The sequence below is a fragment of the Misgurnus anguillicaudatus genome, chromosome 25, assembly GCF_027580225.2.
Source record: "Misgurnus anguillicaudatus chromosome 25, ASM2758022v2, whole genome shotgun sequence".
NCBI classification, from domain to species: Eukaryota; Metazoa; Chordata; class Actinopteri; order Cypriniformes; family Cobitidae; genus Misgurnus; species Misgurnus anguillicaudatus.
Window position 1 is genome coordinate 31,841,104 of NC_073361.2, and position 72,089 is coordinate 31,913,192.

The window sequence follows — 72,089 nt, forward strand, 5'->3', positions numbered from 1 at the left end:
CTGGAAGCAGAGATAGTTAGCATGACACAAAAGTAAGTTACTCACAGCACTAGGGGTCTTCCTTCACGACAGCACATTCATTGGGACCCAGGTAAGTGGTTGCTGGAAGCACAGGTAGGTATCACCACACAAAGGTAAGTTACCCACAACACTGAGGGTCTTCGTTCACGACAGAGCATTCGCTGGGACACAGGTAAGTGGTTGCTGTCGACACAGGTAGGTATCACTACACAAAGGTAAGTTACTCACACGGCTTGGGCGTTACACTCACTTCGGGCATTCACTGGTACACAGGGAGGTGGCTCACACCATTCACACCATTCGCTCGCCCTCAGAGCATTGTCTTAGACAAGGGAAAGTGTCGCAACACACAGGTAAGTTACTCAAAGCACTGGGGGTCTTCGTTCACGGTGGAGCATTCGCTGGGCCACAGGTAAGGGGTTGCTGTAAACACAGGTAGGTATCACTACACAAAGGTAAGTTACTTACACGGCTTGGGCGTTGCACGCACTTCGGGCATTCACTGGTACACAGGGAGGTGACACACGATTCACACACTTCGCTCTTCCTCAAAGCATTGTCTTAGACAAGGAGAGTGTCGAAACACACAGGTAAGTTACTCACACAGCTTGGGCGTTTCACTCACTTCGGGCATTCACGGGTACACGGGGAGGTGGCTCACACAATTCACACTGTTCGTTCCTCCTCAAAGCGTTGTCTTAGACAAAGGAGAGTGTCGCAACACACAGGTAAGTTACTCACACAGCTTGGGCGTTTCACTCACTTCGGACATTCACTGGTACACGGGGAGGTGGCTCACACACTTCACACTGTTCGTTCCTCCTCAGAACATTCCTATAAACACAAATGAGAGACACAACACACTGGTAGCTACTCGCGAAACTTGGGGTTTACACTCACTCGCAGGCAGTGGACTTTCGCTACAGCGTCGGTGCACCGTATGCCTTCACCCGTCCACTCAAGCTTCTCGGGCGTCGTAGGGACTGATGGGTCGAGTGACACGGAGCCGAACGCTTCCCAAACTCCCCCTCCTGTTTTCAACTGCCGGAGTCACGAGCTGGGGCGAACTCTCGTCGAGGCTCCGCACACCACGAGCTTCTGTTGGATGGATCAACACACACAGCTATGACCCCCAATCCGTACAGTGCACTTCGTCTAATACTCACTACGATCTACCGCTGGGCTTCGCCACTGTCTGCTCACTAGGGGAGTGGAGCTCTCGCTGACACACCGGGGCAAATAGCTTAATTTCCTTCTCTTCGTAGGGCTCGGGCCACAACGTGTGTTGTCGTCTCACGATTCGTCCGAGGCCGGGCAGTTTGGTCGCTACAAGCACAGCATACACAAAGCAAGCATAGCGTAAACACCAATGATAAGTGAAACTCACCCACAGCACTCTTGTACACACTTCACGTGATTTTCAATGGACTTAGCCGCCTGGCTTCGGCTCCCTCGTGAGGGTAGTTGGGCGGTGTTCTTGCCACCGAGGAGAATAGGTTGATTCACAATTGTAATACTCACAGCCCCGGTATGTTCTTTATTACTTCTCTGGCTCACCCACGCTCTCTGTACCCGCAGGGCCAACTGACCTGATGGCAGACGGTTTTCCCAACCGATGTGTCTCGTCCGTGCTTCCGGTCGATCCGCGGCTCGCCCACACTTTCCTCTTCGGTGGGGCCAGGGACCTTAAACACACGTAGAACATACACCAAGCAACTCCTTTTCTGGGTACTTCACATAACACACAACGGTTGTTACTCACTCTTCGTTGTCAATATATTCCTACATCAATGGACTCGATGACTCTGTATCTGCCCACTCACGAGTGAAATCACCCAATAACTAGGGATGGCTAACGCGAAACAGTCGTTCCGAAGCTTTGCGAGATCCCGAAGCGCAGATGTGTCGAAACACTGATTCGAAGCGTGATTCAAAACACCCATGTCACGTGACTATGACCAAACGAAGCCTCGAAGTGTTTCACTAAGTGTTTCATCAGGTGTGGTCTGCCGAATCAGCGTTTGATTGGCACAGTCGGGAACAAACAACACAATCGCACATCTGTATAAAAGTGAAATAAACGCATATTGACCTTGTGGGTTTTGTGAGAGGAGTTTTTCAAAGGCTGGAGAAATTATCTGTAAAAAATGAAGTAGGCTAAGTCCTTCCACACACAGCAGATATTTATATGTGACATGGTGGCTTGATATATTTTAATAATTTCTTATTGTTTAGGTGGTATTTATCTCTATTCAATTTATTTATTAAATAGACCAGCTTATAGTTATTGACAATGATGAGCCTAAAAGCTCATGTAGTTGTCAAACAGATGTTAAAACAACAAAAAATATGTAACTTCATTGTGACGACAGTAATAGTAATGCGTTTCCCGGGATTCGATCCAAAGGGTTGTTGTATGAGAGTCGACGACACTATCCACTCTCCCACCCGATAACTTGTGTTAAATAATCAACATGTGGGATACAATTTGTCAGCGATCGTCTAAAACCTTGTCAAGGCTGCGCTATGGCTATACGTGCAAATGACCACTAGGTGTCACTATGGAGGCGGTTTCGAACTATGTTTCAAAGCCTCGACACAATTGATTCAACTGTTTCAGTGCTTCACGAAGCCTCGCTCTGCCCATCACTACCAATAACTCTTCGCCCGGTCGCCTTCCGTCTCTTATTTCCCCAAGGGAATCGATCAAGGCCAGCACAAAGCGTCTGCACAGCAGTAACACAGCACACACAAAGTACACCAAAGCACCCCGTTTGATGTCTTCAAAGGTCTATTTATACTCTGCCTCTCTTCCTTATCGGCCTATCAGCAACCCCTGCGTAAATCACTCTCACCTGTGCGTAATCGGGCTTGATTTCGTGTTCGGGGAAACCCCGGAAATTCCGGTGTTCAGAGTAATCGTCCGGGCGGAACCCTCGTCGGGCGGAACCCGTCTTCCACACTTTTGGTTCCGCCCTCACAGATCGTCACCTGTGACATATAGCCAGCTATTCCAGTATCAGTTGTACACTTTATATTGAGAATCCAAATGAAGACGATGAAGAAATTCATTTGTGTTTGTGTGTTTTGTAATGATGTTGTGTTATAAAATGTTTGTGTCAGACAGTTATAAAGACTCAGAGCACTGAAGCATGTGATGATAATGCAAAGTGTTTGTCTATGGAAATAAACTCAACACACATCAGAGCTTTATCTTCATAGAAACACATTATACAGTCTGGATTAATAACACATTGAGATTAGATGAGAAGATTTGGATATCAGGAGCGTTTATGATGTCTTGTGTGTCTCTGTGTCTTCAATATTGTGAAGTTCAAATGTCACAGGAGTGACGATCTTTTAGGTGGAACCAAAAGTTGGGAAAGTTTGGTTCCGCCCGGATGTTTCCGCCCGGACCGGGAAGAGAAAACACCGGACATCCGGTAGCATCGCGAGGGCTGTAATCAGCCAAACTACGTACAGCTGTGAGTTATTTAGAGGAGCGCCGGGTGATTGGACGATGGCAACACCCAGGAGAGTATTTAAGAGCAGTTTAAACCACAGTTTGTGTGCTTGTTATCCCTGTTGGTGGTGTGTATCGTAGCGCTGAGTTGGGCTCGCCGGATACGCTATTTGGATTGCTGTACTCGCTCTCTCTCTCGTTTTGGATTGTAGACTTACGTTGATGAAGATATCGAAGACCTTATAGGTTGAAGATCAAACGGATACTGATTTTGGGTGAGAGAAACGAAGGAAGAAGAAACGTACCATTGTGAGTATACACCTGTGGAAAAGTGGTGTTGGTGGCTGGAAACCGCCATGTCTATGCGTCTGGAGTCGTTGCAAGTGTGAAATCAACCTAGGGGAACGTGGGACGAAGAAAGTACAGTAGTTGTGAGTAACCGAATCCCTTTATGGAAGTGTTGTGCATGTACTTGACTTGTATATCTTTTTGAGTGTTTCCAAAAGAGAGTGGGTGGCCCTACCCCTGAACCAGCGTGGTGGGTGAGCCGAAGGGTCCTTGTGTTGAAACAGCTACAGTGACGAAAACAAACACTAGGCCGTGTTACCATCTCCATATTCTCGCCCAGAGCGAAGTGAAGGAAGACGGGTGTCTATTGTGTGCACGGAGTGTGGTGGGTGAGTCTTTGGATGTAGGAATTTTCACTTGAAGTGGTGCTGTGTAATGCTGTGTATTTGCAGTGAGATTGCTGTGTCTTGTCAGACGTAACCCCGCCTCCAGTCACTCGTCCCGGGACGACGAAGAGGAAAGCGGTCCTAGAGTAAAACCTGTATATGATTATGCTGTGAGAGTGTTTCAGTCTTAAAAACACGGAGTGGCATCTCGAAGTATTTTCGCAGCCAAACGCTTGGCGGACTTGTGTTTAGGAGTGGCGGTGAAGAACTGTGCAACTGGCGTTGTGTGAGTATTACATATAATATTGCTACCTTACCTGTGTCTTTTCATCATCGCAGAGCTTGAGGTGAAGGAGATCCGCCGCCCCGAGGTATCGACGAAAGGGCGCCCCGGTCCAGTTTTCGATTGACCAACGGGTCTCGAGGAAAGGGCAGCGCTCGACCCAGCGTGCCGGCGTGACGTTCTCGCCCCTCTGTAGACCAACGAGCTCGCCGAGAGGGTCTTGGTCCCCGGCGTCATATAGAAACCACTGTCCAGTTGACGCATTGCGTAGCCAGCTATCGTAAGTCCGCCACCCTGTAAAATACCGCATAACCTGTTAAGTCTGCCGATCAACAGGGACGAGGAGTGTGTTGTGAGAACTGTGCAGAGAACCATACCTACCCCGAAGCTGTAGTCAGCGAAGAGTTGTCGTCTGTGGAGGGAGAGAGAGCCAGCGTGAACGCCGAGATACCGAGCTGTGAAGAGAGCCATACCTATCAGAAGCTGTCAGCGCAGAGGTGAGAGAACCAATTGAAAACAATTCACTGTGTCCCTGTGTCCCAGCCGTCGTCTGTGGAGAGAGAGAGAGCCAGCGTGAACGCTGGGATACCGAGCTGTGAAGAGAGCCATACCTACCGGAAGCTGTAGTCAGCGCAGAGGTGAGAGAACCACTTGAAAACGATTCGCTGTGTCCCTGTGTCCCAGCTGTCGTCTGTGGAGAGAGAGAGCCAGCGTGAACGCTGAGATACCGAGCTGTGAAGAGAGCCATACCTACCCAGAAGCTGTAGTCAGCGCAGAGGTGAGAGAACCAATTAAGAGCGATTCACTGTGTTTGTGTGCCCCAGCTGTCATCTGTGGAGGAAGAGGGAGAACAAGCGTGAGCACTAAGGAAGCGAGCTGTGAAGGAAAGCCATACGTACCAGAAGCTGTAGTCAGCGACGAGGTGAGAGAACCATTGGAAATCGATTCATTGTGCCTTTGTGTCCCAGCTGTCATCTGTGGAGGAGTAGAGAGAACAAGTGTGAGTGCTAAAGAAACGAGCTAGGAAGGAAAACCCATACTTACTAAGAAGCTGCAGTCGGTGAAGAGGTGAGAGAACCCTTCGAGATCGATCCACTGTGTCCTCGTGTCCCAGCTGTAGTCTGTGGAGAGAGAGAGAACAGGGAAGGAGAGTGAGTCGACCAACAAGGAGCTGTGTGAGATAGGCGGTGAAGCGCCGTGAGCTACATACAGGTACACGGACAGGAAAAAGTCTATACCAACACTGATTTTATTTATTCTGCCTCCAGGAAGGAAGAGGAGTGCGCCACGGGCAGAAGGAACCAGAGGCGGGAGCCTGTTCCTCGACGCAACCCCCCCACCCTCTGTCACTCATTCGGCCGTGGCCCCCTGGAGGGCAGAGCCTGACATTAGTTTTAATTTCCCTTTCCCCAATTCCCAGTACATTTTAAATATTTAAATAAATAAAGAATATTGTTTTATACTTACCTGTCCTCGTTGTTGTCTGGACCTCCTCGAGGTGGAAGTTGAGAAGGGGCGTGGCTTAGAAATTAGCAGCCAGCCCCTGGCTTGTGACACAAACATTCAGTAAATGTGTTTTAATACAGACAGACATGTGTCTTTAAATTCACTTTTATTCTTGTTACATGTGTTTACACTTCTTCACAAGTCTATGATGTATGAATATTTGCTGTGATATGATGTGTTTGTTATAGAGTCAGAGTTAGTGAAGCGTTCAGAGGTTTTTGTACAGCTGCTCGATTGGTTTCTATCACTGTGGTACACATTCGGCCCCGGCACGAGACTCGACGTCGGCAGTAAGTACAAAAATTATATAATAAAATAATTTTAGATAGATTTTTTAGCATGTGGTTATATTCTGAAGCATTTATTTATCTTCTATTTATTATTTTTAATTCTTAGTAAGAGTGTTTTGAATATAAATCAAGATCTTTTAAAGACTGCGTGTCATTCAGTAAACTTATTGTTATTTAAATTCATTAGTCGAGAGGAAAAATCAAACACCTCAGTATTAAAATTATTATCATGCAGGGTTAAATGTGTTAGTTTTCCAGACAAAAGTCAAAACAATAAGAATTACTCATTTGTAATTTCTTGCATGGAAAATTAAATTAGACGTCATTTAAAGTGTTTTATTTGTAGGTGTTTTATTTTTATGGTAAAAAATTAAATGTGTTATATTTTTGTATGATTTTTTCTAGTCTGAAGTCATCGTGTTTTGAGAATACATGTTCTGAATTTCAAGAACAAGTTCAAATACAAATGTATTTGTCTTTATTAATATTAACACATTTTGAGATCCGGGTGTCTAACAGCGGCGCTACTTAAATTTTTGTTGTGTGGCGTCGCAGACTCGCTTCACATAAACACGTGATAACAGAAGACATCTCGAGTCTCTGTTACTGGACCAAATAAATTCAGTATTCATTTATAGTGAACTTCATGAATAACTCCAAGCACTGACAAGAAATTGTGGTATTTTGATATTTTATGTATTTGCGAGATGCTTTAATATGAAGTGATTTACAATGCAAGATATTGTAGAGATTTTGGGAATCAAAGTCATGACCTTGTTGTTACTGCACTTGAGTCACAGAAAACAAATGTTCATATAAAATATTATTTTATTATTACTGTGTTTGTATTATAAGTGAAGTGCATTAACAGAGTAAATGATATTAACTGATGATATGATATTAAACTCAAAAACAGAATATATATATTATTATTTATTTGATTTCTTTTTAATTTATTTTTCTCTGTGTATCTGTGTATGTCAGGTGTAAGTCGTCCTAAAGTGATCGTCCTGCCGCCGTCCAGTGAAGAGATTTCCAGCAAGAAGACAGCAACAGTGATGTGTGTGGCCAGCAATGGTTTCCCTTCAGACTGGAGTCTGAGCTGGAAAGTGAATGGGAAGATGTCAGGATCTCAGGAGAACAGAGCTGGAGTCCTACAGAAAGACGGCGGTCTGTACAGCTGGAGCAGCAGTCTGACTCTCACTGAACAAGAATGGATCAACAGAGACTCAGTGATCTGTGAGATCAGTCGGGAAGGTCAGACAGTCACTGGAGAAGTGAAGAAAGATCTGTGTTCTGAGTAGATCCTCTCTTCTTCTCATCTCTTCTTCTCATTCATGTCTCACATCAACAGTTTGTGTCTCTGCTTTATTCATTCTGTCTGCTTTAATAAAGAAATATTAAATATTGCTTCTTTGTCTTGTGATTTCTTTTGAATTTGAACAATGAGTATATTGATCATTGGCTCGTGTGTTTGTTTATAAATAAACTTCACTCAATGAAGCATGAAGACATCTGCAGATGTAGTTTATATTTATCTTTCAAACTCTTGTGTATGAACATCTGCTCTGTTCTGAGAGGAACTGAATCTCTTCATCCTGAAGATACAAATATGAGTTGAACTCTCAGTTTCACTCTTTGACTCTTTATTCTCTGAAATGAGACGCTGATGAGTTTAACTGATGGATGAAGAAATGAGCTTTGATCAGATTCAACACTTCACAATGAGTCTGATCTCAGAAGTCAGATTAATATATTGAATATTTAGAGAAGTTCAAATGAAGAAATGTTTTTAACCTGCACTTCAACATTCAAGATTTATTTCTCACATCCACAGATTTAGAAATATACAACTTTCCAGGTGTGTGTGCGCTATCTCTCTCTCTCTCTCTGTGTGTGTGTGTGTGTGTGTGTGTGTGTGTGCAGCTGCAGTATCTGACAGGTTTATGTGCGCAGTCTGATGGAGGTTTTTGTACGACTCTTTATCACTGTGTGAACACTGGACCACCGTGTGCACTCTGACAGTAATAATCTCCTGCATCTTCAGTTTGAACTTCACTGATGCTCAGAGTAAAATCTGTGTTTGATCCACTGCCACTGAATCTTGATGAAATTCCAGACTCAAGGTTATTTGCAGCATATATCAGGAGTTTAGGAGCTTCTCCAGGCTTCTGTAAGTACCAGGATAGAAAGTGATAACCTGAGCTCTCATAGACTTCAGGGTTAGTTTTACAGGTGATAGTAACTGTGTCTCGTAGATGAACAGATTTGACTGCAGGTGTCTGAATGACGGTCACTTCACCTCTTGATTCTACATAAAGAAAATAAAAATATGAGTAAAGATTCAGAATGAATGAATTATTTAGCACAGAGGATGAAGTTTAATCAGATGAATTTTAATGTTGTTCTCACCTCTGAAACAGAAACAAGTTAACATCCAGATGAAGATGCTGATGAAGGTCATGGTGACTGTGAGTTTAGATTTCTGATGATGAACTTCTGATGCGTCTATAAAAAATCAGTTCTTTCCAATGCAAAGAGTCTCTATGCAAATTTATCTTTAGTATCTTTTCACAGATCATCAGGCTGTGCCTTATTAAAATACTTTCATTATTTTAAGGGATTGATAAACATCATCAAACCCCAAATTAAACAAAACTATGAAAATCTAACCAATGCATGGACTTACAGATTTCTACAAACTAAAATTAATGTAGAATAATTTTCAAATTTTTATGCATTTAAAGGTGCCCAAGAAACTGTATTTACCTCATTATATCTTAATTATTTGAGCTCTGTATATGCTATATCATGAGCTTCAAACAGTAATGTTTCCTCAAGTCCACCAAAAAACAGGCCAATCTCAACATAACATCAACAGTGACGTAACAGTCGAGATGTTCACCCCCATCATGTCTATTTACCCGCTCATGTTCTAGACCAGCCGGACGTAAACAGCAGAATCATTAATTAATTTTTTTCATGTATTGAGAAGAATACTAAATACTGTATTGATTGAGAATAACTAAATGGCATAGATTTATGACGACCTATTAACGCAAATGTTTATATTCATTCCTGCCTGTGTTTTCATATAATTATACTAAATACTATCTTAACTAAAGTGTGCGTGTGTTTGTGTCACTCATCTTAAGCGTGAATTCATTTTAAACTTGAGATTAGGAAGTTTTCCCTGAGTAACACGACTCACTGACAGCAGTTTGCCTTCATCCAGAAACAGCTCAAATAACACAACAGCAGTGTATAAAATCGTTCCAGGAGGCACTGTCATAATATTTCTGTCTTCATCACGGCACAGAATAATGAAATACATAAATAAGTAAGTGTTTGTCATTTAACATTTAAATAAAAACTGCATGTAAACAGAGGTGAAGAGGTTAGCTCCTGTTTTAAATTATTGCTGCCATGTACTGGCTTAGACCTATTCAGTCTTGAGATGTCAGTCATTTTGTTTACACATTGTATATGGTGTGTAATAAAGTGAATGTTTATCAAGAAATATTATTCTTTTACAATTCTTTTAAATGTGGGGTATTATTTTAATCTGTGCATAATTTATTTGAATTAATGTACACATCATGCAGTTAATTTGATTATTGACAGCCCTAAAAATACATGATTTAATTTTAGACAGGGTTTATACTACTCCCAGACTGTTTGAGCTGCCTTCATTTAAAAACATCTTGTACTGACATATCTTAACATATATATCAGTGTTATTGTTTTGTCTCAAGATGCACACCAGTATTGTTTTTTGTAAGGTTTGTTTGTAAAAACGACTTAAATGTCCTAATAGAAAGGCCTAGTCCTGGATTAAATTTAAACCCTGTCCGGGAAACTGACCTTATAATATAGCTCTATTATCTATTTTAGGTTGCTTACTGTATGTGCACAAGCTGTCTCTGGGGTTGTATTCTTTAAAATATTACACCTTTGTACCTAAAGAGTGCATATAATGGGTACAAATGTACCTAAATGGTAAATATTACCAGTGACAGCTTTTCTACCTTTTATTCTAAGAGTGTAGGGCCTAAAATGTGCTCAAGCCCAGGGAACCCAACCCCAGTAAGTCCTGATGACGTTACTTTGTTACTAAAGGGCTCTAGTATTGTGATTTTAGTGCTAGCAAGCTAAAGTTAGCATGTTTCCAAATCGTCCATTCCACCTTTAAATGCTTGATATGAACAAACAGAGCTCATAAACAGCTGTTCAGATTGGGCAACAAATAACTTTTCAAATGATATTTCACAGTATAAATAATTTAGTAAGTGGCATCCGTTATAATTTCTGAAATAAAAATTCCTATATTGCATTTAAATCCTGGGGTCTGATCACAAACTTTCTATGGGGTTAAGGTCAGGTGAGTTTGTAGCCAATCAAGAACAGGGATACCATGGTCCTTAAACCAGGTACTGGTAGCTTTGTCACTGTGTGCTTGCTCTACAGTATATTCAGTTTGCATGAGAAGCAGTCATGATGAAGTGCTTCATAAGATCTGTGATGTTTGATCTGAGCTCTCTCCTGAAGATCACTCCTGATGTCCTAACATCTCACATTTGTGTTGAAGTCCTTTATTTATCAGTCTCAATAATCAAAACCTCTTTGCTGAAGTGTTAACCTTTTAAAAATAGTTCAGAGTTGTTTAAAACTTTAGAAAAAGTGCTGAAAGTAAACTGAAGTTGATGTGGTTTGAAGATGTTAAGAGGAGACAGAGCTGAGAGGATCAGAATCACTCAACACTACCAATGCAAATCTGATCTTCACATCTCACATTTACTGTTTGTTTAAATGCTGTGAACCTGAACACTTTCACTTCTCAATAGAGTCTGTTAGTAAGTTATGAATTTCTTATGAACTGACAGGAACAGGACTGATGTTGTTCTCTTTCTTTATCAGAAATAATAAGCACACAAGAACATCTGAATGAAACTACAGCTACACAATATTAAAGTATGATTCATAATTATAAACTGATAGCAGACATCACATGTACATCTAAAATCAGCCCTTCTTTTACCCAAACCTAAATAACACCAGAGACCAATATGAACTGAGATCAGATATTCAAATTGTTAAAGAATTAAAGTTGACATTGACCACCAGTTACTCCTGAAATGTCAACACAACACCATGAGATGGCTTTTTACAATCACTTTTATGTCTTTTTACGTGTGTGCGTGTGCGCGTGTGTGTGTGTGTGTGTGTGTGTGTGCAGCTGCAGTATCTGTCAGGTGTATCTGTGCAGTCTGACTGATGGAGGTTTTTGTACGACTCTTTATCACTGTGTGAACACTCTTGTGCTACCACTGGGACCGTGTTCACTCTGACAGTAATAAACTCCTGTATCCTGAATCTGAACTCTACTGATGCTCAGAGTAAAATCTGTACCACGCAGTTCTCCTTCTGCACTGAATCGATCTGAAGTGTAACCTTTAAGTTTATTTACATAATAAATTATGAGTTTAGGAGCTTCTCCATGTTTCTGCTGAAACCAATATAAACCTCCATGATTTATTTCACGATCAGTTGTACACTTTATATTGACGGTTTGTCCAACAGAAACAGATTGATCTTTACTCTGAGTTACAGTAACTCCTCTGGATTCTGTTGAGAAGAAAATGATGTTTAATGAAATATAAAAGAGTCAAAAACATTCAACTTAACAACAAGCTTTCACTTCTGTTACCTGGAATAAAAACTCCCAGAATCCAAATGAAGACGATGAAGAAATTCATTTGTGTTTGTGTGTTTTGTAATGATGTTGTGTTATAAAATGTTTGTGTCAGACAGTTATAAAGACTCAGAGCACTGAAGCATGTGATGATAATGCAAAGTGTTTGCTCAACTCTTACTCTCCACAGGGGGCGCTGGTGAGCTGGACACTGGATGGGTCAGAGGTCACTGACGGGATTCAGACCAGTGCCGAGAGCGAGCAGGACGGCCGATACAGCCGTGAAAGTGTCCTGACTCTCAGTAAAGCACTCTGGGAAGAGGCGGAGGTGTTCGTCTGCAGAGTAATACATGATGAAACTCTTCACAAGGTCTCCATACGTAAGAGTCGCTGTTAGAAGATCTGAGTGTTGATGTTTGTCCAGCTGAAGATCTCTCATATATCTGATGATCTGTGTCAGACTCATGTCAGTCTACTCGTACACATCTGATCATTTACACTTTTATAACTCTCACATTATCTCTTGTGTTTGCTGTTACATTCAATAAAGATTTTGAAGACGTTACATTTGTGTTCAAGAGATTTTCTCTTGAATTTGCTGAAGTTTTATAAATAGAGAGCACATCCAGATAAAATTAAACTAAAGTTGATGTGGTTTGAAGATGTTAACAGGAGACAGAGCTGAGAGGATCAGAATCATTCAACACTATCAATGCAATTCTGATTTTCACATCTTACATTTACTGTTTGTTTAAATGCTGTGAACCTGAACACTTTCACTTCTCATTTTATTTTTTTCTGATGTTATTAAAGATTTCAAGGGAACTTTCTATGAATTGACTAAAGCAGGACTGGTTTTGCACCCAAACAGAAACCCTACACTCTCTTAATACTAAAGTCTGTATAAAACAAGATAAATTATATCTCTTATGAATAAGACTTATGACTCAATACATCACATATTGACTTTTAAGGGACACTTCACCAATTTGCATTAAGCTTTGTATAGTTAGAACCCCAGTCATGTTTTTGAATGGTCGTGCATCATTCCTTCAGTTTCCCCTGAGACGGGAGAAATACAGATTACAGTGTTGCACTTCATTCTTTCAATGATGTAAAAATCGTCATTTTTCGTCATTGAAAGAAGGAATTGCTGTATCTTTGTCGACGGTGAAAGACTTCAGACACTCATTCCTCATTTTTCCAAGGTGGGGGCTTTTGAAAAATCTTTATGCTAAGCTAAGCTAACAGACGTTGTGGAGCGAGCAAGACTTCATGTTACAATAATAGCGGAAGGTAATCGATATGATATAGAAGAAGGTGATTTCGCAAGCGTGATGCTCTAATCTGCTATTCATTGCACCTTTATGAGCCAGAATACAGCAAAGAGCTGAGGCAGATGGAGGAACAGAAGTCCGAGGAGTAGGCCGGAGCCTTGGCTTCGGCTGCGTAGAGAAGCCCGGACTGGCTCGAGCTTGGACGGACAAGTAGTGGCTGTGCTCTCGCTGTGTGCTTTCTGTTTAACATTTCTGCATCAGATCAGGATATGGACGTTTGTTTGGTGAATGTTCCCGGGCAAGAGAGGTACTTTGCGCGAGTTTTTCACAGACGTGTTTCGGCTTACGAGTATACATATGGTGCGGTGGACACGTTTGTGTGCAGGATGCTGCATTTTCTTCTTTGGTAATATACATGTTTGGCCAAGCACTCTAAAAAATAAATGAGAAACTGAATGAAGCTTGCTCCTACCCAAGCTTCATACCATATATGGACAGCGGCATCCTGGAAACCTGGAATCCTGGAATCCTAAACTGGAAGCGACAGCCAAAGCCTGCAGGGATAAACGGACATCTGACTATAAAGTGAGTGTTTCTATTTTCTTTGTTATACTAACGTGGCATTTATGTACACAATAGCATATCTGAGCGGTGTTACGATTAATGGGAGTGGATTGCATAGATGTGCATTGTGGGAGTTGTAGTTTTCCATACAAATGTGCTCTAAAGTCACGTTCTGTCTTTTCTCGATCAAATAGGCACAAAATTCTAAATTTATGTTACATTTCGAATACAAATATGACCCACTTTCAATAAAGATTAATGTTTCTACCGATGAAAAGTCCATTTAACCTGGTTAGGGCATAAAATATACAGTTTGTATTTAAGCAATATCGCTCAAGTAGGAGTGTGATATAGCTCTATATCATCACGGCTGTGATTAGGCCAGAGGCACGAGGCCATAGGCCGAGTGCCGGAGGCAATCACAGCCGTGATGATATAGAGCTATATCACACGACTCCGAGAGCGATATTGCTTTTATACAACAGTTTGACGGCACACGTTTGAAAAACGAAAACTAGAAAACAACAACCGAGTTATTTTAAAAGCCTCTTTGTTTGAGAACTACTTCCGTTACAGATTTGAGGGCGGCCAGAATGACAGGTAAAACTTTCGGCTGCTTTGAAGCTCATAACAACTCAATGGACAGAAAAGCTGTTACTTTATATTACCGTTTCTTGGTCACAAAGTGTAGTTTTAAGATTAGTTCAGTCGAGAATGTATCTGTATTATATTTAAATCTGCAGTCGATTAGTAAAGATAGCGCCTGTTTGAACGTTTGCTTAGTGAGATTCGGTACGAATGAGAACCAAAGCATGAGCGGACATCAGTGTTCACTCGCCCCGCTGACCACCGCCCTCTCTGGGCTACATCTCTGACAGAGATACCCTGGCTCTCATGTTGGCCTTGTTTGTTTATGATCGTCAAAATGAGATCAAATCAGCAGTATTTGGTGTCATGATGAAACTATTACTTGTTTTTTAATTCATATTTAGTGTCTTTTGTGTTGTTATTGTTTTGGCGCGAGGTAAAAGTTAATAAAACTATACTTGTATAACGTTACTATTGCTTTCTCATTTATTCTTAACGTGATACGAGCACTCGATTATTATTATTAAACTTTGTTCTTGTCAGTACTATATAAAACGGTTTTTATAAGTGTCAGAGATGTTTTTGCATGCTGCTTATAAATAACGTTATACCAGTGGCGATATCTCATAACATGTTTTAATTGTCACGTCACGATAAAGTAAATGATCAATGTCCACATTTAAAAGCTGCGGTGCTTACCTGCAGTTTCACGGTGTTTTCGCGTTCTGATAAGAGATATAGCTCCAGAAAAAAATGAGTGTTTATATTCCTCTTTCCAAGTGTTAATCGTCACACGATGTGACAAGACATTTCTCCCATTAACTTTAACGTAACATCCAAGAGCGCTGATCTTTGACGGAATAACTTCCGATTGGGGATTCACAGACTGATTTATGAGCTAGTAAACTAATGAGATACACGGAGAGTGATTCAAAACAGCGCGTCTGTGTTTTTCCATTCACAGATGAGCCTGCTTAGGACCTCCATTCACTAGGTGGCGGAATGATACGAAAGGTGAAGCGGTTACAGTGCCGATATCAGCACAATATCGCATAGCTCTTAGCAAATCAGATTTGAGAACCAGAAAGAACTGTTGTATAACAAGAAATATTTCTGAATGTGGAGACAGAGTCTTATATGTAATGGTGATGATGATTTATCAGTGTCTAAACTGTTTATTTGTAATATTGACAGTAATAATGATGTTAATGTGTCTGCAGTTCCTCTTTAACTGAATGAGGTTTTTGTACGACTCTTTATCACTGTGTGAACACATCTTTACTGATTCAGGGGCGGTTTCCCGGACCAGGATTAGCTTAATCCAGGACTAGGCATTAGTTTATTTAGGAAATATAACTAGTTTTAACAAATATGCCCTTCTAAAAACATTACATGTGTGCATCACTAGCGTAGCCAGGATTCACAATGTGGGTGGGCCCAGAGAAAATCAGGTGGGCCTTAACCCAAAATGCATCTGTTATCAAAATATACAAACACACAACTACACCAGCTTCAATATATCACCATTTATTAAGAACAAAAGCCTGTATGGGCCCTATTTTAACAATCTAAGCGCAATGTGCAATAAACCAATAAGAGTCTCATCTCCTTTAAAAGCCAGTTGGTGGCGCCATCCCGATTCCATATTTTGGCAGAATTTGTAAACTAAAAAAAACTAAGCAGAGAAAGAAGACCACCAGTTTAAGATTGATATTAAAAAATTGAGTTGTTTGTATTTGTAATGAAATTGTTAGTTTTTGGTATTAAAACCTTTAAAAGTCGTTTTCTTTCAGTCATGGAAGTAAACATAGCAGGCTTTTCATTGCTGTAAATGTATTGATAGCCCAGATGATCAGTCTTACCTCAAAGAATATTTTACAAATATGCAAGAAAAGCTTTGTAATTTAAAAATACTTTAAATAGAAGCCTAATTTGTTGGGTTTTAAAAAGTTTCGTTGCAAAAAGAGATAATTCCGCTTTTTTCAGCAATCTCGTTTTTTGGTTGCATTCCAATTAATATCTATTCAACTGCAGTTGGTTTGTTTTGATTTAAACCTTCATAACTTAAAAAATACAGCTAAGTATCACTATAAAACAAAATAATAACCTGATAACATAATAATTGACAAAAATGTTAAAAATGTAGTTATATTGTTTTGCAACGAAATTCTTCATTTAAACTTGTTAAAGTTGTTTTCTTTCAGTCATGGAAGTAAAAATAGCAGTCTTTTCGTTGCTGTAAATGTATTGATAGCCCAGATGATCAGTCTTATCTCAAAGAATATTTTACAAATATGCAAGAAAAGCTTTGTACTTTAAAAATACTTTAAATAGAAGCCTAATTTGTTGGTATTTGAAGAGTTTCGTTGCAAAAATAGACAATTCCGCTTTTTTTTCAGAAATCTCGTTTTTTGGTTGTGCATTCCAATTAATATCAATTCAACTGCAGTTGGTTTGTTTTGATTTAAACCTTCATAACTTAAAAAATACAGCTAAGTATCACTATAAAACAAAATAATAACCAGATAACATAATAATAATTTGACAAAAATGTTAAAAACGTAGTTATATTGTTTTGCAACGAAATTCTTCATTTAAACTTTTTAAATTCGTTTTTTTTTCAGTCATGGAACACGTGACATATCTGCTCCGCGCGCGCGGCCGCGAACATATATGTCGACTGTACCTGCAGGCAGCCGCTGCTGTGGCATTCATCTGAAGCTTTGGGTAGTGCTGTGACGGATCCGCGGTTTGGCTCGCATGCGATTTGCGGATTAATATGCAATTTAAATAGGGTACGTTTATCATTAACGTGTTTCTTAATGATAAGAATAATAGTACATATGAAAAGTTCCAATCAGGATTCAGGCCCCACCATAGCACAGAGACAGCGTTGCTTAGAGTTACAAATGACCTCCTATTAACATCCGATCGTGGTGAAATCTCAATTCTTATATTATTAGACCTTAGTGCAGCCTTTGACACAATAGATCATACAATCTTACTCAATAGACTAGAAAACTATGTTGGTATCAGTGGTCAGGCGCTAGCCTGGTTTAGGTCGTATCTAACCAATCGCTATCACTTTGTTTATGTAAACGAGGAAGAGTCATATCACTCCCTGGTTAAATACGGTGTACCGCAGGGATCGGTTTTAGGTCCTATCCTGTTCTCGTTATACATGTTACCTCTAGGAGACATTATCAGGAAACATAACATAAGTTTTCACTGCTATGCGGATGATACCCAGCTTTACATCTCCTCACATCCCAGCGAAACACACACGTTTTCTAAGCTAACAGACTGTCTTAGCGATGTTAGTGACTGGATGGCACATAACTTTCTTAAGCTGAACTCCAATAAGACAGAGATACTTATTATTGAACCGAATCGCTACAAACATAATATGTCAGATTACAAGTTGAACATAGATGGCTGCACTGTGGTGCCATCTTCCACGGTTAGGAACTTAGGTGTGATGTTTGACAGCAACTTATCCTTCGATAGTCATATCGCCAACGTCTGCCGCACAGCATTCTTCCATCTTAGAAATATCTCGAAAATACGCCATATACTGTCCACATCTGACGCAGAGAAGCTTATCCATGCTTTTATGACCTCTAGAATAGACTATTGTAACTCGCTACTCGGGGGATGCCATGCAAATCAAGTAAACAAGCTGCAGCTAGTTCAAAACGCTTCCGCAAGGGTACTTACTCGATCTAAAAAGTATGACCACATAAGCCCAATTCTGGCATCTTTACACTGGCTACCAGTTAAATATCGCATACAATTTAAAATATCACTAATCACCTACAAAGCTTTAAATGGCCTAGCACCCTCATATCTTAGAGAATTACTATCAGAATACAATCCATCACGCACACTACGGTCACAAAATTCTGGTCTCTTGATTATCCCTAGACTATCAAAAGTGTCTAAAAGTGGAAGGTCATTTTCCTACTTAGCCCCTAAGCTCTGGAATGATTTACCAACCGATGTCCGAGAATCAGACACAGTCGATAATTTTAAATCTAGACTTAAAACTTTTCTCTTCAACAAAGCATTCGCATAATTTGTCTAGTAAAAGTACTTAACTCGAAATAGTTATCTGTACGGAACAAAGCACTCGCGGTCATAACACAGACCAACCAAATAAATAAATAAATAATCTTATCTTAACCTATAGTCGGATTGCGATTTTGGAACTTTCGTGTTCTTGTGAATAGTATGCCATACAAACCCGTTTGCCACTGAACCTGCATTAACGACGACAGTGGGGCCTCCAGCCTTAGTCAAACGGGTTGGCACGTATGGTTGGGTTGTGATTTTGGCGCTTTCTTTGTATTGCAAATAGTATGCCATACAGACCCGTTTGCCACTGAACCTGCATTAACGACGACAGTGGGGCTTTTGGCCTTAGTCAAACGGGTTGGCACGTATGGTTGGGTTGTGATTTTGGCGCTTTCTTTCTATTGCGAATAGTATGCCATACAGACCCGTTTGCCACTGAACCTGCATTAACGACGACAGTGGGGCCTCCAGCCTTAGTCAAACGGGTTGACACGTATGGTCAGGTTGCGATGTTGGCGTTTTTTCGTGATCTTGTAAATAGTATGCAATATAGACCCGTTTGCCACTGAACCTGCATTAACGACGACAGTGGGGTTACGGCCTTAGTCAAACGGGTCGACAGGTTTCATTTTCTCTTAAAAATCGGAAGGTGACCCTTAGTTACCATATATACTGTCGCAGTGGGCCCCCAATTTGCAAAATCCTCAACTGTGGATAATATAATTATGCTGCAATAGTTAGTCTGTCTGAAACTAAGATGATTCAACCACATCACTGTGTGACACTTGCATTACATGTGAACGGCCCCTACGCTAATATGATTTTGTTTTTCTCTCCCTGTCTCGTCCCTGGGTCCCATTGACCCTGAGGACAATGGGACAAACAGACCCAGTTCCTGTAGATGTGAAAGTCGGCACACCTCTGATCTACTGGTCGTCCTTCAATGTGATGCCCAGCTAATGCCTGACCAACGACCACCGGCAGGACCCGCTTAATATCCGCTTAATCTCTGCTTTATCTCCTTATCCGTTAATATGTGTGTATATACATGTATATCTCCCAAGGGTTTTTCCCTCCTAGGACTTTTATTTTTATTTCCTCGGCTAAACAACCCGGGGTTTTTGTTTTTTTTCTCCTAGGGGTTTTTTTACCCCGGGGAGGTAGCCTGCTTGGGCTTAACTTAGCTTCTTCTTCTCGACGTTACATTAGTAATATGCTCGCTCATAATGTCGCGTCATAGCCGCAGCAAATTTGACTGCTTATGCTATTGTGTATTATGTTATGCTATCTGTCGTTTTTCTGTGCTTTTACTGCTTTTATTAATGTAAAGCTGCTTTGAAACAATTGAGTATTGTGAAAAGCGCTATATAAATAAAATTGAATTGAATTGAATTGAATTTCTAAGGCTTGCAATTGTTTAAATGGTTAAACAATTTAACCGCAAAAAGGCGCTCAAGTGAACAGATTTCTGTACGCACATGCGGTTCAGTGTATCCGGTCCAGCTCCAGTCAGGTCCAGAGTTGCGCTACTTTGTGTCATACTGTACTTGCCGAATTGCGCGATCCGATCGGCGTATGAAATCAAATTAATACTATAGCGGATCTAGAGTGACTGGGGAGCAGACTGCTGTGGCGCCACAAGAACCCACAGGCAAGTGACAACAAAGTACCGCGAGAGCGATTTCAGTTATCACATGGAGAAATCTGCTTTGAATCGCTCTCGCGGTACTTTGACATCACCAAGAGGTCTGCTTAGCGCCAAATGAACTCGAACCTGCAGTGTAGCTGCTCACGCGACACTGTAAACAAACAGGAATTGTCCATCTTAAGAAGTTAACGAGTGGAGCAGTGCTTCAACATGAAATCCGAGAGTTAACACGCACATGTGAGTAAACGACATTTAAATCATCAGTCCAGTTTAATAGATAAGGTTTCAAGTGCAATAAAATAAGCCCGTGATTATATCCTGATGGTTTTTAGCTGCCTTCAGCATGTTTGGTGGTACTTCACAGTGTTAAACTTCCCTTCTCTGTGTTCATTTATATATCTACGTTCAAGATGTATATGATCTTAAACTTCTGTGAGGAAATTCATGTCTGCGTTGATGTTCAGTTCAGACTTGCAAATTAAAGATAATTTTCTTCACTTTGGTTTTGGTGTCTAATATTAGGCTACATGATGGTCTTGTAATAATAAAAGTAAAAGCCTATTTTCATTTTTAGACAATGCTTGTATTATATGCAAAAAATAAGCTTTTTATATCAATGACTATGCAAATTAGAGTTAATTCATGGTCATCTTAAATGTGTATTAATTAAAAACATTTACACCATTAAATTACACATGGTAATGTTATCAATAGTTGTCAGATAATGGCTATTAAGAGTGGATATTTTTCTTCTTCAATGCATGTGTTAGCCACGGAGTGAAGATTGTAAACAGTTTCTTTAATTTTAATTAACAGTTGAGTAAGTTTTGGCCCAGAGTTAGATGTTGATTAACACTAAACCAGTCTAAAAATCAGTCCAGTTTCCCCAGCTGTAATCTCATTGGCTGTTAAAGTATTTTATTTTTCTTATAATAAACTGACATGTTGATAACACATTCAGTTTATGTGTTTATGAGTACACTTTCAGAATGCTCTGTTACATGAAGATCCATACTGTATGCATCTGTGAGTGTGGTGGTGCGTTGCGCTGGGACGAGTGAGCATAAGGGTGAGAGGGAAAAATCACAGTATACTCACTACAAAAATCTAGACTACACCACTGACCTTACTTAATGTGCAACTTTGTTTTTTTATATAAATGTTTATAATTTCTTTTTGTTATTAGAGTTTTATTTGTTACAACGAGACTTCAGACTTGACTTGGACTCAAGCTCAAAGACTTCAGACTTGACTTGGACTCGAGGTCAAAGACTTCAGACTTGACTCGGACTCGAGCTCAGAGACTTGTGAACATCTCTGGATCGGTGTAATCTCAAAGAATAATTTACAAATATGCAAGAAAAGGTTTGTACTTTAAAAATAGTTTATTTGTAACGAACAGGAGATCAATAATTTACAAACGTGCCGTTTCAGCACTAGAACAGCGTCGGGTGTTTTAAAATTTAAGCATAACATAAAAACGGTTCTCAGCTCATCATATTCACAGGTACAAAGTCATCATATATAATAATTATGTGGGGTAGCATTAATTTTTTTAAATAAATGCAATATTTGCATTTGTTTAAAGCAAAACATTTATTTACTTACCAGGCTACAGGTGAAGCAGATTTATACGCCTTCTAACGTCTCATACTCGGTCCTCATAAAGTCAAGACACTCAATAATAATGTTTTTAAACATTTTAACATTTTAATCCTTTGATTTTTTTCATATTTTAAACATTTGTGTGCTGCTGCGCATCCATGTGATAAGCAAATGCGCGTTGTCGTCCCGTAGGCGCATATTACTAACGCACTCATTAAATAACAAAAGCAATATTGCTCCATTGACTTAAGAGCAGGTTTTAGTTGGTCAGTGACGTAGTCTTTTATTTGCTTCAAAATAGCAACTCACCAACAATGCTTTCAGACCAGAAGGCTCATGGGCGCAAAAGTGGGCGCAAATGTTATCGGCAAAGACTTTTCTAGCTGCTGAATCAACACGTCATGTTCAGAATCCTCAACGGTAATGTTAAAGGGTACACCATCAAGCTGTAATAAAGTCTTCTCAGTTCTCACCGAAGGTCTTCGTGACCTTCATTCTAAGACAATGAAGCAGCGCAGCTCTCATTATTCCTTACGTGTCAGCCAACCTGGTGTTCATTTCTATGATCTGGGGTGTAGGAGGGGCGAGGAGGCTGTTCGAAATGCGCTACTTATTGCACTACTATTTACAAAATTAACTTATTCCTTATTATAATAGCAAACAAGAGTTTAATTTTTTTATTTTATAGGTCAAGTATAATTGCAACATAATTTACTCATTAGGATAACTAATAGGCTTTACTGGATAGGCAGGTGGGTGGGCCTACCTGACAGGTGGGTGGGCCAAGGCCCACCCAGGCCCACCCATAGCTACGCGCCTGGTGTGCATTTTGAGGTAAAACAAAGGGCACTGATCTATTTTAAGATATGTCAGTGCAAGTTGTTTTCAGTTTGGAGAGCTCTTAAAAGTGTTTAAGTCTATGACCAGTCGAATCCCTGTCCGGGAAACCGCCACATAGTGCTAACTCATACAGTAATAATCTCCTTCATCTTCAGTCTGATCTCCACTGATGCTCAGAGTAAAATCTGTGTTTGATCCACTGGCACTGAATCTTGATGGAGTTCCAGACTGAAGGGTGTTTGCCAGATATATCAGGAGTTTAGGAGCTTCTCCAGGTTTCTGTAAGTACCAGGATAGATAATGAGTACCTGAGTACTGATAGACTTCAGGATTCGTTTTACAGCTGATAGTAACTGTGTCTCGTAGATGAACAGATTTGACTGCAGGTGTCTGAATGACGGTCACTTCACTTCTTGATTCTACATAAAGAAAATAAAAATATGAGTAAAGATTCAGAATGAATGAATTATTTAGCACAGAGGATGAAGTTTAATCAGATGAATTTTAATGTTGTTCTCACCTCTGAAACAGAAACAAGTTAACATCCAGATGAAGATGCTGATGAAGGTCATGGTGACTGTGAGTTTAGATTTCTGATGATGAACTTCTGATGCGTCTATAAAAAATCCTCAAGTCTTTCCAATGCAAAGAGTCTCTATGCAAATGTATCTTTAGTATCTTTTCACAGCTCCCCAGACTGTGCCTTATTAAAATCCTTTCATTATTCACAATGGATTGATAACATGATCAAACCCCAAATTAAACAAAACAATGAAAATCTAACCAATGCATGGACTTACAGATTTCAACAAACACCGTTAAGGACAGTTTCTTTCTCAATACAGCAAGGCAAGGCAAGTTTATTTGTATAGCACATTTCATACACAGAGGTCATTCAAAGTGCTTTACATAGAAATGAGAAAACAAAAATCAAAGATACATGAATCTAAAATATCAATTAAATGAAAATAAATGTGATTTTAATAAAAACTGTTTAAATGTGTGAAAAAGAATAAAAGAGGAATAAAAGTATAAAACAGTTAGAAATAAGAATAAAAACAAGAGAAATAAAAAAAGAATTAAAACAGTGCATATAAAATATAGTGCAGTCAGTTCAGACGCAGCATAGTGCTCATTCAGTAAATGCATAGCTAAACAGATGTGTTTTGAGTCTGGATTTGAATGTGATTACTGTTGGAGCACATCTGATCTCCTCTGGAAGCTGGTTCCAGCTGCGACTGGCATAATAGCTAAAAGGTGACTCTCCTTGCTTTGAGTAAACACTTGGTATTTCTAGCTGATGTGATCCTAATGATCTGAGTGATCTGTTGGGTTTATATTCAATGAGCATATCAGCAATGTATTGAGGTCCACTGAGTGATTTATATACCATTAATAATACTTTAAAATCAATCCTAAATGTAACTGGTAGCCAGTTTAGAGACCTGAGGACTGGTGTGATATTTTCTGGTTCTGCTCAGAATCCTGGCAGCAGCGTTCTGAATGAGCTGGAGCTGTCTAATGGTCTTTTTGGGAAAGCCAGTGAGGAGGCCATTACAATAATCCACCCTGCTGGTGATGAAAGAATGCACACGTTTCTCTAAGTCAAAGCATCTAATTCTTGCGATATTTTTGAGATGATAATATGCTGATTTAGTTATTGCTTTGACATGACTACTGAAACTAAGGTCAGACTCCAGAATCACACCAAGATTCCTGACTTGATTTTTAGTTGTTTGACCTCTAGCATCAAGGTATGCATTCACCTTGAGAACTTCATCTTTGTTTCCAAACGCAATGATTTCAGTTTTCTCTTTGTTTAACTGAAGAAAGTTTTGGCACATCCAACTGTTAACTTCATCAATGCATTTGCACAGGGAGTCAATGGGACTGTAGTCGTTAGGGGATAGAGCTAAGTAGATCTGAGTGTCGTCTGCATAACTGTGATAGGCAATGTGGTTCTCTCTCATTATTTGGCTTAGTGGGAGCATATACAGGTTGAACAGGAGTGGGGCAAGAATTGAGCCTTGCGGGACTCCGCATGTCATGGATGTCCACTCAGATTTATGGCCACCTATACTCACATAATAACCTCTCTCTTCTAAGTATGACCTGAATCATTTTAGGACAATCCCAGAGAGCCCGACTCAGTTTTCCAGCCTGTCAAGAAGTATGTTGTGATCGACAGTGTCAAAAGCAGCACTGAGGTCGAGTAGCACCAGCACTGATAGTTTGCCTATTTCTGTATTGAGGCGAATATCATTTATTATCTTTATGAGCGCTGTCTCTGTACAGTGGTGTGGTCGGAAACCAGATTGAAAAATGTCAAAGTAACCATTGAAATTAAGAATTTGTTCAGCTGATTGAAAACAACTTTTTTAATGATCTTGCCTATGAAAGGAAGATTTGAGATTGGTCTGTAGTTGCTTAACACAGTGTTATACAGGTTGCTTCTTTTCAAGAGGGGCTTAACAACTGCAGTTTTAAGGGACTTTGGAAAAGTGATGAATTTACCACTTCTAGGAGATCTGCTTCTAAACAGTTAAAGACACTTTTGAAAAAAATGTTGGGAGTGTGTCAAGGGCACAGGTTGGTGTTTTAAGGTGCTGTACTGTTTCTTCCAAAATTTTACATCAACTGCTTCGAAATCAGACATCGTAACTACTTTCTGATGTTGTGGTCTGACTTGTCTGACGCCGGTGCAGCTCAAGGATGTGCTGATCACCTTTCTGATATTATTGATTTTCTCAGAGAAGAAGTAAGCAAACTCACTACATTTGCTGTCTGAGAGCATTTCACTTGGAATGTGACTTGGGGGGGGTTGTTAGTCTCTCTATAGTAGCAAAAAATGACACTTGCTTACACTGATAGACATCTTTAAAAAGAGCAGCTACACCTCCACCTTTCCTAGTAGTTCTGCAGCCACTCATAAAAGGAGGGGCTGTTTCATTAAGGACTGTTGCACTGTAGCTTTCTTCTAGCCATGTTTCATTTAGAAACATAAAATCCAGGTTGTTTGTAGCTATTAAGTCGCAGATAGATAGAACAGATATTTAAAAGTGCTAACTTAACAGTACAAATTTTTTTCCCTAACAGAAATCTTAGTTTGACAAGTCACAGGCAGCAGATTAGCTTGATTTGCCACACGATTTGATCTAGCCTTACGCTTTCTATCATGTACTAAAACAGAAATAGAGAAAGATATAGGCACACAGGGTTTCTGCTTTTTTTATACAATTGATACAATTTTTAGTATTATCATAGCAGGGACCCAACACACATCACTGAGAGTTGTTATCAGTTGTTTTTGGTTCACCTACAGCAGGAATCTGACTTACAGAGATGTGTAAGATATGAATGAAGTGTTCACAATGTCAATCTGATCATTACCCACTGCGCAACGTGACGTCGGAATGAGGTCTTTTCATGTAATTTTTGGACGTCCGAATCCGGTCCATAAAAGGGGTTGTTTTGTAACGCCAGGCGACGTCTTTTTCTTGACGTCTTCTGCACGTCTAAATGTTTACATCCGTAGGACCTCCGTGTAAGGAAAAAACACATGAAAAAAGCGAAAATAAATAATTGTATCTGCACTTCACCCATCCATTGCAACACCGTAACACTTCAGTCATTTCCTGCCAGCTGCGGGATTCAAACCACCAATCTCTGGGTTACAAGCAAGTCTCACTAACCACTCGGCCACACAGCCATATCTCAGCATTGTTCACATTATGAGAATACGTGAGAATATTTTCATGTTAAATTGTTAGTTTGGTCATATACTTTTAATCTAACAAACTACACATTTAATTACAGATTTTTAATTGTACATTTAGATAAATTTGTATATAATTCCAGAAAGCAGAAAAAACAGTGTATAAATAATAAAGACTATTCGTAAGTATTAATCATGTTGGTACAATAATGCTGATATTTGTAAATAAACACATTTTATAGGCCTAATCATGTAATATAGACATAGGCCTGTCATAGACGTCCAAATGACATCCAAAGAATTACCCAGTTTAAACGTTAAACGTTGCCCGTAAATATGACGTCCTAATAATGTCCAAAAAATTACCCAGTTCAAACGTCAAATGTTGCCCGTAAATATGACGTCCAAGTGGGGTCATGGTTGGACGTCCAAATAGTGGACCTAGTTTGGACGTCAAATAGATGTCCAGAATTGGTCATGGACCGACGGACCCAATATAGACATGATCTGAACGTCTATCCGACGTCCTGTGTTTAGTGGGTACATTCACAAGACACATTTGTGTTGAGAGATTTCTGTTTGATTTGAGTTTTTTTTCTGTCCACTCTTATCACCTGCATTATTTTTATCTTTCAGATCTTCATGAACACAGAGATGAGATCTGATTTAATAATAAAAATAATCACAGTGTTTATAGTACGGTCACTTTAGTAAGGTTTTGTGTCTCTCGTTAAACACTGATTTGAATTACACTGTAAAAAGTGAAAAGTTTGATCAACTAAAATTTCACTTTAGTTTCACTTTTCTTTAGGTGAAAAAAGTTTGTTCAACTTTAAAAGTTTTTTGAATTTGTAACACCAAATTCTTTAAAAAAAATTCAACAAATTTTTTTTAGGTATTACCAATTAAAGAAAATGTTAAAGTTGAACCAATTTCTCCAGTGTTATGATCAGACAGACAGTATTCAGTGATCTGATGTGATATCTACATGCAGTCAGTTAACCTACAAACGAAAAACCTTGAGTCTTAGATGTTTGATTCAATCTTTCATTCTGACTATCAAACATTCAGCTGAGATTGATTACAACAAACATTTACTTTTAGAAATTCTGTTATTTGTGTATAGTGTCACAGAGATGACTAACAACTAAATGAAATGAAACATTGTTAAGCATGAATTTGTGTTGTGTTAAATGTGTTTGTTATAGATTCAGAGTTAGTGAAGCGTTCAGAGGTTTTTGTACAGCTGCTCGGTTTGTTTCTATCACTGTGGTGGACGTTCGGCACCGGCACGAGACTGGAAGTTGGCAGTAAGTACAAAAATATCTTAATATTTACTTTCTATTGCTTTTTTAAATACAATTAAGTTAAGTATCATTCATCTTAAATTCCTTCTATTTATTCATTAATTTGTTTGTTATTAATTCTCAAGCAGGGTACTTTGAGTATTAACATTCAGACTTTGTGCCATGTTGTACTCTATTGAATCTGTTAAATGATCATAATGCCAAGTACAAAAACATAACATCAATATTTAAAGTCATTACCATGCTGTATTAATTTCGTGGATAAAATATATAAATATAATTTTGTTTTAAATGAAAACAGAATAAAATATAAAGACAAAAATTGAAAAGATTAAGCATGCAATACATTATTTATTCGTGTATATTTTTCGACTTTTCCTCTTTGTGTTCATCCGGGTATCTGACAGCTGTGTTACTTTCATGTTTTTCATGTGACTTCATATAAAACACATTTTAAAGGAAGATCTCACTTCAGTTCGGAGAATAAACCATTATATTAATTATTAATTTAAACATAACACAATACTTAATGGATAACTAAACTCAGATTTCTGGTTATTTTGTGTTTACCATGGTTTTACTACAGTAATCACGTTTTTTTTAAATGTAGTAAAACCATTGTTAATTTTCGTAAGGGAACTGTTATGTTATAAGGTGTAAGGAAGGGGTATTCGTACTATTTATTAAAGAAGAGAAGAGCCATGCATAAAACTGAAGACATGAACTCAAATGCATAAGCTTGATTGTTTTAGGTTTTAAATTTTATGATAACAAAATTGGATAGGTTATAGTCAATACTTCTTTAAAACATTATTTGATATCTACATTTTTGATTTGTTTTATTTTAATTTGTCACTTAATCTCTTGATCTTTTTCTCTGTGTATCTCTGTTTTCTCAGCTGTAAGTCATCCTAAAGTGATTGTCCTGCCGCCGTCCAGTGAAGAGATTTCCATCAAGAAGACAGCAACAGTGATGTGTGTGGCCAGCAATGGTTTCCCTTCAGACTGGAGTCTGAGCTGGAAAGTGAATGGGAAGATGTCAGGATCTCAGGAGAACAGAGCTGGAGTCCTACAGAAAGACGGCGGTCTGTACAGCTGGAGCAGCAGTCTGACTCTCACTGAACAAGAATGGATCAACAGAGACTCAGTGATCTGTGAGATCAGTCGTGAAGGTCAGACAGTCACTGGAGAAGTGAAGAAAGATCTGTGTTCTGAGTAGATCCTCTCTTCTTCTCATCTCTTCTTCTCATTCATGTCTCACATCAACACTGTGTGTCTCTGCTTTATTCATTCTGTCAGATTTTCAATAAAGAAATATTAAATATTGCTTCTTTGTCTTTGTGATTTCTTTTGAATTTGAACAATGAGTATATTGATCATTGGCTCGTGTGTTTGTTTCTAAATAAACTTCACTCAATGAAGCATGAAGACATCTGCAGATGTAGTTTATATTTATCTTTCAAACTCTTGTGTATGAACATCTGCTCTGTTCTGAGAGGAACTGAATCTCTTCATCCTGAAGATACAAATATGAGTTGAACTCTCAGTTTCACTCTTTAACTCTTTATTCTCTGAAATGAGACGCTGATGAGTTTAACTGATGGATGAAGAAATGAGCTTTGATCAGATTCAACACTTCACAATGAGTCTGATCTCAGAAGTCAGATTAATATATTGAATATTTAGAGAAGATCAAATGAAGAAATGTTTTTAACCTGCACTTCAACATTCAACATTTATTTCTCACATCCACATATTTAGTAATATACAACTTTCCAGGTGTGTGTGTGTGTGTGTGTGTGTGTGTGTGCAGCTGCAGTATCTGTCAGGTGTATCTGTGCAGTCTGACTGATGGAGGTTTTTGTACGACTCTTTATCACTGTGTGAACACTTGTGTTACCAGGATAGTGAAAACTCATACAGTAATAATCTCCTGTATCTTCAGGCTGAACTTCACTGATGCTCAGAGTAAAATCTGTTTTAGCTCCACTGCCACTGAATCTTGATTAAATTCCAGACTCAAGGTTATTTGCAGCATATATCAGGAGTTTAGGAGTTTCTCCAAGTTTCTGTAAGTACCAGGATAGATAATAATAATGTGAGTACTGATATACTCCAGGATTAGTTTTACAGGTGATAGTAACTGTGTCTCGTAGATGAACAGATTTGACTGCAGGTGTCTGAATGACGGTCACTTCACCTCTTGATTCTACATAAAGAAAATAAAAATATGAGTAAAGATTCAGAATGAATGAATTATTTAGCACAGAGGATGAAGTTTAATCAGATGAATTTGAATGTTGTTCTCACCTCTGAAACAGAAACAAGTTAACATCCAGATGAAGATGCTGATGAAGGTCATGATGACTGAGAGTTTAGATTTCTGATGATGAACTTCTGATGCGTCTATAAAAAATCCTCAAGTCTTTCCAATGCAAAGAGTCTCTATGCAAATTTATCTTTAGTATCTTTTCACATCTCATCAGACTGTGTCTTATTAAAATCCTTTCATTATTTTAAGGGATTGATAAACATCAACAAACCCCAAATTAAACAAAACAATGAAAATCTAACCAATGCATGGACTTACAGATTTCTACAAACTAAAATTAATGTAGAATAATTTTCAGATTTTTATGCATTTAAAGGTGCCCAAGAAACTGTATTTACCTCATTATATCTGAATTATTTGAGCTCTGTATATGCTATATCATGGGCTTCAAACAGTAATGTTTCCTCAAGTCCACCAAAAAACAGGCCAATCTCAACATAACATCAACAGTGACGTAACAGTAGAGATGTACGCCCCCCATCATGTCTATTATTTACCCGCTCATGTTCTAGACCAGCCGGACGTAAACAGCAGAATCATTAATTAAATTTTTTCATGTATTAAGAAGAATACTAATACTGTATTGATTGAGAATAACTAAAAGGCATATATTTATGACAACCTACTTATGCAAATGTTTATATTCATTCCTGACTGTGTTTTCATATAATTATACTAAATACCAACTTAACTAAAGTGTGCGTGTGTTTGTGTCACTCATCTTAAGCGTGAATTCATTTTAAACTTGACATTAGGAAGTTTTCCCTGAGCAACACGACTCGTTGACAGCAGTTTGCCTTTATCCAGAAACTGCTCAAATAACCCGACAGCAGCGTACAAAATCCTTACAGGCACTGTCATAATATTTCTGTCTTCATCACGGCACAGAATAATGAAATACATCCATAAGAATGTGTTAGTCATTTAACATTTAAATAAAAACTGCATGTAAACAGAGGTGAAGAGGTTAGCTCCTGTTATAAATTATTGCTGCCATGTACTGGCCTAGACCTATTCAGTCTTGAGATCAGTGGCGGCGCCAGGGAGGAGCTAGGTGGTGCTGTAGCTCCCCCTATAATATCTACAGCACCCCCAAGAAATGTCTGTAATTTTTTTATATTTATAATTTAATGTCATGTTTGAATAGTCTTTTTCATGTTGTTAAAAAAGGAATTAAATAATAATTTAAAAAAAATATATTTTAGTCTAAAATAACATGAAGCACAAACAGGTGATCTTTGGCCAATGGGCGCAGCACCCGGTAAACTTTTGACCTTAACGCACGGCAGTTTGTTATTGATAGCAAGTTTGGAAATTTAGCAAAGTAGGACCCTTGATTGCGACAACATCATTAATGCCTTCGAACTCAATCACAACACGTATTGTTTTGTTGTGAAGACGTCTATGGTAAGTGCTTGATTTTCCCCTCTGTTGGCTATTACAAATTGAATTAATTTGGTGGTTGAAGCAGCAGAAATCTTAGTTTCATCTATAATGCTCCAACAATAGGAATACTGCTGATTCATCATTAGACTAGTGTTGGTAGCTGGGTGTGTGATTTTGTGATCTGAGCATTTTGGGCAGAAGTGTGCACAGTTTCTGCTTGTGTTGTTTTTAATGCGGGCGTGTACGCGTATAGACCCTTTTAAGACCGATTTACTGTTTATACACAATTACGACGTGTCAACGTATGCACGCGCATTTTGGAAACGAAAGTATGGCGAGAATCAGCAGTGAAGCAACACAGACAGACAAAGTTATTTTAAAAAGTTGACTTTATCAACTTTTTCAACACAGCTACAGCCGTGGAGTGGATAGAAGACGTTAGCAGATGGCCAAATATAAAGTGACCAGATACATTTATACGTATATTAGTATATTATATTAGTTTAACCAAATGCAACAACCAGACAATTTGATGCTGGGAAACCGTTTTAATAAACTTTCTGAGTTCCTAACACGTTAGAACCAATGGGCAATAACACCATTCCCGTTGCCAAAATGCGTTAGCAGGCTATTTGGTCACGTGGGCTGTTAAAGGGTCTTATATATATATATATAAAGCACCTTCTCTTAAGTGATGAGCATCCCCATAGCACCTGCATAAGAAAATCTCTGGAGCCGCCACTGCTTGAGATGTCAGTCATTTTGTTTACACGTTGTATATGGTGTGTAATAAAGTGAATGTTTATCAAGAAATATTATTCTTTTACAATTATTTTAAATGTGGGGTATTATTTTAATCTGTGCATAATTTATTTGAATTCATGTACACATCATGCAATTAATTTGATTATTGACAGCCCTAAAAATACATGATTTAATTTTAGACAGGGTTTATACTACTCCCAGACTATAATGCATGTTTGAGCTGCCTTCATTTAAAAACATCTTGTACTGACATATCTTAACATATATATCAGTGTTATTGTTTTGTCTCAAGACGCACACCAGTATTGTTTTTTGTAAGGTTTGTTTGTAAAAACGACTTAAATGTCCTAATAGAAAGGCCTAGTCCTGGATTAAATTTAAACCCTGTCCGGGAAACTGACCTTATAATACAGCTCTGATATATTTTCTATTTTAGGTTGCTTACTGTAAGTGCACAAGCTGTCTCTGGGGTTGTACTCTTTCAAATATTACACCTTTGTAAATAAAGAGTGCATTTAATGGGTACAAATGTACCTAAATGGTAAATATTACCAGTGACAGCTGTTGTACCTTTTATTCTAAGAGTGTAGGGCCTAAAATGTGCTCAAGCCCAGTGTACCCCACCCCAGTAAGTCTTGATGATGCTACTCTGTTACTAAAGGACTTTGATATTGTGATTTCAGTGCTAGCAGGCTAACGTTAGCATGTTTCCAAATCGTCCATTCCACCTTCAAATGCTTGATATGAACAAACAGAGCTCATTAACAGCTGTTCAGATTGGGCAACAAATAACTTTTCAAATGGTATTTCAGAGCATAAATAATTTAGTAAGTGGCATCCAATTATAATTTCTGAAATAAAAATTCATATTTTTTATTTAAATCCTGGGGTCTGATCACAAACTTTCTATGGGGTTAAGGTCAGGTGAGTTTGTAGCCAATCAATAACAGGGATACCATGGCCCTTAAACCAGGTACTGGTAGCTTTGGCACTGTGTGCTTGCTCTTCAGTATATTCAGTTTGCATGAGAAGCAGTCATGATGAAGTGCTTCATAAGATCTGTGATGTTTGATCACGTTTAAGTTAATGATCACGTGTTACGTTAAAGTTAATGGGAGTAATGTCTTGTCACGTCGTGTGGACGATTAACACTTGGAAACACTCATTTTTTTCTGGAGCTATCTCTCTTATCAGAACGCGAAAACACCGTGGAACTGCAGGTAAGCACCGCAGCTTTTAAATATGGACATTGATCATTTATGTAATCGCGACGTGACTATTAAAACATGTTATGAGATATCGCCACTGATATATTTATAAGCAGCATGCAAAAACATCTCTCTGACACTTATAAAAAACCGTTTTATATAGTACTGACAAGAACGAAATCTAATAATAACCGAGTGCTCGTATCGCGTTAAGATGAAGTGGTAAACCAATAGTAACATTATAGAAGTATTAACTTTTACCTCGCGCCAAAACAAAAACAACACAAAAGACACTTTGTGACCAAGAAATTGTAATATTTAAAAACGACGAATCGGTCCATTGAGTTAATATGAGATTCAAAGCAGCCGAAAGTGTTACCTGTCATTCTGGCCGCCCTCAAATCCGTGGCGGAAGAAGTAGTTCTCAAACAAAGAGGCTTTTAAAATTACTCCGTTGTTGTTTTCTAGTTTTCGTTTTTCAAACGTGTGCCGTCAAACTGTTGTATAAAAGCAATATCGCTCTCGGAGTCGTGTGATATTTAAGCAATATTGCATGCCTCGTAGCCAATCAGATTCGAGAACCAGAAAGAACTGTTGTATAATTCATAACAATAAACTGACAGCAGACATCACAAGTACATCTAAAATCAGCCTTTCTTTGTATGATTTATCCAAACCTAAATAACATCAGAGACCAATATCAACTGAGATCAGATATTCAGATTGTTAAATAATTAAAGTTGACAGTGACCAACAGTTACTCCTGAAATATCAACACCATGAGATGGCTTTTACAATCATTGTTGTGTCTTTTTACACGTGTGTGTGTGTGTGTGCGTGTGTGTGTGTGTGTGTGTGTGCGTGTGCGTGTGCGTGTGTGTACAGCTGCAGTATCTGTCAGGTGTATCTGTGCAGTCTGACTGAAGGAGGTTTTTGTACGACTCTTTATCACTGTGTGAACACCCAACCACTGATATAGTGTCCACTCATACAGTAATAATCTCCTGTATCTTCAGTCTGAACTCCACTGATGCTCAGAGTAAAATCTGTACCACCAGATGATCCACTGCCACTGAATCGATCTGAAGTGTCACCATAACGAGTATTTATAGAATAAATGATGAGTTTAGGAGTTTCTCCAGGTTTCTGCTTATACCAAGATAAAGGATCGCCAGCTATTCCAGTATCAGTTGTACACTTTATATTGACGGTTTGTCCAACAGAAACAGATTGATCTTTACTCTGAGTTACAGTAACTCCTCTGGATTCTGTTGAGAAGAAAATGATGTTTAATGAAATATAAAAGAGTCAAAAACATTCAACTTAACAACAAGCTTTCACTTCTGTTACCTGGAATAAAAACTCCCAGAATCCAAATGAAGACGATGAAGAAATTCATTTGTGTTTGTGTGTTTTGTAATGATGTTGTGTTATAAAATGTTTGTGTCAGACAGTTATAAAGACTCAGAGCACTGAAGCATGTGATGATAATGCAAAGTGTTTGCTCAACTCTTACTCTCCACAGGGGGCGCTGGTGAGCTGGACACTGGATGGGTCAGAGGTCACTGACGGGATTCAGACCAGTGCCGAGAGCGAGCAGGACGGCCGATACAGCCGTAAAAGTGTCCTGACTCTCAGTAAAGCACTCTGGGAAGAGGCGGAGGTGTTCGTCTGCAGAGTGACACATGATGAAACTCTTCACGAGGTCTCCATGTGTAAGAGTCGCTGTTAGGAGATCTGAGTGTTGATGTTTGTCCAGCTGAAGATCTCTCATATATCTGATGATCTGTGTCAGACTCATGTCAGTCTACTCATACACATCTGATCATTTACACTTTTATAACTCTCACAACATCTCTTGTGTTTGCTGTTACATTCAATAAAGATTTTGAAGACATTACATTTGTGTTCAAGTGATTTTCATTATAAGTCATTTGCTGAAGTTTTATAAATAGAGAGTGAATTTCTAGATGAAATTAAACTAAAGTTTGATGTGAAGATGTTAACATGAGACAGAGCTGAGAGGATCAGAATCACTCAACACTATCAATGCAAATCTGATTTTCACATCTCACATTTACTGTTTGTTTAAATTATGTGAACCTGAACACTTTCACTTCTTCTCATGGGAGACTTTAGTTATTTGTGAGGTTATTAAAGATTTCAAGGAAACTTTCTATGAATTGACCAAAGCAGGACTGGTTTTGCACTCAAACAGAAACCTTATCCTCTCTTTTAATACTAAAGTCTGTATAAAACAAGATAAGTCTCATTCATAAGAGATATGATTAATGACTCAATACATCACATATACATCCAAAATCCACCTGACTTTATAGGAACACTTCACACTTTGCATTAAGCTTTATCGTTAGAACCAGTCATGTTTTTAATTGGTCGTGCATCATTCCCTCAGTTTCCCCTGAGACAGGAGAAATACAGATTTCAGTGTTGAACTTCCTTCTTTCAATGATCTAAAAATCGTCATTTTGCATCATTGAAAGAAGGAACTGCTGTATCTTTGTCAACGGTGAAAGACTACAGACGCTCATTCCTCATTTTTCCAAGGTGGGGGCTTTGGCTAGGACCCACTCACGCTAAAGACCTATTACAGATCAGTTGGTGGGACTTACGAAAATAAACGAACACAGACAAAAAAAGCTCGGAAGATGTCGCAACCCTCGGCCTCTGCTGTGTAGAGAAGCCCGGACTGGCTCGAGCTTGGACGGACTAGTAGTCCACTTCTGTTTAACATTTCCGCATCAGATCAGGATATGGACGTTTGTTTGGTGAATGGTCCCAGGCAAGAAGAGGTACTTTGCACGTGTTTATTTCACAGACATGTTTTGGCTTACGAGCACAAGCGCTGAGCCAGCGTGTCTGTGGAGTATACATATTATGTGGTGGACGCGTTTGTGTGCAGGATGCGGCATTTTCTTCTTTGGAAATATACATGTTTGGCCAAGCACTCTCAAAAATAAATGAGAAACTGAATGAAGCTTGCTCATACCCAAGCTTCGTACCGTATATGGACAGCAGCGTCCTGGAAACATATTTTAGAATCCTAAACTTGAAGCGACAGCCAAAGCCTGCAGGGATAAACAGACGTCTGACTATAAAGAAAGTGTTTCTATCTTCTTTGTTATACTAACATGGCATTTATGTACACAATAGCATATCTGAGCGGTGTTTCGATTAATGGGAGTGGCTTGCATAGATGTGCATTGTGGGAGTTGTAGTTTTCCATACAAATGTGCTCTAAAGTCACGTTCTGTCTTTTCTCGATCAAATAGGCACAAAATTCTAAATTTATATTACATTTCGACTACAAATATGACCCACTTTCAATAAAGATTAATGTTGCTACCGATGAAAAGTCCCTTTAACCTGGTTAGGGCATAAAATGTACAGTTTGTATACAGTATTAAAGTCATTACATCTTTACATTACATCAACTGTGCGTGTGTGTGTGTGTGTGATTGTGTGTGTGTGTGCAGCTGCAGTATCTGTCAGGTGTATCTGTGCAGTCTGACTGATGGAGGTTTTTGTACGACTCTTTATCACTGTGTGAACACACCACCACTGTGATAACTCATACAGTAATAATCTCCTGCATCTGCAGTCTGAACTTTACTGATGCTCAGAGTAAAATCTGTGTTTGATCCACTGCCACTGAATCTTGATGGAGTTCCAGACTGGCGGATGTTTGTATATCTTATCAGGAGCTTATGAGTTTCTCCAGGTTTCTGTAAGTACCAGAACACACAGGGTGGAGTACAGGCTGGAGGAGAACTGACTTTACAGTTCATAGTAACAGAGTCTCCTGGTGCTGCAGTTTTCACTGAAGGACTTTGAGTTACTGTATACTGTGATTTACATCCTGAAAGATAAATCATATTATATTAAATATTTATTTACATTTTATAAATAAGTTAACTGTATTTATTTAAAAATCTACCTTGTAACGAGAATAAAAGTGTCAAGATGAAGATGATGGTGAAGGTCATTGTTGATCTTTAGTTTTGTGTGTTGTGTTGAGTTATGAAGTGTTAAACTCACAGCACTATAAACTCTCAGAGATCTGAAGCATCTCATCTGATATGCAAACACATTATGAAAATCTTCTTGCTCAATACAGCAGATATCTGACTTATAGAGAAGTGTAAGATATGAATGAAGTGCTCATTATATTAATCTGATCATTACATTCACAAGACACATTTGTGTTGGGATATTGATTGTTTTGAAGTTTTTTCTGTCCACTTTTATGATCTGCATTTATTTTTTATCTTTCAGATCTTCATGACACAGAGATGAGATCTGATTTAATAAAAATAATAGCAGTGTATGTATTTATTAAGGTTTTGTGTCTCTTGTTAAACACTGATTGGAATTACTGAAAAAATAATAAGTAAAATGTACTCAATTTTTCTTTTGCATTTTTTTTTGCACTCAGGTTTTTCAAGTAAATTTCACACTTGTGAAATTAAGTAAAATTAACTTAGAAAAGCTGATTTAAATTGACAAATAAGTAGATGATGAGTAGAATTTACTTAAGTTTACTAAGTAAGGTTAAATTACACTGTAAAAATATGTGATGTTTACTTAAAGATATTATGTATAATATTGTTATAAATAAAGCGTTAATTTGTGTTGTGTTAAATGTGTTTGTTATAGAGTCAGAGTTAGTGAAGCGTTCAGAGGTTTTTGTACAGCTGCTCAGTTTGTTTCTATCACTGTGGTACACATTCGGCGCCGGCACGAGACTGGAAGTTGGCAGTAAGTAGAAAATTATTTTAACATTTTCTTGCTATTGCTTTTATTAATTAAAATAATTTTATCTGACATTTCTTATTTATTTATTAGTTTGTTTTTAATTCTCAGTCAGGGTGCTATGAGTATTTAATATGCATTTCTTTTGTAGACTATGTGCCATATTGTGCTGCTCTATGTAATGTCTTAAAAAGGCAGAGACAAGTTTTTTTATTAACACCTCAATAATTAAAATAATGTTGTAAAAGTCGAAATACTTTTGTTTATGTGTGTATATTTTTCGCCTTTTCCTCTTTTTTGTATATTTTTGCTCATGTGGGTATGTGACAGCAGCGCTACTTTCATGTTTGTCGTGTTGCGACTCGCTTTATATAAAAGACAAGTTAAAGGAAGATCTCGCTTTAGTTCAGATGATAAACCATTCAGAAGAATTACGTATTAATTTAAAGATTAACACAATAACTAAGCTCAGATGTCTCAATTTAAAGCGAGAAACTGAAAATATCACTCAGAAGAACAAGAAATCATTAAGAGGCACAAAGACTTGGATTGTAGATGTTGCTTTGCAGATTTTTCAGGACTCAAGACCAATTTTGTGTCTTTACAAATGTCCTTCATATTCCAACACACAACATCTGGAAAATCATCACTTTACACAAAATGGATGTTTGTATTTTACATGCTTGGCAAAACTTTATTTTTGCGTGCAGTTTGTGGTGTGAATATAAAACACACATCTTTTGTGTAGATACGCACTTAACACACACCACTAAACATAACTAAGGGGTTAACAGTGTGTATCATATGCCCATAAGGTAACTTCTGCGTGTAAATATTGCAACAAATACAAACAGAAATTCATGCTATTGATCTGTTGTGTTATTTTAGTGTGACACAATTGAATTGAAAATAATCTGTAAAATATGGTGGCTGCCCTAAAAATCCAGCATAAGCAGACACATTTATCTGAAGTGATTTTATAATCGAAAATGAATTACGTTATTGTTGTTATTGTCATTCTTTAACAGTTGAGATAAAGGTATCAAATATTTATGCAAAAATGTTATTATTTTAAATACAGAGCATTAATCCAGTGGAACAAAAATCCTATAATTTTGTAGTTTCTAAATCTTTATTGTTTGTTTTTTATAAGTTTTATATTATGTTTGGGCAGTGATTTTCTCATCAAATAACCTTCCTTTAAAACTGAATGTTTCAACGGAGAGCCATGCATGAAACTGAAGACGTGAACCCAAACTCATAAACTCGATCATTTTAGGCAAAACTATGAAACAATTTTTGATAACTAAATCTCATTGTAATTTGTCTCTTAATCTCTTGATCTTTCGCTCTGTGTATCTGTGTATGTCAGGTGTAAGTCGTCCTAAAGTGATCGTCCTGCCGCCGTCCAGTGAAGAGATTTCCAGCAAGAAGACAGCAACAGTGATGTGTGTGGCCAGCAATGGTTTCCCTTCAGACTGGAGTCTGAGCTGGAAAGTGAATGGGAAGATGTCAGGATCTCAGGAGAACAGAGCTGGAGTCCTACAGAAAGACGGCGGTCTGTACAGCTGGAGCAGCAGTCTGACTCTCACTGAACAAGAATGGATCAACAGAGACTCAGTGATCTGTGAGATCAGTCGGGAAGGTCAGACAGTCACTGGAGAAGTGAAGAAAGATCTGTGTTCTGAGTAGATCATCTCTTCTTCTCATCTCTTCTTCTCATTCATGTCTCATATCAACACTCTGTGTCTCTGCTTTATTCATTCAGTCTGCTTTTAATAAACTTCAATAAAGAAATATTAAATATTGCTTCTTTGTCTTGTGATTTCTTTTGAATTTGAACAATGAGTATATTGATCATTGGCTTGTATGTTTGTTCAGTCAGATTTTATAAATAAACTTCACTCAATGAAGCATGAAGACATCTGCAGATGTAGTTTATATTTATCTTTTAAACTCTTGTGTATGAACATCTGCTCTGTTCTGAGAGGAACTGAATCTCTTCATCCTGAAGATACAAATATGAGTTGAACTCTCAGTTTCACTCTTTGACTCTTTATTCTCTGAAATGAGACGCTGATGAGTTTAACTGATGGATGAAGAAATGAGCTTTGATCAGATTCAACACTTCACAATGAGTCTGATCTCAGAAGTCAGATTAATATATTGAATATTTAGAGAAGATCAAATGAAGAAATGTTTTTAACCTGCACTTCAACATTCAACATTTATTTCTCACATTCACAGATATATAAATACACAAATATAGCAGTGAAATCTGACAAACTCTCTATAGTGTGTGTATAAGATGAATACTTTATAAATGTAAATGTTGAGGAGTCTGATGGTCTGAATGAAGAAGCTCCTCATGAGTTTCTCAGTTTTAGTTATCAGACTACAGAAGACTCGTGTGTGATTTTATCAGACTGAACAGAGAGATCACTCGCTCGTCTCTAACACTCATAGATTTCTGTCTGAACTCACTGATAGTCTTCACTTCAAAATTCAATGATTGATTATACTGTAGCTTCAGCCAAACTAAACTTATTTAGTATTGAGGCACTCTGCTGTTTTATACACAAACACAGACCAGCTGTGTGTGTGTGCGCGTGTGTGTGTGTGTGTGTGTACAGCTGCAGTATCTGTGCAGTTTGACTGATGGAGGTTTTTGTATGACTCTTTATCACTGTGTGAACACATCTTTACTGTTGATATAGTGATAACTCATACAGTAATAATCTCCTTCATCTTCAGTCTGAACTCCACTGATGCTCAGAGTAAAATCTGTACCCTAAGCGTCTCCACTGCCACTGAATCTCTGTGAAGTGTCACCATGACGAGTACTTGTATCATAAATGAGGAGTTTAGGAGTTTCTCCAGGTTTCTGCTGATACCAATATAAATTATCGTAATCTATTCCAGTATCAGTTGTACACTTTATATTGACGGTTTGTCCAACAGAAACAGATTGAGCTTTACTCTGGATTCTGTTGAGAAAAAAACAGGTTTGTGCAAAAAAAGAAAACTAAGAGTTAAAATAATTTCTATACAAATAAAGATGAATTTCTGTTACCTTGAATAAAACCCCCAAGAATCCAGATGAAGGTGATGATGAAGAGATTCATTTTGTGTATTTTTTGTTTTTCCAGCACTGTGTTATAAAGTCAGACTGTTATAAACACACAGAGCACTGAAGCGTGTGATGAGATGTAAAGCAGTGATCAGACTTTACTAAACCTCTTGAGAGCATCATGGTCATGATAACTAGATGTGATGTAGCCCCCCCTTCTGACAGCATTGAGAATTTAAAATAATATCATCAAATGTGATCAAATTATGTTACCAATGCTATGAGTGGCTTGTGTAACATTTTTAGATATCAGACGAGGTGAGATCAAGTTCAGGATGTGATCAGGACTTCTTAACACCCTAACATTGTTTGATTTCATGAAAAAAAACTGCTGCACTTTTGTCAAATCAACATATGTTTTATGCTATTTTAACTTATTAAAACAAGCTGAAATTGTTTAACTTATTTTTTTAAGTTATGTCAACTTATAACAGGGCATAATTTAAATTAGTGGATTGCTTTGACTTGCCAAACCAAGTTGTTTTAACTTCATGCAACAATGTTTTTACAGTGAGTTAGCAAATAGTTGTTGTGAACTTAATCCAAAAGTTCATTACAATATCACCTGTCTATCTGTGTCACATATGGCAAAAAATAAATTTTTAGTCCCAAAATATGTTGTACAGTTTTTCTCAATTGCTAAAACACTATAACCAGGCTTTTGAACTAAAATTTCAAAACCATAACACCAAATTTTTAAGAAGAACAATCATTTTGCTGAACTATAAACACTACTCCTCTGCTTTAACACATGAGCCAGATTTGGTGAGCTGTTACTTCAAAACTCTACACACAAATCCCTACATTTCTCAGTGCTTACAGCATCTGGTCATCAGGTTGGGTCATATGGAAAGCACTGGCATTCAATACTGTTCACTCAAGTCAGCACAGCTTAGACTCAATTAGCAAACAATTACCAAGGTGGAAACACTAAGAGTTAAAATTCTCACACATCAATCAGATCCTTCAATAGATAAAAGAGCCTGAATCAATTCACTGAGCTTTGGAACAATGGATCCACAGAGAAATGAAAGAATAGGTCGAGGAGAAGGAGGAGGAAGAGGAGGAGGGAGAGGAAGAGGTAGAAAAGGAGGAGGACGTGGTGAAAGAGGAAGAGGGAGACGAAGGGCAAGGTGACAGGCAGTCTCAAATGAAATTCGAGCCACTCTAGTTGACCATGTTCTGGTTCATGGTATGACTATGAGGGAGGCTGAGCAACGAGTAAAGCCTAATTTGAGTGGCTTCACTGTCACCCCATCTTCAGAGCCTTCAGGGAGGAAAACAGATAAATGTACTTACAGTAAGACTGTTCTGTACAGTAACTTTAGTGTGCATACACTGTTGGACTATAACACTGGAATAAAGAAATGCATCAAATTGCCTTCCATACAGATCAACATATCAGTTGATGAATGTCAGGGGTGGATCATGCAAGAGGATTTTACCCTCGCTGTTTGGCTAGGACCAATATAGAATGTGATGTGGAATGAGATTCTCTGGCCTGACCCAGAACAAAGACACGTTGAGGAGGAATCATTTACAGTTTTTAACCAATTGCTTACACACGTTTTCAAAACTAAGTCTTCTTTTTTCAAAACTCTACACACAATTCTCAAAACTGCACACACAAAATGCAGAATAGCTCACATCTCCTTCAAAATGCAACACTGCATTCAAAATGCCACAAACACATGTCAGAATCAAGCATTTGCATCAAATGGCAAACACTTCTTTCATAATACAGTTTTTCTCAATTGCTAAAACACTAAACCCTATTGGCTGAACCAAATGCTCAGTTGCCTGAACCCACTGATTGAATCAGTCACTCTTTTGGCAAAACCATAAGCACTTTTCACCTGTTTAGACAACACATTTTCATCCACCCATGGCGCATAATGGTGAACACAGGCGACAAAAGTCAAACACAATGAAAGCACAAGTGTCACTATTGAACACAACTACTCAAAATTGATCACACTTTTGGGTAATGATATGAGGAAACGTATACAGTAAACCAGTTCAGAAAGCACTGCTTTGTGAGGCCCTACAATGGATAGAAATCTGTGTGAAAGAGTTTGTGTGAGAGGAGGTCGAGGTGGTCAGTGAAGGAAAAGAACAGTAATATCAGAGCTACTGTGATTGACCATGTTCTGCACAAGATTTCTGTTTTGTCTTTTTGTACAAGTGCTAAATTGTTTTTGTTTAGCAACATGCATTTAGCCTACCGTAAACAATAAACATTTATTTCTCAAGCTTCAAGGGATAGTTCACCCAAAAATGAAAATTCTGTCGTCATTTACTCACTTTCATGTTGTTACAAACCTGTCAGGAAATAACAAACAGACAAGGATCCAATTGCAATGTGTTATTTTAATAAAGTCACCAAAAACAGAGAGAGAGAGAGAGAGAGGAGATCCGCTGCTAGAAGAGCAGGGTGAAAAAGATGTAAAGAGTCTAGCTGGAGAGTTCAGATGTGAATGTATCCGCTGCTTGGTGACAGGGTGAAAAAATCTCTGCTCGATCATATACGTATCCACTGCTTGGTGACAGGGTGAAGAAATCTCTGCTATCATGTACGTATCCACTGCTTGGTGACAGGGTGAAGAAATCTCTGCTATAACTGGCAGTCGAATAGACAGCGCGGTGATGCTTGATCTCTGACACTCGCTAGCTTCAAATAGTGACGAGCTCCGCTGCGCGTAGACAGGGTGATGAGATCGCTGGTCGTAACCAACGTGTAGATCTCTCTGTATAAAAACAGGGAGAAGTAGTGGTAGATTACAATGGTAAGATAATCCACAATACCAACACTACGAGAAAAAAACTCGCTGTAAACCGCAGGGAGAGCAGATGGGAAGCAAACAGTCAGTAGAGTCTCTGAACTAGCAGCGAGTATGGTCAGCAAGCACACTGGACAGCGCCAGTACTGAAGATCTGTCAATCACAGTCCAACACAGCAGAGATACATAGAGCGTAATCCTGAAGCAGAGAAAGTAAAAAGCACACCAGGCAGCACGGGCAAAAACACGACAGAATGCACAAGAAAAAATCCTAGACTAGAAAACAAATAAACAGGGCAAGACTAGATTGGCGATAAACATAAGACAACGGACTCGCAGAGAACTGCAGGAAGAGGGGAATTAAATAACAAACCGAGCGGAGGAAATAATTACCATCAGGTGCGGGCGCAGGTGAGAATGATGAGTGAAGGGAGGAGCACCCGAGTGAAACGGCGCGCACATGAAAACTGTCAAAATAAGAACACACACAGACACAACACAAAAACCCAAAGCAAAACAATCGACCAAACCGAATTCGTGACAAAACCTGTATAAATGTCTTTGTTCTGATGAACACAAAGGAAGATATTTTGATAAATGTTTGTAAGCAAACCATTCATGGACCCCATAGTATACTTTTTTCCTACTATGGAAGTGAATGGGGTCCACGAATGGTTTGGTTATAAACATTTCTCAATATATTTTCCTTTGTGTTCATCAGAACAAAGAAATGTATGTGGGTTTGTAACAAAATGAGGGTGAGCAAATGATGACAGAATTTTCATTTTTGGGTGAACTTTCCCTTTCATGTCCTGAGCATTGTGTTTTCTATTTTTCTACGTAGTGTTTAGTGACCGTTCCGTAGTGTTTTTAATTTTGATTGACCCGGGGCATGATTTGACAACATAGTTCAGTTTTGAGCACAGATTGAACTGTTTTGAGGTGAAAGTTTGGTTTTGCAAGAAGAGTCTGAGGTTTTGTGAATGTAGCTTGAAAATTGGGTTTTGTGTTCACAGTTTAGAGAAAAGGAGAGCAGCATTCAAGAAATGTGTCTTAGCAATCGAGAAAAACTGTAATACATTTTTGGATATACCATGTAAACACTACTCTTCTAAATCTAAAGCTCTTTGGTCTTTCATGGGCTTATATCTACATTTCAATACAATGTTCTACAGTGAAAGTAATCTGCTAAGAGGGGTAACAAGTACTCTGAAAACACCAATGCAACGTAGAAACAGAAAATATTTATTAGTCCAAACATTAATGTTGTATACATTAGCATACAACAAAACTATAAACATGTAAACCAAAAGTATATTCTTTACAGTAGAATACAGTAAATTGTGTGTGGTGGGGTTTGCAGATTGCCAAAACAGGGATTCTGACCTTTGACCTATTCATAATCTACTGTAAAGCAGTGATTGGTTAGTGATCAGTTAAGCATTTAGTATTTGCACATGTGAGGAGTGTGTCTGTGTGACCTGGTGAATAGGTGTAGCATTTTGATTGGCTGTGTTTGGAAAAGGAAAGCAAGTGACTTCCTCATAGATCTTTGTGTTTTAGGTAGAGAATTGTGTGTAGTGTTTTGAAAAAAGTGTTTTATGCAATTGAAAACTGAGTCAAAGGCTAAGAAATAGCTTGGTTTTGAATATTTGGCATGTAGTTTGGCACTTTGAGTAAGAGCTTTCAAAAATCGTGTGACATGAAAAGATTTTGTGTGTAAGCAATCGTAAAAACTGTAAAACCTTTTTTTTTTACAGTTGTGCTGTGTAGCACATGAATGAATAAAAAGTGCTAATGCATACACTGATTGTGTCTTTTTTGGTCATATGAAAAGGTTTTTAAGGGAGAGAACCACAAGCAATTTACCAGTTTTGGATATATTGTTTTGATTTTATTGCATCAGTGTGTAATACTATGTTTTAGTGTGTGTGTTTTTGCCCTACAAAGCGAAAGCGCAGTAACTACGTATTTGGTCAAAATTGAGTTAAGGGTTAAAATGGGCTTTGTGAGATCTGTTGTGTCTTGTGACAAAGTCTCCTGGTTAAATTTTGTCCCATTTCAGAGAAATGTGTGTGCCAAAATTGCAGTAACATGTTTGACTGGCTGGTGTAAAAAACTTTAAAGCCATTTTTCTCAGTTTCAGTGTTTGCGTAGATACTGCACTTAGCCTTTGGAGGGCAGTATACCTCCCAACAAAATTATGGATTGTTTTTGTAGTATTTACGAATGTTAACACACAACATCCCACAATAGCAAAAACAATATTCCAAACCATAGATACAGTATAAAAACCTTTATTTTGAGTAAATTGGGCCAACCACTGCTGATTCCAGTCTGGCTTAGACTCTTACATTGACACTTATACAGTAAAAGGAGGACTTTGAGGAATTATATTTTTGGAAACAGAAAAACACTGTAATGTCTGGACGAGGAAGAGTCAGAGCAAAGGGCACAGGGAGAAGAGCAGGCCCAGTGAGAGGTGCAAGACAGTGAGAGATGTAGTGAGAGGTACAGGTGCATTGAGAGATGCAGTAAAAGAAAGTGAGAGGTGCAAGTACAGTAGTCAGTGATTAATTTCACAGATTTCAGTAAGAGAGGCTGGTGAAAGAGTGCAGCCCAATTTGAGGCAGTCAACGGTTGCCTCCATTATATGCATCTTTCAACAAACCAACTGGTAAGTGTTGCATTTTACATGGATTGTTTCTATTCTCACTTGACATGTCAATAAGATACGGTCATACAGTAATGCATGTAGAATTTTTTGTCCCTCTAAAGCAGGGGTGTCCAAAGTCGGTCCCGAAGGGCCGGCGTCCTGCAGAGTTTAGCTAAAACTTCCCTCAACACACCTGCCTCAAAGTATCTAGTCTGCCTAGTAAGACCGTGATTAGCTGGATCAGGTGTGTTTGATTGGGGTTGGAATCAGGGCCGCATTAACACTGTAAGGGGCCCCTGGGCTTTATCATTTTGTGTGGCCCTTTATCCACCAGAATTGCAGCCTACATTCACACAATCTTTATAATCACTAAGTGCAAGTTGTCAGGCTTTTATTTTGCTGGAATAAATGGTATTACAAAATATTAAAACCATATCAGAATGCCCGCAATATACACAAATATCACTGCATAACATATGCACATAGTCCTAGTTGACCCGAATAGTCTAAGATTCGATGCTTTGACAGGAGAAGCCTGATTCGACTACTGCACAGTCAATTGTCGCAGATGTGTTATAAAATTGAGGATCATTTAATTTTGGCTGTATAAGAGTGCACAGTATCTGATTTCACATTTAACAGCTTTCTCCCAATATAAAAAATATACATCCTATTATAATAATACTAAGTAAATAATATAGTAGCTTTTAATAAATATTTTTAAAGTCTGTTAATAGCCTAAATCCCGTGACAGGGCTAGACGTCCATATCCAGAAACCATTGCAAAGTCTCTTTGTTTCTGCAATTAAAAAGACAAAACAGGTAATTCTATACTTTCGTTATTTTAAAATTAATTTTAATATTTCCTTGTTTTTATTTAATTTATAGATTATTTAGTGTTGTCTGATTAAACTATTTGTGGGTTTTATTCCCCTGCGCATTTAGGCATTTTGCACCCATGTTCTGCATTGATTCTGACTTTATTTTGTTTTTATGTTTTATTAATTATAAAGGTAAATTCTGATCTAATTTAAGTTCTGTAAGTTTTGGATTGCTTTTCGTTGTGTCGATGTTGCGCGGTTGCATGCTGTCACATTCAACTTAGCCGAACGTGCTAGGTGCTCTGCGTGATCATATTTAGGCATTCATCAAACGTAACATCAAAAAACTGATTTTTTCGACAAGTATAAGTTTTAAAATGTATTTTAAAAAGGTTGCTTAACTTGTCAAAAGTTGAGCTACAAAACAGGTAAGCCGTTTTTGTGAATACAGAGATGATCAAAGTGAAAGTAAGCAATCAGATATTTCTGTGCAAAATAATAAAGCATATATAGTGTCTATAAAATCCTTAATTTCAGTGTTTTTTTGGTTATAAATGAACCGTTTAAGTAATTGTATATTAAGCTTGTTTTTTATAATTTACAGTAACAAATTATATGTAATTTCTCGTCTTTTATTTCCCTGCCACGCTAAATCTCAAAATGAAACGATCGCTGAACTTAGCCGTGGCTTCCAAGGCAGAATCTAATTTGTTATTTATTAGATTTAGTTATCAAAAATGTTTTGTGTAATATCTTTGTGTGCTGTTCTGTACATCTTGGCTTTAAAATGTTACGAGGAATCATTTAATGAATGTTTATATACTGTCACGGTCTTGTCAGACATCTGTGCTAGATGTAGGTCTGAGTGCATCTGACAGGACCGTGACAGTATTATGTTCTGTGTGGGGACATGTGGAATCACATTGTGTGTGTGGCTTCCACATGTTCCCGGATTCTTGTTCCCAGTCGTGACAGAATGATCCGGCCTTTCAAGGACGCAGCGGGTTCAAAAAGGAGGTCCCTTGGAGCTTACTGTGAGGGAATGCTCAGAACTCCATGCCGGGCTCGAGATAGCCGTCGCCACGCCCGATTCATTCCCCGGGGTGGTGGCCGCGACACTCGAGCCGGGTTATGTGAGGGTCGAATCGGTTCCTGTGATTCTCCTGTTGGTCGAGTCGTCTGGGTTGGTTCCTGGGAGGTCCACCGCCATGATCGATTTAGGGCTCGGCACGGACGCCATGCTCGATTATTCCCCGAGATGGTCGCTAATGTGGAGGAGCCCGCTTCCCCGATATGGTGGGAGTCGACTCCCAGGACTGTCGAATCCCCGTCAGTTCCCAGGAGGATCGAGTCTTCAGAGCCGGTCCCTGAGATGGCCGCTACGGTTCTCCCGGCTTTGCCCCGGCTTCCTGTCCTGCCGGTTTTACCTCGGCTTTTACCCTGCCGGCTGCTGTGGTCTCCGAGCCCTCTCCCCTGGATCCACCCTACCAGACTTTTTTTTTTTGTCTTGAGTGTCTGGTAGCCACTCTTTGAGGGGGGGTAATGTCACGGTTAAATCCGTGTCATGTTTTGTGTCTGTTCAGATTACCATCACCTGGACATTAATTGATTAATTACCTTCCTCATCACACCTGTGCATTGTTAGTCTGTCTGTATTTATACCCCTGTTTGTGCTATACTCACTTGCCAGATCATTGTCGCCATTTGTCTCCATCCTGTCTGTTCCTGTTTATTTATTCTGCCTGTTGTTTGGTTCCCGTGTTTGTTTTCTATGTTATTTATATTAAATGTTATCCTTTTATGTGAACCCTGCGTATGTGTCCTGATTCCTGTTTCCCGGCGTGACATATACACGTTGTCTTTCATATTAAGATAAAAACGCGTCCTCAGTTTAGTCTTTGTTCATCACTTGAAAGGCACTTTTGGTCACTTTATCAGAAAGCTGTCTGTGTTGCCTTCAGAAATGCAATAATGGATATTTCAGACAGAAATTTTAAAAAGCTCACTAATGATTGCAGGGTAGCCTATAGTAAGTGAGAGATTTTCTGCGCAGGAACTGCATTCACGCACGGACATTCAAAGCAAAGCGATTAAGCATAATTTTAAAGGGAGTATCAACTTTTTATAAAATGCGGCAGTTATTTTTTTCCGGCAACTCGGGGCCCTTCCCAGCCTGAGGCCCTGGGCTTAAGCCCAGGTAAGCCCATGCATTAATGCGGCCCTGGTTGGAATAAAACTCTGCAGAGACACCGGCCCTCCAGGAGCTGGATTGGACATCCCTGCTCTAAAGGGACCCTCTGGGGGAAGAGGAAAGCTCCTCAATAATGATCAAGATCAATACTGTAAAACTTTTTCAGTTCTATCATACCGTACCTCCTGTAGTCAACAGTAAAGGTAAAAAACCAATTTGCTTTTCACTAGAATGCTTTTACTGTACATGTGGACATATAGTTCCCAACCAAGAAATGTAGTGTAAAAAAAGGTTGATTGCATGTTTTGCATGCAAATACCTGTAAAACTGAAGCATAAAAGTCTATGCAGTTTTTGTAATGTCAACAATAGCCAGTATTTTGAAACCTGGTGTACTTTAATTGATTGCATGTACCTTGTGAAGTGAAAAGAAGTGTTGTTCTTTGACTGAATAATTTCATTTTGAGTCAAATTTCCAGTGTTTTGGTAAAGTTAATGTGTGCAGAGAAAGATGTGTTCTATTTTGAAATGAAGAGTTAGTATTTATTTAACAAAATGTGTTTTTAAGAAGAAAATTATGCATTTGGCCAATTGTGTTTTGTAGGTGTTAAGTGTTTAGAAAAAGTATCTGAAGTATGGGTAAGCGCTTGTTAGCGATTGAAAAAAACTGTAAAAACATTACATTTGTGTGGAAGTCATTTGTTATTAATTCAAAATATTTTGCTAACATTTAACACATTAAAATGAATGATGTTGACTTGTTTTAATAGTTTAGAAAAATTGCATTCCCAGATGAAAGTAAACTAAATCTGATGTGGTTTGAAGATGTTAACATGAGACAGAGCTGAGAGGATCAGAATCACTCAACACTATCAATGCAAATCTGATTTTCACATCTCACATTTACTGTTTGTTTAAATGATGTGAACCTGAACACGTTCACTTCTTCTCAATGGAGACTTTAGTTATTTATGATACTAAAGATTTCAAGAGAATTTTCGATGAACTGACTTCAGAACAGACTTTATTCTTCACAAAACACAGAAACCCTATCATTGCTTTAAAAATTAAAGTCTGTAAAAAACCAAAAAACATCCAAAATCCACCCGACTGAAATCTGGTTAGGATATAAAAGTTAATGCTGTGTGTGTTTGTGTGTGTGTGTGTGTGTGTGCGTGCGTGCGCGTGTGTGTGTGTGTGTGTTCGTGTGTGTGTGTGTGTGTGTGTGTACAGCTACAGTATCTGTCAGGTGTATCTGTGCAGTCTGACTGATGGAAGTTTTTGTACGACTCTTTATCACTGTGTGAACACATAGCTACCACTGATGCTGTGTAAACTCATACAGTAATAATCTCCTGCATCTTCAGTCTGAACTTCACTGATGCTCAGAGTAAAATCTTTACCATAAGATGATCCACTGCCACTGAATCTCTGTGAAATGCTACCATAATTTTCATTTACTAACTTAATAATGAGTTTAGGAGCTTCTCCAGGTTTCTGCTGATACCAAGATACACCATAGTAATATATTCCAGTATCAGTTGTACACTTTATATTGACGGTTTTTCCAACAGAAACAGATTGAGCTTTACTCTGAGTTACAGTAACTCCTCTGGATTCTGTTGAGAAGAAAACAAATTTGTTCAAAGAAAACTAAGATTTAAAATATTTTCTAAACAAATAAAGATGAATTTCTGTTACCTTGAATAAAACCCCCAAGAATCCAGATGAAGGTGACGATGAAGAGATTCATTTTGTGTATTTGTTGTTTTTCCAGCACTGTGTTATAAAGTCAGACTGTTATAAACACACAGAGCACTGAAGCGTGTGATGAGATGTAAAGCAGTGATCAGACTTTACTAAACCTCTTGAGAGCATCATGGTCATGATAACTAGGTGTGCTGTAGCCCCCCCCCCCTTCTGACAGCATTGAGAATTTAAAATAATATCATCAAATGTGATCAAATATATGAGTAGCTTGTGTACATTTTTATATATCAGACGAGGTGAGATCAAGTTCAGGATTTGATCAGAAGTTTTACATTGTTTTATTTAATCAAAAAGGTGCACTTTTGTCAAATCAACATATTTTTTTGATATTTTACGTTATTTAAACAAGTTGAAATTGTTTAACTTTTTTAAAGTAATCTCAACCCTTAACTTATGAAAGGACATAACTTAAAATAGTGTGTTAAATTGACTTGCAAAACCAAGTTGTTTTAACTTCATGCTGCATTTTTTACAGTGAGTTAGTAAATAATTGTTGTGAACTTGTTTAATTAATCCAACAGTCCTTTACAACATCACCACAAAACATCACCTGTCTCATACGGCAAAAAATACATTTCTCTGGAACAAATTATGTTTTAAGTATATTAAATACATTTTGTTAAAATTAAAGCTTAATTATATATATTTTTTATTGATAATATATTTAGTTTTAACACTTATATTAATACATATTTCAAAATGAATTTCAGGGACAATAAATACATTTCTAATTTTACAGTGCATGTGGCAAAAAAAAAGTTTCTTGTCCAAAATATTAGACTATAAAATGTATAAGTATAAAATATTTAATGTTAAGTATATTCTGCATTTGAAAAGATATTTAATTTTAATGTTTTCAAACCCGTGACGTTTACAGGTTTAAAACGTACAAAGTTTTTCTTCCAATGCGACATGAATAAAAATGTTTTAACATACTTATTTTTCAACAAGATTTCAAAATATACTTGAGCACACTGTAAAAAATTTATTTTTTGTTCAATTAAGTCATATTTTTAAGTCATTTCAATTTATGATTATTTATATTGACTAGTGATGAGTTTTTATAACTTATAAAATGAAGTTGACTTATTTTAACAATATTTTATAAGTTGTAGTAAACAACAACAAGTTGAAATGACTCAGTTGAAACCATTTTTTGTATATTTTGAAATGTATTTAAAATGATATTTGAAAATATATTTTTGTCATATAGGGTGACGCCACACAAACACTGAGCTTCATTTAATCTGCTGTAACGTCAGCATTTGTTCACTAAACTCACAGATTTAATGATGTTTTAATAACAACGTTCAGGAGGAACACTTTATATAATCTAACTAATCACCTTGTTATTGTGACCAGCTGTCAATAATCATCAATCAGATGTTCACCTGATCAGCATTAATATAAACCTATATGAACCCTCTTAACAATGACTTCAGAAATATATCTTGTGTACTTATAAAATAAAATTATATAATTAAATTATATTAAAAATGTAAAAGTATAAAACATATAGACTAAAGTATTATACGTGTAATCACGGCTATACTAAAAGGCTGAACAATATCAGTTATGTTTGTTTATTTTATTAGTGAGACAGATATCACAGCTCAATGAAACATCAGTTAGAGACTTTATGTGAAGTATAAGAAACAAACAGATCCAGAAAACATCAAGAGTCTGAATTTAAATTTATTTCATAGAAAGCACAGCATCAGATACTGTAAACCATCTCAGAGACTTTCTGAACTCTCAGAAACACATTTCATCATTCATCTGTCTACATAAATGATGCAGTGTAACACTGACAGCTGTTCTCAGAACAGTCCAATGATGCACTTTAATGAGCTTTATAATTAACATTGAACAGAGTCACGAGTCATTTCTGCCATCATCATACTGCAGAGAAAATATCAAACTTAATGTTGCTAGTACATTATTACAGCCATAAATATGAGTCAGTTCATCACTCTCAAATATATACAAGAGTCCACAATATACATATAATACCTAACCCTAACCCTAATCTTTAAAATCATTCATAAAACATTGAAATGAACAGCAACTGACAATACAGCACTGCTGATGGGCAACATATACAAACTAAACATGAAATAGTTTTGATCTTTCATTGGGGAAATACAAAATAATACAAATCACATTAACTGAGATATTTATGCATGATTTATTTACACATGATTTAATAAAAATATCTGAAAATAATATGCATTACCTACAGCAGTGGCTCTCAAACTGGGGGTGTGAGATTGTGCCAGGGGAGACGCATTTTATAAAATACATTAATTTATCATAATGATGTTCATTTAAACCTCAGATAAATAAGGCTACTAACCAACAGCACTACATTGTATAATTTAAAATGTTTTGTTTAATTCAAATTTTAAGTTTTGCAAAGTTTTATGTCATAAAATTTCTTTGGGGACTACAAAATGATGCACCCACCGTACACAAGGGGTGGGGGGCACACGCTGGAAAAGTTTAAGCAGCACTGACCTACAGTATTGACGAGGATGTTGATAAATTAATGAAGTGACACATGTAAGGGTTTTGTAAAGAAGTGAATCGGGCCGTTTATCGCTCAACCATTTTGTAGAATTAATTTTTTTCTTGTCAGTTTATTTTTCTTTTTCGGATAGATGATGTCTCTCTCTAAAGGTTCAACACATAAACACCATTGGGGCAAGATAGAGGTGTTTAAGATTTGAGTTGGCACACGGTTGATGAGATTTAGTATTAAAAAACATGTCCGTCATTTTCACCTCCACCCATTCAAAGCTGATGAGAGCTAAACTATGACTTCTGGTTATGGTCACAAAAAAAAAACGTCTGGATTATTTGTATTTAGCTTCATAATAGTATACTGCTGTAAACCATCCTGTCTGAGAAGATTTTATTATAAATCATCATAAATTCATAGCAGCACAACAAATACTATTATGCTGTTATCTATAATTGTACTTTATAAAATTTAAATCAACATAACTTATTATTGAGAATGAAATTATTTTTTAATAAAGTAAAATAAAAGCCTATAAACAGTGCTATAAATATTTTTATGTGCATAAATATATTTTCTTATTTCTTGATTTTAAAAAACAAACGGCTCAGAGATTCTGAAAGCTTTTGTGACCTGGTAAGTCTTGATGTTAAATGTTTAAGTGTTTCTTATTAGGGGTTTTATTAAAATGATTGCTTTTTTTAATCTACTTAAACTGAATTTTCACCAAAGGCAGAGCGCTAAAAACCCTTTAAACTCGAAATTCTTTAATGTGATCATTGAAACATTCATGTGTGTTTGCATGCACTGCCCATCAGGAGAATAAAGACCTCACATTCATGTAGTTTTAATGTCCAGTTGTAGTGTTTTCCACAGATTCATGTCAAGTGACTTAAACATACAGCAGGTGTGACTTCAGTTAAATGTCTTCTGTTCAATTATTCATGACAAACATCTAAACGTCCTCTTTACATCTGAAGCAGCTTTTAAAACATCTCCAGATAATAAAACAGCATTTAGCTCATCAAAACTATTGAGAATCTGTCACACTAAAATACCCCAATATAAATAAAATAAAATAATATTGCATAAAGAAATTGAATAATTTTATTAGATTTTCAGGTGAAACATGACACAGTGAGATTAATCCACTCATGATATTCAGTCCCTAAAACACAACATTCAATCTAAAAACATCATTCACAGACAGATCATGAATAACATCAAGAAGAAAGAGGAATCATCTGATACATTCTTAAGCAATATTGCTTGAGTAGGAGTGTGATATAGCTCTATATCATCATGGCTGTGATTAGGCCAGAGGCACGAGGCCGCAGGCCGAGAGCGATATTGCTTTTATACAACAGTTTGACGGCACACGTTTGAAAAACGAAAACTAGAAAACAACAACGGAGTTATTTTAAAAGCCTCTTTGTTTGAGAACTACTTCTTCCGCCACGAATTTGAGGGCTGCCAGAATGACAGGTAACACTTTCGGCTGCTTTGAATCTCATAACAACTCAATGGACGGAAAAGCCGTAACTTTATATTAGAGACTGTCCTTTATATTACCATTTCTTGGTCACAAAGTGTAGTTTTAAGATTAGTTCAGTCGAGAATGTATATGTATTATATTTAAATCTGCCGTCGATTAGTAAAGATAGCGCCTGTTTGAACGTTTGCTTAGTGAGATTCGGTACGAATGAGAACCAAAGCATGAGTGGACGTCAGTGTTCACTCGCCCCGCTGACCACCACCCTCTCTGGGCTACATCTCTGACAGGGATTCCCTGGCTCTCATGTTGGCCTTGTTTGTTTATTTGGTGTCATGATCAAACTATTACTTGTTTTTTAATTCATATTTAGTGTCTTTTGTGTTGTTATTGTTTTGGCGCGAGGTAAAAGTGAATAAACTATACTTGTATAATGTTACTATTGCTTGCATTTATTCTTAACACGATACGAGCACTCGATTATTATTATTAAACTTCGTTCTTGTCAGTACTATATAAAACTGTTTTTTATAAGTGTCAGAGAGATGTTTTTGCATGCTGCTTATAAATATATCAGTGGCGATATCTCATAACATGTTTTAATAGTCACGTCACGATAAAGTAAATGATCAATGTCCACATTTAAAAGCTGCAGTGCTTACCTGCAGTTCCACGGTGTTTCCACGGTGTATCCAGCATCATGAAGTGTTTTAATGTTTTAAAACTATTTTCTTTTCAGAAATTCAAAATTTTATACCCAAGTTTGAGTCAGCACATTAAAACGTATTTAAGCCATTAAAACTGTGACACAAACCTTACATTGGGTCGATTAAATTTGTTAAACTCTGTTTGTTTCATAATATATGCTTCTCAAATGTTGATGAAAGTAATTGTGTCTGAGGTTTTGTTTGTGTTTGACTTTTATGTGATTGTGAGATCACAGTGGATGAGTTTTTTTAGATGTAATATATTAATGCCTGTCTCAAAGATATACTGTATACTTCATAATGTGATAAACATTCAGTAAAATAATAAATACATCCCTACACTGCACAGAGCATCTTTACAGTAATGTACACCAAGCAGCAAATAAAAAAAACATACAAAATATACAGACATGTTTATATTTATTTAATATCATTTTTGACTGAACTATCCCTTTAATTCACTTCTTCAAGTGTAAGATATTAGTGAAGTATTAAAGGGAAACGTGAATAAGGGTTTGGACTTTAGGAAAAGCTCTGCTCACATCTGTCTGATCCTTATCATTTAACATTTTAGTGTTTGATGTTACATTCATTAAAGAGTTTAAAAACATTACATTTGTGTGGAAGTCATTTATTATTAATTAAAAATATTTTGCTAACATTTAATGCATTAAAATGAATGACGTTGACTTGTTTTAATAGTTTAGAGAAATTGCATTCCAAGATAAAAGTAAAGCTGATGTGGTTTGAAGATGTTAACATGAGACAGAGCTGAGAGGATCAGAATCACTCAACACTATCAATGCAAATCTGATTTTCACATCTCACATTTACTGTTTGTTTAAATGATGTGAACCTGAACACTTTCACTTCTTCTCAATGAAGACTTTAGTTATTTATGAGGCTAAACATTTCAAGATAAGTTTCTATGAACTGACTTCACAACAGACTTTATTCTTCACACAAACAGAAACCTCATCCTTGCTTTAATAATTAAAGTCTGTATAAAACCACAAAACATCCAAAAACTGACTGAAGATGATGGAATATAAAAGTGTGTGTGTGTGTGGGTTGGTCTATGTGGTTTACGAGGACATGAATAGTGTATAATGACATGTTTATTATACACAGAGAGTGTCCCCATAAACAGAAAAGCTAAAAAAAAATACTAAATGGTAGTTTTTCATAGATTAAAGACTGGCACAACGTTTTTGTGACATTGGGGTTAGGGATTGATGTGTGTGTGTGTGTGTGTGTGTGTGTGTGTGTGTGTGTGTGTGCAGCTGCAGTATCTGTCAGGTGTATCTGTGCAGTCTGACTGAAGGAGGTTTTTGTACGACTCTTTATCACTGTGTGAACACATAGCTACCACTGATATAGTGATAACTCATACAGTAATAATCTCCTGCATCTTCAGTCTGAACTCCACTGATGCTCAGAGTAAAATCTGTACCACCCTGTGCTCCACTGCCACTGAATCGACGGGAAGTGTCACCATAATTTTCATCTACTGCCTTAATGATGAGTTTAGGAGCTTCTCCAGGTTTCTGCTGATACCAAGATACACCATAGTAATATATTCCAGTATCAGTTGTACACTTTATATTGACGGTTTTTCCAACAGAAACAGATTGAGTTTTACTCTGAGTTACAGTAACTCCTCTGGATTCTGTTGAGAAGAAAATGATGTTTAATGAAATATAAAAGAGTCAAAAACATTCAACTTAACAACAAGCTTTCACTTCTGTTACCTGGAATAAAAACTCCCAGAATCCAAATGAAGACGATGAAGAAATTCATTTGTGTTTGTGTGTTTTGTAATGATGTTGTGTTATAAAATGTTTGTGTCAGACAGTTATAAAGACTCAGAGCACTGAAGCATGTGATGATAATGCAAAGTGTTTGTCTATTTAAATAAACTCAACACACATCAGAGCTTTATCTTCATAGAAACACATTATACAGTCTTTATTAATAACACATTGAGATTAGATGAGAAGATATCAGGAGCGTTTATGATGTCTTGTGTGTCTCTGTGTCTTCAATAATATTGTGAAGTTCAAACATTCAGTAAATGTGTTTTACTACAGACAGACATGTGTCTTTAAATTCACTTTTATTCTTGTGTTACATGTGTTTACACTTCTTCACAAGTCTATGATGTATGAATATTTTCTGTGATATGATGTGTTTGTGTCAGAGTCAGAGTTAGTGAAGCGTTCAGAGGTTTTTGTACAGCTGCTCGATTTATTTCTATCACTGTGGTGGACGTTCGGCCCCGGCACGAGACTCGACGTCGGCAGTAAGTACAAAAATTATAAAATAAAATAATTTTAGATAGATTTTTTAGCATGTGGTTATATTCTGAAGCATTTATTTATCTTCTATTTATTATTTTTAATTCGTAGTAAGAGTGTTTTGAAGACTGCATGTAATTCAGTGCAATAAACATAATGTTGTTTAAATGCTCAATATTAAAATTATCATCATTCAGGATTAAATGTGTTAGTTTTCCAGAAAAAAAGTAAAAATAATAGGAATTAATCATTTGTAATTTCTCACATGGAAAATTAAAGCAAGACAGTTTTTTGATAGAAAGATTCATGCACAGAGGTCATTTAAAGTGTCTTATTTTTAGGTGTTTAATTTTTATAGTTAAAAATTAAATGTGTTATATTTTTGTAAGATTTTTTCTAGACTGAAGTCATTGTGTTTTGAGAATAAAATTTCTGAAGTTTAAATACAAATTTATTTGTCTTTATTAACATATTTTGAGATCCGGGTGTCTGACAGCGGCACTTAAATTTTTGTTGTGTGGCGCCGCAGACTCGCTTCATATAAACACGTGTTAAAAGAAGACATCTTGAGACTCTGTTACTGACCAAATAAATTCAGTATTAATTTTAAAGTGAACTTCATAAATAACTACAAGCACTGACAAGAAATTTTGGTATTTTGACATTTTTATGTGTTTGCGAGACGCTTTAATATGAAGTGATCTACAATGCAAGACATTGTACAGATTTTGGGAATCAAACCCATGACCTTGTTGTTACTACACTTAAGTCACAGAAAACAAATATTCATATAAAATATTGTTTTATTATTACTGTGTTCGTATTATAATAAGTGTAGTGCATTAACAGAGTAAATGATATTAATTGATGATATGATATTAAAGGGACACAAGGCAGCATTTTTATGTTAATAAATCATCTTCGTAAGTCGGTATATGGTTAAATGACTCATTACATGAAGAATGAAGACTCTCTCGCCCGCCCCTACCGTCTGTAGGAAGAATACCCCACTTGCAAGTTCGCTGTATCCGACCCGGTGTCCTTCCGTCTTGTAAAGTCTCAGATATAGAAAGCATTTACTCCCAGACACTAGGGGGAGCTAGTAGAGAAATAATACTCAGACTTGCCTGGTGTGCCTTTAAACTCAAAAACAGAATATATATTTTATGGATTTATTTGATTTCTTTTGAATCTCTTGATCTTTTTCTCTGTGTATCTGTGTATGTCAGGTGTGTCTGCTCCTAAAGTGATCGTCCTGCCGCCGTCCAGTGAAGAGATTTCCAGCAAGAAGACAGCAACAGTGATGTGTGTGGCCAGCAATGGTTTCCCTTCAGACTGGAGTCTGAGCTGGAAAGTGAATGGGAAGATGTCAGGATCTCAGGAGAACAGAGCTGGAGTCCTACAGAAAGACGGCGGTCTGTACAGCTGGAGCAGCAGTCTGACTCTCACTGAACAAGAATGGATCAACAGAGACTCAGTGATCTGTGAGATCAGTCGGGAAGGTCAGACAGTCACTGGAGAAGTGAAGAAAGATCTGTGTTCTCAGTAGATCCTCTCTTCTTCTCATCTCTTCTTCTCATTCATGTCTCACATCAACACTCTGTGTCTCTGCTTTATTCATTCTGTCTGCTTTAATAAAGAAATATTAAATATTGCTTCTTTGTCTTGTGATTTCTTTTGAATTTGAACAATGAGTATATTGATCATTGGCTCGTGTGTTTGTTTCTAAATAAACTTCACTCAATGAAGCATGAAGACATCTGCAGATGTAGTTTATATTTATCTTTCAAACTCTTGTGTATGAACATCTGCTCTGTTCTGAGAGGAACTGAATCTCTTCATCCTGAAGATACAAATATGAGTTGAACTCTCAGTTTCACTCTTTAACTCTTTATTCTCTGAAATGAGACGCTGATGAGTTTAACTGATGGATGAAGAAATGAGCTTTGAACAGATTCAACACTTCACAATGAGTCTGATCTCAGAAGTCAGATTAATATATTGAATATTTAGAGAAAATCAAATGAAGAAATGTTTTTAACCTGCACTTCAACATTCAAGATTTATTTCTCACATCCACACAGGCACGTGCACACATAGACATCAAAGGGGGCTTGAGCACCTGCCCTTTTATTCCTGGAGAGAAAGTGCCCTTTTTTTCTGGGGTGCTTTTTAAAAAAAAGAATAATATGATCTTTATTCATATAACAACTGATGTATGTCTGTTTCTTTTGTTTTTTACTTGTTGCTTATTTAATTTAACATGAATTTATTCAGGAATCATTTAAATGAGATTTAAACTCTTACATAAAGAAAAATAGCGCTATTTGTGGCACACAAACGGTTAACAGATGAGTCCCGCCTCCAAAATTCACATCGCTAATATGATTGGCTTTACCTTTCCTTAGTCCCGCCTCTCTAACGTACTTTGCTTTATGACTGGCTTGTCTACACTCCTGCTGCATCATTTGCGCTTCAAGCGCCAAAGCTCAGCCTGTCTGAACGAGACGCGATGTTCATGATTATGCAGGCAGCTACCGGTAAGTGTGTGAGGAAGAAAGCATTCTTATATTAACAGTTCTATGCACAAAATATGGGACACGTTGTTACACATAACGATTTAGGGACATTGTTTTCCATGGCAATCTCATATTAAGCTGAAGAGTTGCAAACTTGTAACAGTGTAGTGTATGTAGTTTAAACAGACTGCTCATAAAAAAAGCACAAACAATAAAATAATTGCTAACTGCAGTAGTAAGCTTTTTTGTTTGCGTTTTTTGTAATGTCTGTTAAATAAGTATAATGTGTTATACTGGAGTGCTGGAGTAGATTGGGAAGAAATCTGATGGTTCAGTATTTTACTTGCCCAAAGTAAAATATAAAATACAAATAAAATAGGCCTAATCTATATTTTGTTGTTTCTGACATGTGTAACCCTAATAAATATGAAACCTAAGATTAAAGGTGCCATATGATGTGTTGTCATAATATGTTAAATTGTTCTTTGACAATTACATAGAAGGTATGTTGCTTTATTAAGTGCAAAAATTATCCAGAAACGTTTTTACATGTCTATTTACAACCCTAGAATTTGTCAATTTATTTAAATGGTCTATTTTTGCCCTATTTGAAAGGGTCATGAATAATAATGTTGAGCTCTGCTCTGATTGCTCTGCTCTGAGGCTCATGCCAGAAGCTCACATTAGTAAACAGACGTTATATTTTGAGCCCTTATCAGACAAAAATACATTTTGAGTAACAACTAACAACTAATCAGCTAAACGCTAGCATATGATATAGCATTTATTGGCATGTAGCGCTAACTCAGCAGTCACAACTCTGTTATTAGCATTTTAACAAATTTGTAATTAATGTGTAATTTAATGTTTTTTTAAAAACATGCACATTGTGTAATGGCTTCCTTTGCTAAACCTAGACTACTAAGGAGACCATGGTGTCTGTTAAACTGATTATTTTGTAGACATCTTTTGAAAATTAAACAATTGCGTGAGTTTGAGGAAGATAAAATTAATTAACTTTTTTAATATTTTTTTAAAAAGGAAGTCAGAATTGTGTTAATATATATACTTTTTGTAAAAAAAAAAAAAAAACATAATTATGAAAGGTGCCCTTTATTTCACTTGAGCCCCTGCCCCTCAAAATGTCTGTGCACGTCCCTGCATCCACAGATATATAAATACACAACTATAGCAGTGAAATCTGACAAACTCTCTGTACGTCATTCAGTTTGTCACCATGTTAATTCCAAACTGAGGTTGTGAGTGATGGACGTCCAGAGCGTGCGTTTTAAACCTGTTGTTTTGTACCAGGATGCCGGTCATTCAGTTATGAAAACACACAAAAAACATAATTTTACTTCAGTGTTTTTCTTTAAAACACTAATATAGTCCTATAACTAAAAGTTAATCTCAAATTTGTACAAATCACAAAATACGCAAGATATGAATACATTAAACTCTTTTCTCCAGTAAGTTTGAGCACATTGAATAAACAGAAGCAGAATTAATTTCTAACTAAATAACATTTCTACACAACTTTGGGCATTTATTTGGTGTTTTCCCTTCGCACAACAAACTATCACGTAAATAGCTTGTTATGAAGTCAATCACACGTTATTAGATGTTCATGTAATGGAGAAATAATGCATGGGTCAAACTCTTATGACCTATACAAACTAGAGATGTATACTTACTGTAATTGTTATCATAAAATATTGTATTGTATTATATTGATGTTCAATTAAAAAAAGGAAACATGCTTACTACATGAGAAATTATTCAACAAATTAGGTCATATATTGCTTCTAATTTTAACAATCCAGTTTTTTCTGACGTTGTTTGTTCTGTGGAAATTTGTTAAAAAGTTTTGTATTTGACCAGCATCCTGATACAAAACAATAGTTTTAAATCGCATGCTCTGGATGTCCATCCCTCACAGCCTCGATTTGGAATCAACATGACAGTGGACTGAATAAGTGTGTGTGTGTGTGTGTGTGTGCGTGTGTGTGCGTGTGTGTGTGTGCGCAGCTGCAGTATCTGTCAGGTGTATCTGTGCAGTCTGACTGAAGGAGGTTTTTGTACGACTCTTTATCACTGTGTGAACACATAGCTACCACTGATATAGTGTTCACTCATACAGTAATAATCTCCTGCATCTTCAGTCTGAACTCCACTGATGCTCAGAGTAAAATCTGTACCATAATTTGCTCCGCTGCCACTGAATCTCTGTGAAGTGTCACCATGACGAGTAGTTATATCATAAATGAGGAGTTTAGGAGCTTCTCCAGGTTTCTGCTGATACCAAGATAAACCATAGCTATCTATTCCAGTATCAGTTGTACACTTTATATTGACGGTTTGTCCAACAGAAACAGATTGAGCTTTACTCTGAGTTACAGTAACTCCTCTGGATTCTGTTGAGAAGAAAACAAATTTGTTCAAAGAAAACTAAGATTTAAAATATTTTCTAAACAAATAAAGATGAATTTCTGTTACCTTGAATAAAACCTCCAAGAATCCAGATGAAGGTGATGATGAAGAGATTCATTTTGTGTATTTGTTGTTTTTCCAGCACTGTGTTATAAAGTCAGACTGTTATTAACACACAGAGCACTGAAGCGTGTGATGAGATGTAAAGTAGTGATCAGACTTTACTAAACCTCTTGAGATCATCATGGTCATGATAACTAGATGTGCTGTAGCCCCCCCTTCTGACAACATTGAGAATTTAATATAATATCATCAAATGTGATCAAATATATGAGTAGCTTGTGTACATTTTTATATATCAGACGAGGTGAGATCAAGTTCAGGATTTGATCAGAAGTTTTATATTGTTTTATTTAATCAAAAAGGTGCACTTTTGTCAAATCAACATATATTTTTGTTTTTATGTTATTTAAACAAGTTGAAATTGTTTAACTTTTTTTAAGTAATCTCAACCCTTAACTTATTAAAGGACATAACTTAAAATAGTGTGTTAAATTGACTTGCAAAACCAAGTTGTTTTAACTTCATGCTGCATTTTTTACAGTGAGTTAGTAAATAATTGTTGTGAACTTGTTTAATTAATCCAAAAGTCCTTTACAACATCACCACAAAACATCACCTGTCTCATACGGCAAAAAATACATTTCTCTGGAACAAAATATGATTTAAATATATATTAAATACATTTTGTTGAAATTAAAGCTTAATTGAATATATTTTTGAATTTGATAATATATTTAGTTTTAACATTCTTATATTAACATATTTCAAAATGAATTTCAGGGACAATAAATTCATTTCTAATTTTACAGTGGATGTGGCAAAAAAAAAGGTTTTTGTCCAAAATATTAGACTATAAAATGTACAAGTATAAAATATTCAATGTTATACAACAGTTCTTTCTGGTTCTCGAATCTGATTGGCTAAGAGCTTTACGATATTGTACTGATATCGGCACTGTAACCTCTTCACCTTTCGTATTATTCCGCCACCTAGTGAATGGAGGTCCTAAGCAGGCTCATCTCTGAATGGAAAAACACAGACGCGCTGTGTGAATCACTCTCCGTTTGTGTGTCTCATTAGTTTACTAGCTCATAAATCAGTCTGTGAATCCCCAATCAGAAGTATTATTCCGTCAAAGATCAGCGCTCTTGTATGTTACGGTAAAGTTAATGGGAGAAATGTCTTGTCACATCGTGTGGACGATTAACACTTGGAAAGAGGAATATAAACACTCGTTTTTTTCTGGAGCTATATCTCTTATCAGAACGCGAAAACACCGTGGAACTGCAGGTAAGCCCCGCAGCTTTTAAATGTGGACATTGATCATTTACTTTATCGTGACGTGACTATTAAAACATGTTATGAGATATCGCCACTGGTATATTTGAAGAGTTTGGTTCCAAAACGCAATAAATCCATTTTGACAAATTTTGGTAAAAACGTGTTTTCTATACCAAGAAAGTGACAAGATGAAAACAACTATTTTCTGTTACAAACTTTCACACAGCATCTTTAGGTTATAAAAACATAAAAAATTCAAATCCATAAGTTGATTTTCAAAGATTTATTATAAAAACGGATTATTTTTTCCACAAAATGCAATAAATCCATGACAAGTTTTTATTCAAAATGCTATAAATCTATTGAATCAATAGCCTATATAAATGTGCATTCATCTTTGCCATGTTATATTCATTTAGTTGACTAATTGTACACACTAATTAAAAATATAAACATTAATGTTATTAATCAAAACACTTACTTTGTCATATTAAGAACCCTGTCATTGCGGTTACTTGACGTCTTCGCTTAACGTCTTTCACAGCGATCGACTGTAAAATGTTTTTGGTCCTGCTCGATTTTCGTTGACTTTGAGTAAAATAATGGAAAGTTTTTCATAAGATCCTCTGGGGTCAATGTGTTAGCATGAGAAGCTTGATGCTGTCGGGAGAACAAGCACCCGTCTCCCGAGTGCCTCTCAGGGAAATTGTTAGATGCTGATGGCTTACGTTTCTTTCCCATCACAGAAAACCATCACAGGTTTAGCGATGCAATTAAAGTATTATTTTGTTTTGTTTGTTGATCACGTAGTACAAAGTAGATGAGGAAAACCAGGACTCCGTGTACTACGCGCGTCCGCCATTGTTTGTTTACATTGCGTGAACGGTGGGCTGTAATATCAGAAATGGAGTTATTGCGTTCTGTAAAAAAGTGGGAGTGGCGTTTGTCGCATTTTGGGAAAAAAGGGAGAAAAGATGACAGAATAACACGGCGGATATTGGATTTTGCGTAAAATTAAGAATTTACTTTTAACTACTGACCTGATATAATACTGATTTTGGCAGTAACTCATTTTTTTCAAAAATGGCGTTTATTGCGTTTTGGAACCAAACTCTTCATTTATAAGCAGCATGCAAAAACATCTCTCTGACACTTATAAAAAACCGTTTTGTATAGTACTGACAAGAACAAAGTTTAATAATAATAATCGAGTGCTCGTATCACGTTAAGAATAAATGAGAAAGCAATAGTAACGTTATACATGTAGTTTTATTAACTTTTACCTCGCGCCAAAACAATAACAACACAAAAGACACTAAATATGAATTAAAAAACAAGTAATAGTTTGATCATGACACCAAATACTGCTGATTTGATCTCATTTTGACGATCATAAACAAACAAGGCCAACAGGAGAGCCAGGGTATCCCTTTCAGAAATGTAGCCCAGAGAGGGCGGTGGTCAGCGGGGCGAGTGAACACTGATGTCCGCTCATGCTTTGGTTCTCATTTGTACCGAATCTCACTAAGCAAACGTTCAAACAGGCGCTATCTTTACTAATCGACTGCAGATTTAAATATAATACAGATACATTCTCGACTGAACTAATCTTAAAACTACACTTTGTGACCAAGAAACGGTAATATAAAGAAACGGCTTTTCCGTCCATTGAGTTGTTATGAGCTTCAAAGCAGCCGAAAGTGTTACCTGTCATTCTGGCCGCCCTCAAATCCGTGGCGGAAGAAGTAGTTCTCAAACAAAGAGGCTTTTAAAATAACTCCGTTGTTGTTTTCTAGTTTTCGTTTTTCAAACGTGTGCCGTCGAACTGTTGTATAAAAGCAATATCGCTCTCGGAGTCGTGTGATATAGCTCTATATTAGGCTTGCCGCGATGGTCGGTGAAACGGTGATAACCGGTGCTTCAGCCTCTCACCGGTTAGATCACTTGCCCACCGCGACACCGTCGTTTTGATATTTTCGTGTAATTAATTAAATCATTTAGTTTCGTTAGAGAGAGAGCAAACACTTATAACTGAATGTGTCTGCAGACTGAATTTAGCGGAGCTGAACGCGCGGCACGTCACAGAGCCGCAGGTGTCAGATTTCATTTATTCCTGTCAGAGTGTGCGAGGCAAGCTGACCGACCAGACGAAGGCAGAAGCCGCGTGGTTACTCGTTTTTGTTATAATATACATATATGATGTTTAATATAACAGAGATCGTTTTGTTCTTGTGTTTTTCATCAAGAAAAATAATAAACCCATCATTCAAGCAGTGCTTTATGGAGAAGTAGCCGGTTGCTCTGCTTGGGACTGGCGGGTTTTGTGCGAATTACCTGGGCACATTGACTTAAGCACTTAATTAAACCAGCTGTTGAACTCGCATTGCACGCAAATTCATACGCGATTTAACGCAGCGTAAGCAAGCACTGCATTTAAACAGTTGCGTAATTCAAAAGTGAAAGTAAAATGTGCACGTCTGCATGCGCATTTATAAGCCCCTCCCACCCGGTGAAACCGGGATCACCGGGTTTGTGACGCGCCGATTAACCGGTGAGAAAATTCTGTCACCGCGGCAACCCTACTCTATATCATCACGGCTGTGATTGCCTCCGGCACTCGGCCTGCGGCCTCGTGCCTCTGGCCTAATCACAGCCGTGATGATATAGAGCTATATCACACTCCTACTCGAGCGATATTGCTTAATTAAGTATATTCTGAATTTGAAAAGATATTTAATTTTAATGTTTTCAAACCCGTTATGTTTACAGGTTTGAAACAAAGTTTTTCTTCCAATGCGACATGAATAAAAATGTTTTAACATACTTATTTTTAAATAGATTTCAAAATATACTTCAGCACACTGTAAAAAATTATTTTTCTGTTCAATTAAGTCAGATTTTTAAGTCATTTCAATTTATGATTATTTATCTTGAGTAGTGATGAGTTTTTATAACTTATAAAATGAAGTTGACTTATTTTAACAATATTTTATAAGTTGTAGTAAACAACAATAAGTTTAAATGACAGTTGAAACCATTTTTTGTATATTTTGAAATGTATTTAAAATGATATTTGTCATATGGGGTGACTCCACACAAACACTGATCTTCATTTAATCTGCTGTAACGTCAGCATTTGTTCACTAAACTCACTGATTTAATGATGTTTTATCAACAAAAGTTCAGGAGGAACACTTTAAATAATCTAACTAATCACCTTGTTATTGTGACCAGCTGTCAATAATCATCAATCAGATGTTCACCTGATCAGCATTAATGGAAACCTATATAAGACCCCTCTTAACAATGACTTCAGAAATATATATTCTATACTTATTAAATAAAATTATATAATTAAATTATATTAAAAATGTAAAAGTATAAAACATATAGACTAAAGTATTATACGTGTGTAATCACGGCTATACTCAAAGGCTGAACAATATCAGTTATGTTTGTTTATTTCATTAGTGAGACAGATATCACAGCTCAATGAAACATCAGTTAGAGACTTTATGTGAAGTATAAGAAACAAACAGATCCAGAAAACATCAAGAGTCTGAATTTAAATTTATTTCATAGAAAGCACAGCATCAGATACTGTAAACCATCTCAGAGACTTTCTGAACTCTCAGAAACACATTTCATCATACATCTGTGTACATAAATGATGCAGTGTAACACTGACAGCTGTTCTCAGAACAGTCCAATGATGCACTTTAATGAGCTTTATAATTAACATTGAACAGAGTCACGAGTCATTTCTTCCATCCGAAAATATCAAACTTAATGCTGCTAGTACATTATTACAGCGATAAATATGAGTCAGTCCATCACTCTCAAATATATACAAGAGTCCACAATATACATATAATACAATAAATATCATTAAAATCATTCATAAAACATTGAAATGAACAGCAACTGACAATACAGCACTGCTGATGGGCAACATATACAAACTAAACATGAAATAGTTTTGATCTTTCATTGGGGAAATACAAAATAATACAAATAACATTAATTGAGATATTTACTCACGATTTATTTACACATGATTTAATAAAAATAATATGCATTATACAGCAGTGGCTCTCATACTGGTGGGTGTGAGATTGTGCCAGGAGACAAACATTTTATAAAATACATTCATTTATCATAATGTTGTTTATTTAAACCTCAGATAAATAAGGCTACTAACCAACAACACTACAGTGTGAAATTAAATATGTTTTGTTTAATTCAAATTTTAAGTTTTGCAAAGTTTTATGTCATAAAATTTCTTTGGGTACTACAAAATGATGCACCCACCGTACACAAGGGGTGGGGGGCACACGCTGGAAAAGTTTAAGCAGCACTGACCTACAGTATTGACGAGGATGTTGATAAATTAATGAAGTGACACATGTAAGGGTTTTGTAAAGAAGTGATTCGGGCCGTTTATTGCTCAACCATTTTGTAGAATTGATTTTTTTCTTGTCAGTTTATTTTTCTTGTTAGGATAGATGATGTGTCTCTCTAAAGGTTTAACACGTAAACACCATTGGAGCAAGATAGAGGTGTTTAAGATTTGAGTTGGCACACGGTTGATGAGATTTAGTATTAAAAACATGTCCGTCATTTTCACCTCCACCCATTCAAAGCTGATGAGAGCTAAAATATAACTTCTGGTTATGGTCACAAAAAAAAAGTCTGGATTATTTGTTTTAAGCTTCATGAGTATACTGCTGTAAACCATTCTGTCTGAGAAGATTTTATTATAAATCATCCTAAATTCACAGCAGCACAACAAATACTATTATGCTGTTATCTATAATTGTACTTTATAAAATTTAAATCAACATAATTTATTATTGAGAATGAAATTATTTTTTAATAAAGTAAAATAAAAGCCTATAAACAGTGCTATAAATATTTTTATGTGCATAAATATATTTTCTTATTTCTTGATTTTAAAAAACAAACGGCTCAGAGATTCTGAAAGCTTTTGTGACCTGGTAAGTCTTGATGTTAAATGTTTAAGTGTTTCTTATTAGGGGGTTTATTAAAATGATTGCTTTTTTTAATCTACTTAAACTGAATTTTCACCAAAGGCAGAGCGCTAAAAACCCTTTAAACTCGAAATTCTTTAATGTGATCATTGAAACATTCATGTGTGTTTGCATGCACTGCCCATCAGGAGAATAAAGACCTCACATTCATGTAGTTTTAATGTCCAGTTGTAATGTTTTCCACAGATTCATATCAAGTGACTTAAACATACAGCAGATGTGACTTCAGTTAAATGTCTTCTGTTCAATTATTCATGACAAACATCTAAACGTCCTCTTTACATCTGAAGCAGCTTTCAAAACATCTCAAGATAATAAAACAGCATTTAGCTCATCAAAACTATTGAGAATCTGTCACACTAAAATACCCAAATATAAAGAATATAAAATAATATTGCATAAAGAAATTGAATTATTTTATTAGATTTTAGGGTGAAACATGACCCAGTGAGATTAATCCACTCATGATATTCAGTCCCTAAAACACAACATTCAATCTAAAAACATCATTCACAGACAGATCATGAATAACATCAAGAAGAAAGAGGAATCATCTGATACATTCTTAAGCAATATTGCTTGAGTAGGAGTGTGATATAGCTCTATATCATCATGGCTGTGATTAGGCCAGAGGCACGAGGCCGCAGGCCGAGAGCGATATTGCTTTTATACAACAGTTCGACAGCACACGTTTGAAAAACGAAAACTAGAAAACAACAACAGAGTTATTTTAAAAGCCTCTTTGTTTGAGAACTACTTCTTCCGCCACGAATTTGAGGGCTGCCAGAATGACAGGTAACACTTTCGGCTGCTTTGAATCTCATAACAACTCAATAGACGGAAAAGCCGTAACTTTATATTAGAGACTGTCCTTTTATATTACCGTTTCTTGGTCACAAAGTGTAGTTTTAAGATTAGTTCAGTCGAGAATGTATATGAATTATATTTAAATCTGCCGTCGATTAGTAAAGATAGCGCCTGTTTGAACGTTTGCTTGGTGAGATTCGGTACGAATGAGAACCAAAGCATGAGCGGACATCAGTGTTCACTCGCCCCGCTGACCACCGCCCTCTCTGGGCTACATTTCTGAAAGAGATACCCTGGCTCTCATGTTGGCCTTGTTTGTTTATTTGGTGTCATCAGGGTGGGATTTGTAAAAAAAACAGAGGGGGGGATGTTTTCATTGGCGTCGATTTCGGCAACGGTGGGTACCCACCATATTTCGTCATGAGTCATTTTGTACCCACCATTAGTTTTAACTTTTTTGACTGTTTTCAGTATGAAGAGCAATATATGAGAAATTTGGTAATCATTGTCCGACCTAACAAAAATCCATTATAATATTATTATTATTTTTTATATATTTAAGCAATAAGGTACGAGAGGCTGTGCTGTATCGTGAATAAGTAACGGCTGAAGGGCGTTGTTAGGCACGACGCGAAGCGGAGTGCCTGCAACCCCTTCAGCCGTTACTTATTCACGATACAGCACTTGCCTCGAGTACCCTACTGCTTTTATAAAACGGTTACCACACAATATTAAAGTAAAAAAAATATTAGTGCAACTTTCATGAAGTTAAATCAATAAAAGCATTCCTTCCGCTAGAAAAAATAGTCCCTGAATGCAAACAACAACATGGAAGCTCAAATAAAAACAACAAACTGCTCTCAGACTTTGTCTCATTATATGTTTATGTGTTGCTAAGGGTGTTGCTAAGGGCGCAGTGATATTAAATAGAACCGTTGGGTGAAGCGGTCATAGCAGTGTTTTATTGTGAATAAAGCACACCTATTGACCAATCAGAATCAAGGATTGGAACTAACCGTTTTATAATTCTAATTAAAATATTTCTAATATTCAGAAATGCGCTCCCCACTCACGAGCTCTGATCGGAACAAACCCGAACCTCACTGTCTGCTGAACTTGCGCAGAAACATAAAAATATAACCAGCTTTTCAAAATGGTTTTAAAACTAAACATTTATACTATTTTAGCACAAATTATGAGCTTATTGACGATTTTTTATCATTCTTGACATAATGCGTCTCTGTCCACAGCACATTTCAAAACATTTTAATTCATAAAAATAAATCATGAGAACATGAACTCATCACTGCATTTGCAGGAATTGTAAAATCTTTTTTCTTATTAACTCATGAAGCAGCCTAACACATTATTTTTACTCTAATAGCTTATCTTTCCCCACACATATCAAGCCCGTAGGCAGGGGGGGTTCGGGTGGTTCGAACGAACCCCCCCCTCACTAAAAAGGTCCAGAATTTAAGTCGTTTTTTCGCTTGATTTTTGTCATCATTGTTTTAATCAATGCTTGTGACAAATATTCTGGGTTCCTGTTTCAAATTTATATGA

At 37.1% G+C, this 72,089-nt stretch overlaps 5 gene segments (V, D, J or C); 3 read left to right on the forward strand and 2 right to left on the reverse strand.

Annotated features, from left to right (window-relative positions):
• Positions 1-6,116: 6,116 nt before the first annotated feature.
• LOC129425767 (Ig lambda-2 chain C region-like) lies at positions 6,117-7,647 on the forward strand (the record flags this gene model as incomplete). The annotated part of the segment is given in 2 exon segments: positions 6,117-6,237; positions 7,222-7,647. Coding segments are annotated over 2 exon segments (441 nt in total), but the record flags the coding sequence as incomplete, so codon positions are not given.
• Positions 7,648-8,207: 560 nt separating this feature from the next.
• Positions 8,208-8,775, reverse strand: LOC129426652 (Ig kappa chain V-III region PC 7175-like). The segment is given in 2 exon segments: positions 8,208-8,548; positions 8,650-8,775. Coding segments are annotated over 2 exon segments (378 nt in total).
• A 13,870-nt stretch (positions 8,776-22,645) lies between these two features.
• On the reverse strand, positions 22,646-23,222 carry LOC129425987 (Ig kappa chain V region K29-213-like). The segment is given in 2 exon segments: positions 22,646-22,944; positions 23,046-23,222. Coding segments are annotated over 2 exon segments (351 nt in total).
• A 4,207-nt stretch (positions 23,223-27,429) lies between these two features.
• LOC129425842 (Ig lambda-2 chain C region-like) lies at positions 27,430-28,822 on the forward strand (the record flags this gene model as incomplete). The annotated part of the segment is given in 2 exon segments: positions 27,430-27,550; positions 28,447-28,822. Coding segments are annotated over 2 exon segments (441 nt in total), but the record flags the coding sequence as incomplete, so codon positions are not given.
• Positions 28,823-32,987: 4,165 nt separating this feature from the next.
• Positions 32,988-60,014, forward strand: LOC129425780 (Ig mu chain C region secreted form-like). The segment is given in 4 exon segments: positions 32,988-33,003; positions 34,693-34,953; positions 37,880-38,017; positions 59,605-60,014. Coding segments are annotated over 4 exon segments (735 nt in total).
• The last annotated feature ends 12,075 nt before the right edge of the window (positions 60,015-72,089 follow it).